Source organism: Pinus tabuliformis, chromosome 6 (genome assembly GCF_031772625.1).
Source record: "Pinus tabuliformis cultivar Carrire ecotype Pingquan chromosome 6, CPIR1, whole genome shotgun sequence".
Taxonomy (NCBI): Eukaryota; Viridiplantae; Streptophyta; class Pinopsida; order Pinales; family Pinaceae; genus Pinus; species Pinus tabuliformis.
In genome coordinates this window covers 855,762,025-855,834,113 of record NC_142292.1, presented here as the reverse complement: position 1 = coordinate 855,834,113, position 72,089 = coordinate 855,762,025, and the positions used below count along the sequence as shown (strand labels likewise).

Genomic DNA, 72,089 nt, shown 5'->3' with positions numbered 1-72,089 from the left:
GTGGGTGATACCCATAGGAGACCATTTTTCCGTTATATGGTCCTCAGCTAACAACTCGTAGCCCCTTACAACCACTAGATAGCACGATGTGCCACTATCACCGCTACCTGAGCAAGCCATATTCTCCCTCACCCATCTGTTATGATCACATGTTTGAAAGTGGGCCTTCCAACCCCGAAGGTATGACCTTTCATTGTGTAATTGGGTATTTTTTTAACTAATCATGGACACTGTTGGGCGTGGATTAGTGAGGGGATTCAAAAAAAAGAGTGGGCTTGGTTTTTAATCTTATCTCCTCTGTCCAATTTGAAGGTTAACCTTGTAGCCTAGTCCCATGGGATCTCCTTTATTGGATACTAGCTTTAGGGGTGGCACTACATGGGAAACCCCCATTTTGGCTACATGGTCCTACTTCTCGACACCATATACATCACTCCCTTCCACTCATTATGACCCAATTCACCATATTTCCCATCCGAGTCCACATTTGTCCATTGGGTCCACAAGAATCTAGCCTCCCCATCCCCTTGTTCATGCCTTGTGTAGGGCTTGGAATGATGCCCCAGAGGTTGATGCAGCTAAAAGAAAAGAAAAAGAATAATTTGGCCATTCTCCATAGGAAATATACCATAAAATGAAAAAGATGGCGAGGACATAAAAATTTAGCACGTGGGAAAAAGCCAAATATGAGCTATGCCCCTATCATCTTGGCCATCACCTTGGTTCCTAGGGTTCCTCATATTGGCTCCTTACATCATTAAGGAACCCATGATTGTCCCAACCCTTGGTGGGCGATCAAATTCCCCACCTTAAGGGGGTATTCATTGTTATATCTTACATATCATTCTCTCATACCTTGGAGCCCCGATCTGTTACAAAAGGAAAATGTATAAAAGAAAAAAGGCATATGATGAAGGGTGGAAAAACAATGGCTAGTGTAACTCATATACCACGATTTCTCCCTCATGCATTCATACACCCAAGTGTGGGCTTCCCTTATTTAGCTACCCTTGTACTGTGTCATGTGGCTTGGAGCTTTTCACTGATGCCCCATTCTGTTCCATAATTATATCACATTCCACCTACCATTTGGTGGATGTACCATGGACATGCAATCCCCTTAGAGGTTGAAACCACCTAATAGGGTCCTTGAATAACCTACTTCCTAGACTTGGATACACTTGTACATTCTAAATCTCATTATGGAAGGGCATGCCACTGTCAAGTGTCCACTTGGTTCCATGATTTGTAAGCTCATTTACTCAATTGCACTGATGATTTTTTGTACTGCGTTGATCAATTCCTTGTTGTGGTTGAAACAATGTGTTTCTAATCCTATCAAGTAACTATTTCTTCTTCTTTAGAAACTTATATCCATAATGCCCTACTCCACAACTAAAACATCGGTGTTGGTTACCTTTTTCTTGATCACTATTCATTGTATTTTTAAGTGTGTTGTCTAGCCATTGGGAGGAATTGGATCTCAGATTAGTCTTCACTCATTCTTTGTGTTGTTGAGTTGCAACATTACTTGATTCACCTTCACAAATAAAAACCATCTTGACAAGAGGGGTAATTTTGATGCTTCGGTTCTCATCCAAAGCATCATAGATATGATATCTGGACAAATGTTTTTTTAATATGTTATTCTCAGCTTCTAGTTTCTAATTTATAGCTTTAAGGTTCGTGATCTCCTAAAAAAATGATATGAGTTTCCTTCTAAAATATATCTTTTCTTCCATATCCTCCAATTCATTTGAAGAGCTACTAGATTCACACTTCGTATCTATTTCACTTACATCTTGTTCAATAACTCGGTCCCTTGCTCAGTCTAGGGATTCTTCTATAGACACATGAGATATCCTATCTTCCTCTCTATGAGAGGTGTATCTAATAACTTCTTGAACAATTTTTAGATATGTTATTTCTACCAAAGTAGCTCCTTCTTTACTACTACTAGATGAACATCAATCTCTTCCAATAGAACTTGCAATTGAGCAACTAGAAGATAAATGACCTATTGTTCTACAATAACAACATAACAATAATTTACTTGTAGATTGCATATATTTGATATTCTTTGTGTGTTGATCAACATCTTTTCCTATTGATACAAAGGAATCATCTTCTTATTTTGATTCAAGATATTTAGTACTCTTTGAATCTTTGTCGGCTCCATTATTCAGAGAAGACCTCTTGATATCACATTTAGCTCGAGTGTTTTTATCATATATGGGTTGCAACCCATTCCATGTCTCTTTGGCAGTCTCACAACAGGTCACATTTTCCAAATTTGACTTAGACAATCCTTTCAAGATTTCCTCCTTCGATTATTCATTAAACATATTGTCTTTTAAACCATTCTCCATAGATTGCCATATATCCAAATCAAGAGATTGTAAGTGGATTATAATTCTTACCTTCCAAGTTATATAATTTGACCCATTTAAAAATGGAACTCCATATGAGGTAATCTAGTCTTACTTTTCCATGATTCCTAGTCTTCCTTCTAGTTGTTAAACTAATCTTAAAGGGACCTTGGGCTCTGATACTAATTGTTATAAACTATGGCGCTATTGAGAGGGGGTGAATCCGTAATGCGACCAAGTTATACAAATATTACTAAATTAAAATTTTCAAGCAATTTAACTATAATTCATGTAAGAGAAACAATCAATATATGAAGGGAATATCAAAATAGTCCTTATCATACATATATGAAACATGTAGAGACATAAGTCTTCTTCTTTATTCCTTCATCCAAGGAAAGCTGCAACTAGCTTTTACATCACTAGCATGCAAGATTCTTCTTGCAGATTTCTCAGGTTGCCACCTAAAGGAAGCTACCACTCCCAAATTTATCAGCTACCATTAAAAGGAGCTACTACCCTTGGTTTTATCAACTACCATTAAAAGGAGCTATTACCCTTGGTTTTATGAGCTACCATTGAAAGGAAGCTCCTAATCCCCAATTTATCAGATGCTACTGAAAGGAGCTACTACCCCCGATTTATCAACTTATATTGAAAGGAGATCCAACCCCTAATTGTTTACCAACCACTACTAGAAGGAGATACAAACCTTAAAATGTAGGCTACCACTTGCTAGCCATGTTGATCCATCTTTCATTAATTTTCAAACTCAAATCAACACAAATTTCTTGCTTTAAACAAATTTTTCCTTACTATTATTCCTCAATACCTTCATTGCATAGATATAATATTTTCTTGCTCTCTTAAGATACCTTTCTACTTACATACCTCAGCCACCTCAAATCACCTCTCAACACCTCAACCACCATAAAGACACCCTCAGCAAATATTATTATGACCCTTGATGAATACACTAGAACACCATTAAAGCCAATATCACCATTGTACTATTTGCATCATAAAACACCTTTCAAATACCAATTATGATCTCTGATTCAACCCTGAGGCATACTAACATTATGCATCTCATTGCACCAACAAAAACCAACTTGATCATTCAATTTTTCTTGTAAAGGAATTGAGCTAATAATTTTAGAATTAGAAGTTTAGGTAACTTCAACTCTTAATTTTCACTTAATATAGGTTTTGATCTCATTATATTCACTTTTTTTCACTTTATGTTCAGTCTTCTCAATGTGTTCAAATAGTCTTAAATATCTACTCTATTTTCTTCGTGAGAAAATTTGAGTTAAACTACTAGTTTTCTCAATTATAGAATTCTACAGGATTTAGCATAACTTCTATCTATAGTTCCAACTTTAGTGAACTACAAGTTTTGGCCAAAAATGCCAAGTATTCCACCATGTTTTTCCACTCTGCCAAAATAGCTTCTAACTCGTTCATGTGCGTATCAGAGCCAATATTGTTGAGTTGATATTTTGTTGTGAGATATTGTTTGAGTGGATCACAAATTCGTTTGAGTCCTGAATAGCGTTTGAGCCCGTTGTTGCTGGTGTTGGCGTTGAAGGGTGTTGAAGACGTTGGACGAGAATTCGTACTTCAAGTACGCGAAGAAGCCGCAATTTCTCCTTCAAAAGAAAGCCGCAATTCTTCTTTCATCATTTTCTGCAAGTCTTTGAACGAGTATTTATCTTTCTTAAATCTACAATGGATGCTTCTAGAAATTCATCTGCTGAATCTTCTGAGTCTATGGGAATATTTGGAACAAAGCATTTTAAATCTATAAAGACTGAAGAGGAACTAAGATCTGGTTTAGAAGGTTTATGTCGATCTGAATCTGCTTCTGGTATTTCTGCAATAATTGATCAAGAAGAAACAGACCCAACTGTAAACAAGAAACTTCCACCAGTCTCTCCTCAGGATGTTTATCGAGGACTTTCCTCTTTTAATTTTCGTGCCCTCAGCCAGATAAAAATCAAAGAAAAATCCATTGAAGCTGATTTAACATTGAATGCTATGTTGACCATCTCTCTCCTAGAGGCCAAACATATCAAAGCAGCCCTCAAAGCTGGTTATCAATACGCCCATCTGGGGATGGTGAGAATAGGACTGAATGCGTTGCATAGAAAAGGCCAAAAATCCTATGTATTCTCAGCCCTATTTGATAATCGATGGACTACATTTACACAAGCCATGATAGGTGGCATTGAGACAAGACTTGCTGAAGGCCCTGTACAGTATGATGTTTTTCCAGACCTTTTTGTTGCATTAGATGACCCAAATGTCCTGCAATGCCTAACATTAGGTATTCAGACTGTAGGATATGAAAACTTCAAAACAAAATCAAAAAATTTGGCCATCTTTTATATTACTTGTGTCCGATTTTATAATACCACAATTCCTGTTGTATTACACACCCCTGACAAAGATGAAGGCCGAGTCACTCTCATCCAGTATGACTCATCCTGTAATCCTGTAGCACCAGTCTATGTTTCCCGCAAAGATTTGTGTCCTCCTGACAACTGGGTAACCAATTGGGGAAAACCCATAAAAAAACTTGTTGCTGCAGCATAGTCAATCATTACTGAGATTGACGGTAAAGTTACCACAAGATTTCCTAGAGTCAATACAGTTCAGCATGGTGGACCCTCTATTTCTGTCTCTGCAGTTCCAACCACAATTAGCCAATTACATCCTGCTCAAACCTCTGCACCTCCGCAATTTGTAATTGACCAAGCAGTATATGATTCCATCAGAAGATTATTTTCACAGCCAAACCCATCTCAGCCATTCAGCTCAGTCTGTGATCATCCACACTGCTCAAAAACATTTTGCCAATTCTCCTCAGAGCCGCCTACACCACATGGTGAGTCATCAGACCATCACAGGATCAATATGATCAGATTCACTCCTTCGTCTGATTCCTCTGAGGAAAACTACAAAAAAGTGGTATTCTTTAACCCACAAGAAGAACTACTTGTACATACAGTTTCTATTTCTTCCACTTATGGTTTGGGTTATGTTGATTCTTCACCTATTCCTGAATACAGAAGAAATCCTATTGATAGGATTCCAAAGCATGTAGAAATCCCTTTTGATTCAGAGATAGTTGCCTTTTTAAAGGTATCAGTCCATATAATTCAGAAGATCAATGGAAAAAGAAAATGTTCAATTGGGATATGTTTACACATGAAAAAGAACATTTGTACTTCGAAGAAGTAATGCTTCTTCCAAGAGATGATCGCCCTGCCTTCAACAGACCGAATGTTGAGAAATGGAAAGAATGGATGAAGGCAGAAAATCAGTGGATATCATTCTATGAATGGTATTACCCTTCTGCAAATATAATAGAACAATCCTTGATGAAACAATTCAGAAACCAAGCAAAGCAAAAGAGAATCAAGGATCCAGAGAAATTTGTAGAAGAAAAGCTGAAAGAAAATCCTGTAGTAATTCCTCCTCCTTTGAAAGCCCATGCTTTTCAGCCAAAGATTCAGAGCATGTTAAATAAACCAAATATTCCCAGATCTCTGATAGTATACTGTTCAAATTGAAGGAGAAAAATTACTAAGAAAGATTTGTTCTCAGCTCCAAGTAAACATGATGCGGACTGGAACTCCAAATAAACACAAGTGGGAACTCCTTGACGGAAGCCTTTTGGAAACAGACACAGATTTTCCCCCTTGGAAAAATTTTGTGATAAGAAGTCAAGATGGAAAATTGTACAAATTGCTTCCATCTCATGCTGATTTTCCTAACCTAGTAGCAAGGGATGCTGTTGTTTCTACTAATTGGACTAATTTAGCTCTGTCTAGTCTTGAGAAATTTGTCAGTTCTAAATTTGAGAGTATTGAAACTGCTAATTCTGAAATGAAGACCATGCTTGAAAGTATTATGAGAAAACAAGATTATAACACAGTTTGTTTGAATAGCAGCGTAACTACTCTAGCAGAAAATGATAAGGCTCTTGCTAAGAGTCTTGACAGATTATCTTTACAGACAGGACAGATAGAAAAAAAGACCCATGAAGCTACCTCTGCTCATGGAAAAGAAATAGTGAAGATCAGTAATTCCCTAGATATTGTCAAAAAACAAGTTTGGGAAGTATCTCAAGGGATAGAATCCCTGAAAAAGAAGCCTAGGGTTGAAGCTTATAAATCTGCAACTATATTTTCAGAACCCAAGACTTCTGTTCCATATTCTATTACTCCTTCTGTGGAAAGCCTCATCAGGACACCCAGTTCTATAACCTTTCCACCACCTACTTCCTCTCATCCATATTCTTTGTTTGCAAATCCCAGTTTCTTTAGCCCACATCTTGCCATAAAAAAATCCAAAGAAACTGAAGAATCAAGCAAGCCAGAATCCTCTAATTTCATGTTTGAAGATTCATCCACTAAAGACGAAGAAGAAAGTTTTGATACAAGTATTCATAAGATAGAAGCATCACTATTTGACATGAGTCTTCACAAGATAGAAGCAAAACCACAAATTGAAGATCTTGAAATCTGTATCAATAACTTCTCTGTGATAGACCGAGAACAATCTGATGATGATAAAGATCAGGTCAATGCTACATCTTCCAGATCGAGATGGGAGACTACTTGGAACCCTGCTCCCGATCGCAGAGACCTTATGAAATTTGAATATCATAAGGATTGGTCTGCAAATTCTACTTACTCATGGAATATTGACAATTGTACTGAGGCTGAAATCATGTCTGTTTTACATTCCATGCTTGTTTGTTATAGGACTTATCTTGTAGATGACATAGGTCCTACTAATGCTACAAGAAGAATAATTGGAGGATTTGAGGGAACATTAGATTCTTGGCTAAAAGTTGAGACATTGAAAGAGCCAAGCCTCCTTGCAGATTGGGAACAAGCTGTTGTCCTAAATGAGGATGGCACTACTCACATACACCCTGTTACTCATATGCCTGTCAGCAATATGATAGGAAAACTCCTCTATGCCATTACTGTCAATTTCATTGGTTTCCCCCAGATAACCAATGATATTACGACCATTACTCTGTTGGCCATGAAATTGCATAATATGCAGCACTTTGATGAATACTTTAATGAATTCCTTCACAGATTGCACACATTGACTCTAGATCTCATTCTTGAGCCAAAATGGAAGGAAAATTTTGTTGCATCCCTTCCCCAATGGGTTTCTTCTGCTATTGTCAATAAATTACCAGGGAAGGTTGGTGATTATAGATTTGGTATAAGACAGGCTGTAAAGGCTATCATTGTTGAATTATGTTCAAAAATGAAGATTGCTAGAGCAGCTACTAATCCTAAAAAGCCTCATGGATACCAGCAGCTCTGTAAGCAATGGCACCTTGGTAAAGCTGGAAATTTTGAGGGGCATAAGGGAAGAAAGAAAAGACATTTCAAAAAGAATTACCAGATTTTCCAAGAAAAACCAAAAGGGAAACATTACAAAGCAAAACCTTATAAGCATACAAAAATGTTTTCCAAAGACAGAGAAATAATTTGTTACAATTGTAATAAAAAAGGCCACACAGCTCCAAACTATCCAAACAAAAAGAAGGATTCATCTAAAAAGAAAGTTCAGTATAGAAATAAGAAAGGAAAGATAAATTCTTTTGATCTTCCTAGCAGCTGTGATGAGCTTGTATCTTCTGATTCTGGGTCTGAAAATGATTTTAACTTTGTTGACTCAGAAGAGTCATCTGATGAAGAATTTTGTAATGACCCACACTGTACAGAATGTAAATATTGTGACTGTGATGATCCTGATGTTTGTACATGTAATGCAGTCAGAATGATGAAGACTGATTATGATGAGACCAACAAAAATATTTTTGCACAAATGATGGCTGCTACTGATCCACAGATGAAAGATATGTACAGATCTTTGCTAACAGAACATTTGAAGAAAACACCTTCTAATCTGAAGAATTCTCCAAATAAAGGGTATGTACCTCCTGCTACTCTTTTCTTAGTAGAGGCCTTAACCAAACAGTTTAGAAATGAAGATTTTGGAGAAGATCTGCCACAGACTTTGCCTGCAGTTCATCAGGCAATTAAGGAATTGAGAAAAACAATCAAGGAGAACAGGAGACTGTGTGTTGAGAAACACAATGAACTAAGTCTAAGGATATTGAATGCACAGGCATCTCTTGCCTCTTCATCACAAGGCCCTGTTTCAGGAAAAACAGAAAACTGGACTTATCATCCAGGACAAGTTCAGCAGCAGTACAACCGGGAAGAAGGAGAAGAAGAGGAAAAGGTAAGAACAGATTTTGGATGCAATAGCATGAATAGAGATGTCATGTATTGTGTCAAAATGAAGGTAAAGATTGGAAACTAGTATGAGTTCTGGAAAGTTCTTATGGATACTAGTTCTAGGTTAAATATTGTAAGTGATACTATAGTTGGTATGCATCATCGAAGGCCAACAACATGTCCGAGGGTGATTACTGCAAGTGGTGATATCCCCACTAAGTATGAAGCAGAAATAGATGTTCTGCTTACAAAAAAGATCAGAGTTCATTTGGTTTGTCCCGTTGTCCCAGGACTAGACTGTGCAATGTACCTTGGGACCCCATTTTCTCAGAATTTTAGCATGCATGGAGCAAAATTTGATACAAAAACCCAGAGGTATGGATATTTTATCAGCCTTGAGAATAAGGAAGTCTTTTTTCCATTTATCAATTCTAATTCTCCAATTAGGATTAAAATACTGGAGAGAATGGAAAATCTTCTGGCAAAAATGGAAGTAAAAAGAGAAGTATTAAAAACAGAAGAACATTTGGATAATGGAAAATATGCCTCTGAAATAGCAAATCTCACTGCTAAATTCAAAGAGTGTTGTTCGGACGATCCAAATGCTTTCTGGCATATTAAGAAACAGGAAGTAGAGCTTCCTCTGAAAAAAGACTTCAGTGGAAAATTAAGGAGATCCAAAGCAGTGGCAATGAATAAAGAACAGATGAAGCTTTGCAGAGAAGAAATAAAGGATCTCTTAAAGAAAGGGCTTATCAGGAAAAGTAAGAGCCCCATAGCATGTTTTGCATTTTATGTTAATAAGCATGCTGAAATTGCCAGAGGAAAGCCAAGGTTGGTTGTGAATTACAAACCCCTGAATAGTATTTTGGATTATGATGCATACCCTTTGCCAAAGCCATCCTCCATACTTGCCCAGATATCAAAGTCTAAAATATTCTCCAAATTTGATCTCAAATCTGGTTTTTGGCAAGTAGGAATCAAAGAGGAAGACAAATGGAAGACAACATTCTCTGTACCTGAAGGACATTATGAATGGAATATCATGCCATTCGGCCTAATTAACGCTCCTTCAGCCTTCCAGAGAATAATGGATGAAAATTTTGAAGGAATGGAGGAATTCCTGAAAAAGTATATTGATGATTTACTGATTCATTCTGATAATATTGCTGACCATGTTAAACATTTGAAAATCTTTCTCCGCAGGGTCAAAGAAATGGGTATAGTATTATCAGAATCCAAGATGAAGTTATTTCAGCCAATGATAGACTTCTTGGGTTACAATATACAGTATGGATCCTATACTGTAATCCAAAGGAGTTTGAATTTTGTTGATCACTTCCATGATGAAATTAAGGATAAGAAACAGTTGCAAAGAATTTTGGGAAATCTGAATTACATTTCTAAGTTTCTGAAGCATTGTGCACAAGAAAGGAAATTGTTGAATAAAAGGCTTCAGAAGGATCCAATTCCTTGGAATGGTGACTGCACACAGGCAGTCAGAGCAATAAAAGAGAAAGTCAGAAATATTCAGCCTCTCTCCCATATCAGAGAAGAATGGGAGAAAATCATTATGACAGATGCTAGTTATGAAGGTTGGGGAGCAGTCTTGTGCCAAAAGAACCCCAACAGCAAAAATGAGATTGAGATAAGTCAATATGCATCTGGATTATGGGCCAAAAATCAATTGAATTGGTCAAGTCTGAAGAAAGAGCTTAGAGCAGTTTGTTTGGGAATAGAAAAATTCAGAGATTTTGTCATCTACACCAAATTCACCATCAAAACAGACTGCCAAGCATTAAAATATGCCATTCACAAATGTGATTTTGAAGACGCTGCTATGGTAAGATGGATTATGCAACTCAGTCAATATAACTTTGATATTGAATTTGTCAAAGGAGATAAGAACAGTTTTGTAGATATGTTGAGCAGAGAGTTTTTATCTGAACATTCAATAATGAGTCTGCAATGCAATTTCATCAGAAGACATGAAGATACTGTAGAAATTGAGACTTCATCTGGATGGATTTCATATGATTTGGAAACAAGTCTTCTAGACCATGATGAAGATTGGCGACCAATAAAAGAAGTCAGGTACAGGACAGGCATTGATTTCCTTTGGACAGATCCTCATCAAGATGAAGCAAATAATGAAGCTCTTGAAGCCTTGGATTATCTAAGGCAAATCGGGAGCATTGCCTATGTAATTGAGAGAGATCATGAAGATGATAACAGGATCACTAGTTTTCACATAACATTCAGAAGGTTTGACAATCATCTTCACAGGGAAAATTATGATTTGGATCGGCAGCAAGAGGCTTTCTACACAGCAATGAATCTGCATAATTTTTCTACTAATATGTTTTATTCCTTGCAGTTTTCTTTTTTGTTTGAAGATACTCCAGTAGAAGACATGGAAGAAGATGACCCTGTTCCAAGATGGTTCATGGATTGGTGGGAGAAATATGGCTTATCCCCACTTATCATGAAACCATACTCCATGGGCTTGTTGAAAATACCAAATTTCAGTCCTAACAGCACGATGATGACATTGGTTTTGGATAAAACAATAGGAGATGTGGTAAATATTAACAGTACAGATTTTCTGAATGGTGTCAGGAGATGTGGCCATGTGAGGTGGTTCGTAATGAATCACTACAAGTGCAGGAAAATAATTCCGAGTACCAGCTACAAAGAATTCCATCAACAAGCTGATCCAGAATTAAACCCATTCATGAACCTTAATGAATTAGATTTACCAGATCCTCATGATGATTCAACTTGGGAAACTGAAAAAGAAGTGTGGGTACAATATTATTCCAATTACTTAATTGAAAGAGGGAATTACCAGTACTACACTTACCCACAAATTGATTATTACACCTTTGATTGACGTCTTTCCAGCCGACTATGGTGCTGGACGAGCTTTCGTGGATTCCCTCGTCCTGGAATCTCCACTTTGTACGTCTTGAGATTTGCATATCTCGTCTTTTTAGTCATTTCAGTCTTTCGAGGGTTCTCTTTTATGAATATCCTCTGTGTAAATTACTATATGTATGAAGATTCAGTCCCCACATGCCTCAGGCTCTCTGAAAAAGAGTAGGGATGAGATAACATAGGACAGTATTGTCCTATGCCCGAATCTTGCTTTCGGCGATTTGCCCAGGTCTGTCCAGTACTTTATTTCTGAGTCATAACATAAGACAATATTGCCCTATGCCCGAATCTTGTTTTCGGTGATTTGTCTAGGTTTGTCCAATACTTTATTTCTGAGTCATCAGTATGGACATGGTCCATTCACGGATGTTTGTTCCCTTCCAGCTTTATAAATAAGAGATAGCTACGAAGTAAGACTCATTCGGGTTTGGAGAGAGTCTTGAGTTTTGGGTCGAGTGATTTTTCCTGCTCTGCATCTGCGGACCATAGTGTCTAATCTGCTTGCATCACGAAATATTCACTCAGGTCTTATAGTTTTGGTTTGGAAGCCTGCGCATCAGTGTGCTCGGCACTGGTGAGAACCTAAAGTGGCTGAATCAATAGGAAAAGTCTATATATTTGTGAGTCTGTAAAATTTCTGAGGCAGAGTCTGTTTATTGCCAGGCAGCCTCCGGTAATACTTGTTCCTTGCGGACGGTAGAAAGTCCGGTAAATGCAATGACAGTCAATCTCTGTAAATGCAATGACAGTCAATCTCTGTAAAGAAAACATCTTTATGTAAAATCCGCATCCATATAATAAAATTTCCACCAGTTCATATTTCCGCAAGCTTGCTGTGTCATTTATATCTGTGAGAAAGATCCTGTAGAAATGGTATCAGAGCCAAGTATTGTTGGTGTATTGCCAGCTTGGTGGCAAATCAACAAATATGGCCCAAACTACCAAATTTCATTGTCACCAACTCATTCATTGCAATAAGTACTTTAAATCATGGTTGTGGAACGTTATGGCCTCAAGGACTTAATTCATTTTCTTAAAACATAGTTGTCGACCTGCTCATGTATTGTTCCAGCTCATAGGCCCTCAGTCTCATAGCACAAAAACCATCACACATAGCCTCCTACTAGCCTCTTTTGCTATATAGCCCCGAGGGCTTAACTTGTGTGTACAAACCTTTGCTCCCTTGGTCACTTCGCACACACAAAACCAAGTCCTAAAGAGTGTCTTCAGTCCCCGACCTTATTTTGATGTTTCTTGTTTCCAAAATGTGGAGGTCAATCCTTAGGGGTGATGTGCCCCTATGGGACCACCCCTACTTCGACGTGCGCAATTTGGATTGGTTTGCTATTACAACTATATGTGGCACCTTGTCTATCACTGTGCCAAATTTAAATCCCTAGAAATTTTAGCCCGTGAATCCTTGAAAACTTTCAGTCATTTCTTCTAGGGCTATGTGTCCACTACAGTTCGTCATGCTTCCACTGTACAATTCTTGATTGATCCATGTTGTCCACTTCTACCACCTATACTTGCCAGCTCATCCCAATGCCTCATCACTACAAAGATAAACCTTGCAACTCACTTTGAAATTTCCAAGGCGCCTGCATTTCTGGGACCAGGGTGACATGTCTTGTGGGGTCTTCAAATTTACACATAGACCAATAATCATTTATAATGTCAAAAAACTGAATATTAATATATGTACCTTGCATTTTCAATTTCTAATTAGCATGTCTTCTTATTTTAGATTTGGTTAGTATTCCCGGTGACCTGCCCATCTAAGCAACTCAATTTATTTTTGTAATATCCACTTCAAAAAATAATACACTTCCTCTTACACAACTAAAAACATTCTATTAAAATATTAAATATATAAAAATAATTTATAATACAAAATTTAACAAATTAATTTTACTTTTCTAAATAACAAAATATTACATTAAGCAAATATTTCTTTTTATATTTTATAGATTATCGAATTCCAATTTCTTTAATGTAATTGTGAAGTGTAAAATAACCACATACATACTTTATCTTTACTAAAACTCCATTTAAACCTAAAGCAACATATAAAAAACACTTCAACCAAAAAAGCATTTAATAAAAAACAACTTGTTATCTTAACTCGTCATCTCCGTAAAATCTATAAGAAAAAAAAAAGGATATCTGGTTAAACAATGGAGATCTAAAATCTCTCAAAGCTTTATTGTTACCTAGGTGTATCATTACAAAGAAAGAAAATTATCATTTTCAAATTGTTGATTACTTATTTGAAAATTTTAATAATCTGAATCTTATTTAATTGGTTTAGCAATTACGAACCTAGCAAACTTGCTTCCTGAAATAAGATGAAAATGAAGGTGGTAATTTTCTGAGCACTAAATTTTTGAATTATCTGGAATCAGCACTGTAACCGTTTTTCTCAAAATCATTAACCGGTGGACCGACAAAAAAAATTAATACGTTGCATTATCTGGAATCAGCACTGTAACCGTTTTTCTCAAAATCATTAACGGGTGGACCGACAAAAAAAATTAATACGTTGCATTAGAAAAGTAGAACTTTTTGAACGTTGGGAATGATTAACGGGTGGATCCGAGGGTATCATCAACGGTTCATAAAATTTGATATATTAGCGAGATTACGGGCGTTTTTTTCATGAAACTTTTCTTGAATAGAGATAATGGGCATCTTTCTCATAAACTCCTCTTCCCGAATTCTGTGCTATCTGTTCTTTCTCATCGGACTGTATTAGAGAGAGCATGGGCATCTTTTTAATTTTTCGATCTCTGTTCTTTCTCATGGGATTTTGTGGATTCTAGAGCGTTCTCTGCATTTTTTCATGGGATTATGTGGATTCTGGTGCGCTACGGTTTGTTTATTCTGTCTGCCTGTCTGTTGTCTTGAGTTCCTTCGGATTTGCCCCTGTAGCACTATTATGTAATCTTTGTTATCGTCGGTGTTTGTTCTTATTGTATTGTGAAAGAACACCGAAACAGAGAGATAAAACTTTAGGCCAAAGAGTCTTTGAGGCCCAGGGACAGAGTTGGATATATAGGAATCGCTGAAGCCTAGACGTAATATTTCCCACTGTAACACTTGTGAGCTAAGTATTCGGTGAAATAAATTTGTTTTAGTGTTATTACATGGTATTCTGATCTAAATCATATGAGATGCATTTGTTTTCTTCCTGCCTTTCATTCTGGGACTGAAAATTTCTGATTCTGAATGTCTTATTTGTGATGTGAAATTAAAGTCAGTTTTCATAGGAAAGAAACGTGGAGCAGGTTGCAGCAAGCAGGAGCTAAAATGGATGGATGGAATAATGGAGGCGCGAGGCATTGGAATTCGATTCTGCATCTCCTTTCTTCTCCATCTCGATTGCAATGATGTCAAAGGCATGGATATTTATTCAGGTACTACATTTGTCTGCAGATTCTTAGAAAGAAACAAAATCAGTTTATGTATTCCTATCAATGTGATTGCAGGTTTAGGAATCTGAAGCTCAAAAGTCCCGTTGATCTCCATGCCATCAGCCAATCATTCATATGCATGTATATTTAATAGTTGAGTATGTTTTTCTACTATTGTTTGCATGTCTATGAATCTTAAGCACAAAAGTCTTGTAGATATCCATGTCATCTGCCCATCATTCATTTGCAAGTATATTTAATATTTTAGTATGTTTTTCTTCAATTGTTTTTGTGATTTTCTAATTGGATAAATTTTTAGTTAAAAACACCCTTAAACTTTGCAACATATATATGTGCAGCAAAAAAAAGCAATTAAAAACAAAATTTAGTAACACAAGATCTTAGTGGTACGATTTGTTTAAATTTTTGCAATTGATGATATGATGAATTCGAAAATGAAGCTTAATGAATTTTCCTGATTTGATGTTTCATGGGATACTTTCCCAACAATTAAAAATAAAAGTAAAAATAGTTAGTGGTGACATGTGCCCTAGCATAGGGAGACGATAACCTGTGCCTTGTTCATTGGCCGCGTCTTTTCCCTAACATGATATCCAAACCGTCACTCCTTGGATTCTTGGAGAACGAATCTCCGACCCGCTATTCCTTGTAAATTTCAGTTGTTGGAAGACCACGAATCTCCCGACAGTCATTCCTTGTAGCTTTGGGTTTTTGGACCAATTTCAAAGTCATCGACTGAGTTTGTTGGCGAGCCTTCAGATCACCAGAACCTGTGATCCGGTTTAGAAACCTTCACACCGAGAGAAATTAAATTGTCTGTTGTATTATATATAGCTTTCACATCATAGTCTCATTAGAATTGTATGTGATATTTAAGGGTGAGTTTCGATATTGTTTATTGGTGGGGGATAATTATCATTATAATTGTTACACTCAGTTATCCGAGATAAATTTAATTGAGTAGTAATTTAAATTTATATTTTATTTTCTTATATTTATATTTTATTTTTAAATGTAATTTAATTAAATTCATGATTAAATTAACAAAAAAAAAATTCATCAAAACAGAAAATGAATTGGTTAATTGAGATGATACCTTAAGTTTATTCATCAAAACAGAAAATGAATTGGTTAATTGAGATGATACCTTAAGTTTATTTACTTATAATATATTTGGAAAATTGTAATATATTTTAAAGAATAGAGACTTTTTGTTCAAAGATGGTTTTTGGTTTTTTGTTTTTAATTTATTGAAATTTAGAAAATTAAAAAGCAAAAGTGCGAGCAATGGGGGTGGTGTGTAGCTAAAATGTAGAGAAAGAGTGGTGATGGAAGAGGGGAGCCCAAAAGGGATATAGAGAGGGATAGGTAGAGGTAAAGAGAGGATGAGAGATAGTGGGAGGTAGAGGGAGAGAGAGGGAAGATGTGGTGGAGGGAGGGAGATGTATGGGAAGAGAGAGTGAAAAGGAGAGATTGAGGGTGAGAAGGGGCTTGGAATATAGAGATAGGGAGAGAATAAGATAGAGGTAAGGAGGGAGTGAGAGATAGAGGGGGTGAGAAAGAGCCAGAGTGGTAGTTATTTAGAGAGAGTGAGGGAGAGGGAGAGGGGGTGAGGGAGAGGGAGAGGGGGTGAGAGAGCTAGAGAGGTAGGTAGGGAGAGGATGGAGCACGGTTGAGGGAGGGAGTTAGTGGGAGATGGAGAGTGAGTGGGAGGGAGGGAGAGAGAGAGAGAGGGCGAGGGAGGTAGGGCGTGGCAAAAAGAGGAAGTCTATGTGAAAGAGAGGGAGGGACAAAATGAGAGAGAGGAGGGGAGAAAACAGAGAGATAGAGACAAGAGAGAGGGGAAGGGAGGGGGAGCCGGAGGGGGAGAGGTTAGAGTAGGGGTGAGGGAGGCATGCGGTGGGTGAAAGAGAGTGAAGGGGGAGAGGGAGAGATGAAGGGATAGAGTGACAGAGAGAGGGGGAAGGAGAAAGAGAGAGAGCGATGGGGAGAGAGAGAAGAGAGAGGGGCAAGGCGAGCGAGGGACAGAGGGAAAGGGAGAGGGAGAGAGTGAGAGAGAAGGAGAGAGAGAAAGAGAGAGAGAGGGTTGGGTAGGCAAATGGAGAGAGAGATGGAGGGAGGTAGGGATGAAGGGAGGGATGGAGCGAGAGAGAGAGAGAGAGAGGAAGGGACAGACGAAGAGGGGGATGGGGAGGATGAGGGACAGAGGGAAGGGGAGAGAGAGAGAGAGAGAGAGAGAGATAGAGAGAGGAAGGGAGGGAGGAAGAGGGGGACGGGGAGAGAAAGGGAGAGAGGGAGTGAGGGAGGGAGAGGGAGAGAGGGAGAGTGAAAGGGATAGAGATAGAGAAGGTGTGGGTATGTGAAAGAGAGAGGAGAGCAAGAGAGAGTGTAAGAGAGAGAGGGAGAGTGAGCAAGATACTGATGAAGGGATACAGGGAGAGATATAGATAGAGGGGGTGGGAGTGAGTGAGAAATAGACTGACCACAACCAAGGCCAGCGAGAGAGAGAGGGAGAGGAGGAGGGGGGAGTGGGAGAGAGTGAGGGAGATAAAGGGAGGGAGATAAAAAGAGAGAGAGAGGGATGGGCAAGTAGGGGAGAGAGAGATGGAGGGAGGCAGGGACAAAGGGAGGGATGGGGAGAGAGAGGGAGAGAGATAGAGAGATAGAGAGAGAGAGAGAGAGAGAGGGAGGGAGGGTGAGAGAGAGGGATGGAGAGGGAGAGAGAAGGTGTGTGTGTGTGTGTGAGAGAGAGAGAGAGAGAGGGAGAGAGGGAGAGTTAGCAATCGACAAAGGAAGGGAGGCAGAGATAAATACAAATAGAGGGGGTGGGAGTGAGTGAGAAAAATACTTACCACAAACAAGGGAGGGAGGGAGGGAGGAAGCGAGGGAGAGAGAGAGGTAAAGAGAGGGAGAGTCAGGGAGAGGAATGATGAGATGATGGTGGGAGAGAGAGAGGTTGGGTGAGGAATAGAGAGAGACACACAGAGAGGGAGGGAGGAATATAGAAGGAGAAATGGAAAATGAGAGAGGGAGGGGGAGAGAGGGAGAGAGAGAGAGAGTGGCAAGTGATAGAGGGAGGGAGGAAGAGAGAGAAAGAGGGTGAGAGATGATGAGGGAGGGAGGGAGAGAGAGGGGGGAGAGAGGGTGTGAGAGGGAAGTAAACAGAGGCACATAGAGAGAGAGAGAGAGAGTCAGCAAGAGAGGGACATATAAAGCGAGGGAGTGACAAAGGGAGGGAAGTTGGCGAGAGAGAGAGATAAATGTATGCCCAAAAATAGAAAACTAACGCCATCCTAGTCGTGTAGGCTCGTTGGGCAAGCCAAACCTTTCCCTTTGCCCTCCTTGTTTTGTCCTTTTATGATGTGCAAAATTCTGAGTTTCTGTGATATTGTAAACTTTCCCCTTAGTGTGACCTATTTCTGCGATGTCTCTTCACTTGGTCAAACTTGCTTGATGCTCTTGGTCAAATGTGTCCATTCTTATTTATATGCCTCCTTGCCTTGGTAATTTATGTGGCTAACGCCCCTTCATGTTTTCTAGACACCTTCATCATTTTTTGGACACCCCTTCATGGTTGGGTGTGCCCCTAGGCCAACCAGACTTTGGGCATGCAGGTGCCCCTTCCTGGGCAAGTGCACCCTTGCCTGGGCGCTCTACCTTGTCTTGTCATAGACGCTACGTCTGCCTGGTCGCTTGCTTGTTCCTCACATCACGTCGCTTCCCACTCATTCACTCGTCGCATCTACTCGTTGCATTGTTGTCGCATCGCACCTGCCTGCCTGCTCTACCTTGGTGCCCGGGTACCCCTTGGTGTGGGTGCCCCTGTGGACACAGGTCCATCGAGTCGACTGCCTCCGTATTAATGTGTGGTCCTTCCTACACACTCCTCACTATGGGTAAGGGATGTCCTCAAAACTCCCTTCGCCGTTCTACATGGGCAAGCATGCTTTTGTGTCGTGCTTGCTATTCTCTACTCGATGCGATGTCCGACACCTTTCCTCCATGTAGGCACACCCAGCAAATGCACACGTCAACTCATGCACAAAATGCCTAGTGCCGACTTGGGAGCCTCTCCATGTGGGCGCCCTCGTCGCCCTTGGGCACTCTCGTCACAAGTCTAAGTTGGTTTTTCGCCACAAGTGAGAATGGATCATCGTGGGCGCCTATTGGATTTGGTGCCAACTAGGGGCGATGACATCCTCCCCCACTATAAAAAGGTTGTCTCCCTCGACAAATCCATCTTAATGAACTCCTTTTTCAAGTCATCCATTCTTATCGTGACAATCAGATAACTTTTCCTGTGACCTATTCCATGCCCATAACTTGTCGTAACCATGCAAGAACATCATGTGTTGGTACCTCCTATGTTGGTGACTAGTCGGAAAAATAATATGACCACATAATATCCTCCACAAGAATGCATGCAACCTAGCATCATCACAACTGTCATCACATCTCATTGTCATACAATCCTCCATCTACTTTTCCATTGTGGTCTACTCATCACTTCAAGGGATCTCATTGCCCGAAGCCGATGACAATGAGCCCATCTTCATTCTAAGTTCATAAATATGGTAGGGAATGGAAGGCTAATACCTCTCCATTCCCATCTTCAGCGCAGTGCAACATCTCAATCCAAGTATCCACATTTTCCTCTTCTAACCTTTGTTGTATGCCTCACATTTTTATTTCCGTTGGTTCTCCAATTCTACAACCTTACACTCTGTCATGCAACCTTCCATTGCCTCTAGCCTATCTTTCAAGTTAAGCACACTATCTGACATTGTTCAAATCACTTCTACCTATTCCATGAGTTTTACCTCCATTCGGTTCAACCTCTGACATACTTCCTTGTTTTTTTGATCCTTCTCCACACTCATCATTGTTATCTTATACTCACTCTTCATAGCTCCCAAGGCTGGATCATTCAATGGTTCTTCCTCCCTCCCATCGTATATGAACAACTTTTTTAAATGTGGCACAATCAAAGCTTCATATTGTTTCATGAATTCCATTCCAAAAACTGCTTTATAATCATCCATGTGAACAATTGTGAAGTCAAGTTTACCTCACCATTCACCAATTCTTACTTCCACTTCTTCTCTGATCCCAATGACTTGATCTGGTGGTGAATTCACTACTTTGAGACATGTTTGAGCTGGAATGAACTTTAGTGCAACCTTCCTTTCCGCCTCTTCTCACATGAATTTGTGGGTCACATTGTTGTCCACCATAGTGAGCAACACGCCCTGCCAAACTTTCATCTCAACGTACTCCAACTTATGCCTCTCATGATCATGCTTAAGGATAGCCTCCATTGTTGTTGCAGCACCTAAAATATACATCACACCAATTGATGTTTCCTCTTCTTGTTTCCATCTGATTGTGTAATGGTTGTGACACTTGGTCTCAAAGGACAATTCTTGGCCACATGATCTCCCTTGCACAACCAACACTTCAACAATTTCTTTCCTTTTGGTTTTCCACCTACTTTCGCTTCATCCCCCTTCGAGGTCTTCTCCTTTGGCTTCTTGAACTTCTCCTTCTTATCTTCCACTCTTTCATCATAATGGTCAACCAAACTATCAACCGTAGTAAATTCCTCCTCAAGTGTCTTGATGTTTTATCGCTTTACATCATTGCGACCCCAAGGTTTCAATCCAATGATGAAGGAAAACCTTTTATTTCTCTTCCATGTTGAGTAACTCCAATATCACACTAGAAAATTCACGTTGATAAGCTTTTAGACATCCAGTTTGCTTGATATAGTTGATCTTCATACGAGCATCCCACATTTCATCTTGTGGGATGAAGGGAGCCAACAATGCTTCCTTCATTTCTTCCCAAGTTGTAATCTCCTCAATGTCACCATGGGCCATCTCATCCACCCTTCATCTCCACCATATCTTGACGTCTTTCATAAGGAATTGAGTAGCAATCTTCACCTTCGCTTCTTCAAAAGAAATCTCCAACCCATTAAGGTACTGCTTTATGTCCCATAGAAATTTTCCAAGAGTCTTTGTGCTCCTTACTCCATTGTATGAATCAGACTCCTTTATTTTCATGTGGGTAGCTCTACCAATTGAACCTTTCCCAACTGCTTTCTTTAAAATTGTAACCTTGTTCAAAGCTTTGGAAAGTCCCTTCTAAAAATTTATGATCTCTTCTATTACTTGATACCTGGAAGCTTCAAGTCCTTTAACTTCACTCATGGTTTGATCATATCTCAACTCAAGATAATTATATCGCACCTTGAGGTCTACATGACTTTCTTCCTTCTCAACGATCTTCTCTTTGAGTTTGGAATTTTTTGTCGTAAGGTCATTTTCCACTATCCCCAATTCATTTACCTTTGTGTTCAACTCATCTATTCAATCCAACACCTTTTTCATGAAAATCATCTAGGCGAACATGTTGGCTTCACCCATTATCTGTGATTCCTCAGCAACATTCGCCATTAATTTACTTTGAGAACGTGTTACTACCATAAAAAAGCCTTTTCGCACTGCGTTCAGCTTGACCCTGATTTTGCTGCCTCTGCCCCTACTAAACCAAAATTCAAGTGCCCACTTTAGTAAACTAGGCTCTGATACCAACTGTCACATCCCCACGCTGTGGTACCTTACGACCATCACGGGCATTGTGTGGCATTGACGAGATTTTACTTTTAAAATTACTCTCACCTAGACTACACCTAACTTCCAATACTTAATCAATTTTCATTCACACTTCAATTTTACAGTGGAAATTAAATTTATCTACCTCATTTACATTTACTTCATAATAGTATGATAAACATCAACATCAATACAACACTGTGATATCACAAATATGACAGTAAACAAGACTTTACGAAGGGAAGGGGAAACTCCCTAAAACATTTCGCCCCAGATTTTATTTAACTTTTGCAAATATAATACAAAAATATTTTACAACATACAAAGGCATGGCAGTTTCCTGGCACAAACCAACAAACTCGTCCTCCTAATCTTCCTTAGTCGTGCAGTCTTTCCTTGCACATTTGACCCACTCAGAAACCCCAACTTGTCTACCCAAAATAGAAAACGAACACCAACCCAGTCATGCAGGCTCGCTTGGAAAGCCATGTTACCCACCATCTATGGTTGATACCCATAGGATAACAAATTTTCATATATAGCCCTCAACCAACAACCAACAACCCCTTGCAGCCATTAGATAGTTCGATGTGCCACTATTCCCAACACCTGAGCGAGCCATATGCTCCCTCGCTCATATGTTATGATCGTATGTTGGAAGGTCAACCTTCCAACCCCAAAGGTAATACCTTTCATTGTGTAGTTAGGTAGTTTAGTTTACTTATCAGGGACACTTTTGGGCATGGATTAGTGGGGGGGTTCGACAGAAAGAGTAGGCTTGGTTTTTACTCATGTCTCCTCTATCCAATTTGATGGTTAACCTTCTATACTAGTCTTGTGGGATCTCTTTTATTGGCTACTAGCTTTAGAGGTGGCACTACATGGGAAACCATGATTTTGGTTGCATGACCTCGCTTCCCGACACCATACACATCACTCCCCTCCACTCATTATAATCGCATTCAACATATTTCCCATCTGATTCCACATTTGTCCATTAGATCCACACGGAGCTAGCCTCCCCCTCCCCTTGTCCACACCTTGGGTAGGGCCTAGAATGATTCCCCATAGGTTAATGCAGCTAAAAGAAAAGAAAAAGCATAATTAGGCCACTCTCAATAGGAAATGTACCATAAAATTCAAAAATATGATCGGGACATACAAATTTAGCTCGTGGGAGAAATCCAAACGTGAGCTCTACCCTTATCATCATGGCCATCACCTTGGTTCCTAGGGTCCCTCATATTAGCCCCTTAAACCATTAAGGAGCCCATGATTGTCCCAACCCTTGGTGGGCGATGAACTCCCCCACCTTAAGGGCGTATTCACTGCTCTATCTTACTTATCATGCTCTCATCCCCTAGAGCCCCAAGTAGTGACAAAAGAAATATCTATATAAGGAAAAAGGCATATGAAGAAGTGTGGAAAAACAATGGCTAGAGTAACTCATATACAATGATTGCTCCCTCCTACATTCATACACCCAAGTGTGGGCTTCCCTTCTTTAGCTACCCTTGTATTGTGGCATGTGGCTTGGAGCTTTTCGTTGATGCCCCACTTCATTCCATCATTATATCAAATGCCACCTGATATTTTTTGGATATACCATTAACATATCACTCTCCTTAGAGGTCGAAACCACTTAATAGGGTCCTTGATTAACCTCATTTTTGAACTTGGAGACACTTGTATGTTCTAAAGCCCATTATGGAAGGCCATGCCACTATGAAGTGTCCACTTGGTTCCATGATTTGTAAGCTCATTTACTCAATTGCATTGATGATTTATTGTACTGGAAGGTGAGGATATGCATTAGATCTTATATAGGATCATAGGTGGGTCTTTGTCTTGGGGTTTAGTCTATATGGAGTCCAATCCCTCTAGAGGGACATATTGGAATTTGTAGGGTGAGTGGCGAGATCCATTGTCCTCCACTATAACAGAGAGTAGATAGACACATCATGGGATGCTTCAGCTCCACTCAGTGCTCGCTCGTGTTCCATTTATTTGACGATGATGATATAGCTGGACCACCTTTCCTAGCTGGTTACACACTTGTACCATATACTTGGCAGTTGTTCTAGGGTCCAGATGAGGATTATTCTCACCTTGGGAGACAAAGGGAGGGCTTGCATCATTGTTATAGCTCTTATAGATGGGATACAGGCTTGTTTGATCCACTTGGGGACCCATGAGGATGTTTTTCCCCGACAACCACTTGGGAGCACCACAAGTCATTTTCCTAGAGATCAAGGGGCCACCCCCTTCATCACTATTTCTGGATCCCTTCCATCCATTTTGGCACGTGTTAGACTTCACTAGGTCTTCCAATGGCCCTCCTATCTATTGTATTATCATTTCGGCCCCCTTGAGAGGCTTATTTTTCATATTATGGAGTTATTTGGTGGGCTTGTCACCAATTAGGGTTTTATTTTACACATTAGAGACACTTTTAGGGGTTTGTTAGGCTAATTAGAGCCATTAAACTATTAAAGGCTCATATAAATACAAGTGAGGCCTCATTTGTAACTCATCATCATTTGGATTTGGATTATTATTTCTTATAGAATTTCACTATAGCTATTGGATGACGAATTGGAGATTCTTTAATACATTTTGATGTTTGGGTTAATGCTATTCTATTTTGGAGCTTCTCTCTTGAAAATGTGATGGATGGATGTACTTTTACTACCATGTAAGTTTCTCTTTTATACAAAATTTTTATTACATGTTTAATGTAAGGAATATTGCATCATGTTGTTGCTTGTGCTTTAAATTATGCGAAAATCATGAATCACTTTCGTAATATTGATCTATTGCATGCATTATTCATTGGGCAAGAAAACTTGAATGATCCTAGGGGTTGTATTTGAAAATCTAACCCTAAAACTCTATTATTTGACAAGTCAAAGTATAAATCCTTGTTGTATCTAGGTAACTACTTCATTAAGGCATGCGAAGCTACAATTATTCTCCTTGATATAACTAAACCGAAAATAAATCTCATTCTTGACTCCATCCTCCCAATAGACTAGGCAGTGGTCCTATATCCTTGGTCATTACATTAACTTAATGAGATATCATTCTTTCACCTGTTTTCTTCCATTTTCTTTGTCCCCTAAGGATAAGGAGATTTTATATGTCTTTATGCAAAATTTTAGGGTGGAGGAATTTTAAGATTCTGTCTAGACAAGTTTCATTATTTATGTCTCCTATGGGCATCCTTGAGTTCTAAACAAATTCCAACGGTGGAATTTCAAATAAATTTATGCCCTAGCTATCACACCAAGAGGGAACCCTTTAAGTTGCTTTGAGTTGGGGATTCCTTGGAGCTTTTCCCTTTGTAGTTCATCATTCAAAACCTTTTCTCTTAACTATAGGTAATAATTGGATGAGCCTTTACCACGGTATATCTCTCAACCCTTAGTCTATTGTAGTATTTCTCTCAAGGGAATTTTCATGCAAAGTCACCTTAGCTTCTCCCAAAGATCACACTTTAATTGAATCCATCCATTGAATAAGCCATCCTTGCCTCACTTTAAACCCTAGTATAAACACATCAATCACACGTGAGGGATTTTGGAAGTTTTGATCTTAGGCATTCATCATTTTTTAATATTCCTAAGCCCAAGGTCATCCTTCCCTCTAGCCTTTTTTAGAGTGCCCTTCTTCTTCTTCTAAAACAAGAAATCTATTATCTGAGACTCTCTAGTGAATGGGCATTGGAAATCACATTGTGCATCGTTATTTACCTCATCATTCTAGTGATTTCCTTATATTGGGACTCCTCCCATCAGTGAAAGACTGTAAAGAGCATGGTACATTGACTGAGGTGACAGTGGGTCCTTATCCCATTGTTTCCACTTGATCTAGTAGTAGTCCCTTTGGAAGCCCTCCTAGGACCCCTACTAAATTAAGTGGTAACATTTTTGGCATTGTTTCCAGGGACACAAGACATGTGTCTTATTCCCCATACAATAATATCAATATATCATTCTTGGCGACTCCATTGGAAGAACGAACCTTGATTCTTCACTGAATTTTAAGGTCAGTGCTTGTAGGGTGGAGCAAGCATTCTCTAGGCATATTTAAATATACCTTAGAAATTCCTACATAATTTACATGCATATCTCAATAGGATGCCTTTCTTTAATGGTTTTCCCTCTTTGGACATCACTAGCATCCTTGGGCACCCAAATCATGTCACAGGGAGGATGGTACGTGGGGTGCCCATGTTTGATGGTGATCCACTCTCCTTAATTGATCATGTAGAAATATTTATTGCAAATACTTCAAAGGAGAAAGTGGTCCACCAGGATGTCCTTATATTGTTGTTCACGAGATCTCTCCATGGTCATAATTCGTGGTTTCATAATCATGAACTTAGGAGCATCTCATCTATGAGGAGTTCTTTGATGGCTTTCTCAGAAATTTTCAAGTATGCCTTGCATTAGACATTTAAGAGGAATCATTCATTGAGCATCATCATAACCTTTGGAATATAAATGATGAGCGGAAATGAGGGTCCTCGCTGGGTCCACATGAAAAAAAGGTGATGAAGATAATTTTAAGAACATGTGTGATAGGGAGAATGAATTTATGAAAAGTGAAGTTGAGGTTAACATTATTGATACTCCACTCGTTGAATACCTTGGAGAAGTTGACCCCGTAAACCCTTCAAACTTTGATATCAGTGATTAGTTACATATTGAAGAAGGAAAATGGGAGGTTCATTGGAATAGTTTTAACAAGGACCTTATCTATGACTCCAATGACAATGATATCAATAGGACCCTAGTCCCTCTTAACAATCTAGGGGTTGTAGTTGAGTTGCACATGGACCCTTTCCTCAACCCTTTTTGTAATAAGAAATTTTTTCTCACACCTGAGTATGTTCATCATGAGTAACCCATTTGTTGTTTCTCCCCATGTCATCAGTCTCCCTTTCCTTCTAGTCATAACCCTATGGTAGCCATAAATCATGATACAAATGATAAAGACCATGATGGGGAAGATATGCCTGAGGTTTCCATCCATCGGAGGTTTATGAGCTTGATTGTTGACATCTCTATCTTTTGGTTAGAATAAAGGATATTGTGGAGTAGATTGCATTCCTTTTTTCCCTCTTCTCCTGTTATGCTCCATGTGTGGACATTCTATTTTCCCAACTCCCTCCCTGGTTAACCTCCATATGATTGTTCCTATCTTTTTTCTAGGATTTTTTGTATAAGTAATCAATGGGAAAAATGTGTTTACATTGATCTGGTGATGCCCCGAATGCATTGGCTTTATGATTACACTTAGTACTTGTACTATGCAATACACATGTTAGAGTAGGATGCATTTCATGTTGATTTTCACATTATAACTAACATCATATTCTTTTATCATGATAGAGTAGGGGAATTTAGATTAAAATTTCATTTAGAATAAATTTTATTTATTGTTGATTTATATGGCCTAATATAAGCATGGGTGATCATAAGATGTCGCAAAAACATGCTTCCTTGTGTGCTTGGTCTTTGATATGTGCAAGATGTCTGCAGTCCCAAGAGATTGTTGGTGTTCTCGTGACCTCCCCGTTCAAGCACGTTTTTTCACTCTTCTAAGAGATCATGTCCTAGTTGGAGCTATATGTTACCCACCACATATGGGTGATACCCATAGGAGACAATTTTTCTCCTATATGGTCCTCAGTCGACAACTCGTAGCCCCTTAAAACCACTAAATAGCATAATGTGCCACTATAACCGCTACCTGAGCAAGCCATATGCTCCCTCGCCCATATGATCATTTGTTTGAAGGTGGGCCTTCCAATCCCGAAGGTATGAGCTTTCATTGCGTAATTGGGTATTTTTTTTTTTTACTGATCATTGACACTTTTGGCCATGGATTAGTGGGGGGATTCGACAGAAAGAGTGGGCTTGGTCTGTAATCTTATCTCCTCTATCCAATTTAATGGTTAACCTTGTATCCTAGTCCCATGGGATTTCCTTTATTGGCTACTAGCTTTAGTGGTGGCACTACATGGGAAACCCCAATTTTGGCTACATAGTCCTGCTTCTCGACACCATATACATCACTCCCTTCTACTTATTATGAACCCATTCACCATATTTCCCATCCAGGTCCACATTTGTCCATTGGGTCTAGAAGAATCTAGCCTCCCCATCCCCTCGTCCATGCCTTGTGTAGGGCTTGGAACGATGATCGTAAGGTTGATGCAGCAAAAATAAAAAAAAGCATAATTTGGCCACTCTCAATAGGAAATATACCATGAAATGCCAAATATGGCCAGGACATAAAAAATTAGCTCATGGGAAAAAGAAAAACATGAGCTCTACCCCTATCATCATGGCCATCACCTTGGTTCCTAGGGTCCCTCATATTGGCTCCTTACATCATTAAGGAACCCATGATTGACCCAACCCTTGGTGGGTGATGAAATTCCCACCTTAATGGGGTGTTCACTGTTATATCTTACATATCATTCTCTCATACCTTGAAGCCCCGAGCTGTTACAAAATAAAAACATATAAAAGGAAAAAGGCATATGAATAAGGGTGGAAAACAATGGTTAGGGTAACTCATATACCACTGTTTCTCCCTCATGCATTCATACACCTAAGAGTGCCCTTCCATCATTTAGCTACCCTTGTACTATGTCATGTGGCTTGGAGCTTTTCGTTGATGCCCCACTTTATTCCATCATTATATCACATTCCACCTACCATTTGGTGGATGTGCCTTGGACATGCAATCCCCTTAGAGGTTGAAACCACTTAATAGGGTCCTTGAATAAGCTCCTTCCTAGACTTGGATACACTTTTACATTCTAAAGCTCATTATGGAAGGGCATGCAACTATAAGTGTCCACTTGGTTCCATGATTTGTAAGCTCATTTACTCAATTGCACTGATGATTTTTTGTACTGTGGTGATCACTTCCTTGTTGTGTTTGAAACTATGTGTTTCTAATCCTATCAAGTAACTATTTCTTCTTCTTTAGAAACTTATATCCATAATGTCCTACTCCACAACTAAAACATCGAGGTTGATTACCTTTGTCTTGCTCATTATTCATTGTATTTTTAAGTGTGTTGTCTAGCCATTGTGGGGAATTGGATCTCGGATGACTCTTAACTCATTCTTTGTGTTGTTGAGTTGCAACATTACTTGATTCACCTTCAAAAATCAAAACAATTTTGACATGAGGGTTGATTTTGGTGCTTTGATTCTCAACCAAAGCATCAAAGATATGATATCTATACAACTGATTTTTTAATATGTTATTCTCAGCTTCTAGTTTCTAATTTATAGCTTTAAGGTTCGTTATCTCCTAAAAAAACCATATGAGTTTCCTTCTAAAATATATCTTTTCTTCCATATCCTCCAATTCATTTAAAGAGCTACTAGATTCACACTCAGTGTCTATTTCACTTACATCTTGTTCAATAACTCATTCCCTTGCTCAGTCTACGGATTCTTCTATAGACACATGAGATATCCTATCTTCCTCTCTACGATAGGTGTATCTGATAACTTCTTGAACAATGTTTAGATATGTTATTTCTACCAAAGTAGTTCCTTCTTTACTAGTTCTAGATGAACATCAGTCTCTTTCATTAGAACTTGCAATTGAGCAACCAGAAGATAAATGACCTCTTGTTCTACAATAACAACATAGCAATAACTTACTTGTAGATTGCATATATTTGATATTCTTTGTATGTTGATCAACATCTTGGCCTATTGATACAAGGGAATCATCTTTTTATTTTGGTTCACGATATTTAGTACTCTTTGAACCTTTGTCAGCTCCATTATTCAGAGAAGGCCTCTTGATATCACATTTAGCTCTAGTGTTTTTATCATAGATGGTTTGCAATTCATTCCATGTCTCTTTGGGAGTCTCACAATAGGTCACATTTTCCAGATTTGACTTAGACAATCGTTTCAATATTTCCTCCTTGGATTATTCATTAAACATGATGTCTTTTAAACCATTCTCCATAGATTTCCATATATCCAAATCAAGATATTGTAAGTAGATTATAATTCTTACATTCCAAGTTGTATAATTTGACCCATTTAAAAATGGAACTCCATCTGAGATAATCTAGTCTTAGTTTTCCATGATTCCTAGTCTTCCTTCCAACTGTTAAACTAATCTTGAAGGGACCTGAGGCTCTAATACCAATTTTTAGAAACTATGGCGCTACTAAGAGGGGGTGATCCATAATGTGACCAAATTATACAACTATTGCTAAATTAAAATTTTCAAACAATTTAACTATAATTCATGTAAGAGGAACAATCAATATATGAAGGACATATCAAAATAGTCATTATCATACTCTACCAAAATAGCTTCTAACTCCTTCATGTGCTCTTACCAAAAGTTTAGTGTATTGCCAATTTGGTGGAAAATCAACAAATATGGCCCAAACTTCCAAATTTCATTGTCACCAACTCATTCATTGCAATAAGAACTTTCAATCATGGTTGTGGGACGTTATGGCCTCAAGGACTTTATTTATTTTCTTAAAACATAGTTTTTGACCTGTTCATGTATTGTTTCAGCTCATAGGTGCTCAGTCTCACAGTACAATAACCATCACGCATAACCTCCTATTGGCCTCTTTTGCTATATAGCCCCGAGGGCTTAACTTGTGTGTACAAACCTTTGTTCCCTTGGTCACTTCGCACACACAAAAACAAGTCCTAAAGAGTGTCTTCAATCCCCGACCTTATTTTGATATTTCTTGTTTCCAAAATGTGGAGGTCAATCCTTAGGGGTGATGTGTCCCTACGGAACCACCCCTACTTCAACATGCGCAATTTGGATTAGTCTGCTAGTCCAACTATATTTGGCACCTCGTCTACCACTATGTCCGAACGTTAAATCACTAGAAATTTTAGCCTATGAACCCTTGAAAACTTTCAGTCATTTCTTCTAGGGCTATGTGTCCACTACAGTTCGTCATGCTTCCACTCTGAAATTCTTGATTGGTCCATGTCGTCCACTTCTATCACCTATAATTGCTAGCTCATCCCAGTGCCTCATCACTGCAAATATAAACCTTGTAACTCACTTTGAAATTTCTAGGGTGCCTGTATTTCTAGGGACCAAGGTGACGTGTCTTGTGGGACCTTTAAATTTACACATAGACCAATATAAAATCCATCGGGGTTACATCAGTGAAACCATGTCTGCCACCTGTGCAAGGATGCCACATGTCACTCATTGTGTGGTACCATACATCACCTATTTTTGGCCCACTTGGCCTCCCAAAAATGCCAAATCTGCATGCCATGTGTCATGTCCTCATTGCCCCAGGTGTCCCACTGATGCCATCATGCCACTGTGGTTCCATGTCCCTCCATGTCCCCAATAAAATCATGCCATCTGTCCTCCTATGGTTTGTCCACATTATCAATCTTCCACGTCATCATACGAAGGTGAGGGGGTCTCGAGCCTTTGTTTTTCAATTAATTATTTATTTAATAAATAGGTCAGATGGGAATTTTTGTGGCACCGAACTGGAACTTTTTCATCTCCTCGATGTTGTCTCCCCAGGCATTTTGAACTGGGCTCCCTTTTAAACTTCCGAGGATATACCTCTGGGATGATGTGTCTAATATGGCCTCGCCTTGTATTTGCTATTTACCAGCTCACCTCGAAATCTTTTCCCCAGATGTTTGGCCTTGTGCTCCTTTGAAATTCTTGGGGAATACTTTTGAGGTGATGTGTCCCCTTTTGGGATCTCCCACGTAGCCTCTCCTAAGATTTTTCTTGGTCCACACTTGTACCACTTGTATGCTGACTTAATTGCAGGGCCCTTCCACCAACTTTGGGAAAACTCTAATCTTCTGTTACTTTTGGAGATGACCAAAACCAACACTAACTTTGGCCTAAACCATTGACCCTTTTGGCATGGAAAATTTGACTAGTAATAACTTTTTATCCAAGCATTCTTTATCTAACTTCGATATACTATTAGGAAGATATTTCTGAGCACTATCCACCTATACCACTTCCAAAATCTTATGATATAATATCCTGAGGAAAAAATTCACTCAAAGCCCAGGCCATCCAACCACCAAGGGTATAATATTTTATATCTTCTTCACATAGCCTGCTACTATGATGGTTCTTTACTAAAGTTTGTAGCTACTATAACACTCCTTAGGAACATCCTTTGACATAAATTCCAATTCCTTTGACATCAATGACAACACCATTGGCATCAACAATTTTGACCTCAATTCCTTTTACATCAACACATTTGACATCAATGACAACACTTTCTAACAACCTCCTTTAAAATTTCAGGAAAACTCAAAAGGGTAAAGGCCACTGCTATAACTTGGGGAAGAAGGAAGATAGAATTGGACTCAAAGTGATTGGTTTATTTGGAATCACAAATTAGAGTGATCCTAGAAGGAGAGAATTGTGGTTCACACGAAGAGGAGCAGAAATCCCTTATGTTGGATATGGAAAAGAAGAAACATTCCATCCTCCTAGGTCATGAAAAGGAGTGGTAGATGAAGAGAAGGGACCTTTAACTACAAGATGGTGATGAAAATACCAATTGTTTTCACCAATTTTACAATCATGGAAAAAGCAATAAACACGGTCTGGTCTTTTGACAAGGAATAATATTCATCAACCACCTCCTTCTAAGATATCATTGAGATAGGTGTTACACACTTCAAGAACCGCTTCAGGGATGATAGAGGAGTAATTGTTGATCATCTGCTTAGCATTTCCTCTTATTTACGAAGGTGTGTCGAGGATGAAGACAATGACTTTCTCATGTATAAATATCTTTGGAGGAGTTGGAAACTACCTTACAAGTTTTCCAAAAAGGGAAGGGACCTAATTTGGATGGTTTTTCAATAGAATTCTACATAGATTTCTTTGATTTTATAGGGAAGGACCTTCAACAAGTGGTGGAATATTCCAGGAAAAATGGTCATATTCTAGCTCCCTCTAACACCACCTTCATTTCTATGATTCCAAAAATTGACAAGCTCGCATGTTTTGATCACTTTCACCGCATCTCTCTCTATAATTCCATTTATAAAGTTATTTCAAAGATCATTCATTCCCATATCAAAATTACGCTTTCTAACCATGTTTCTCTAGAAAAATTTGGTTTTCTACATGGCCAACAAATTCCTGACACCATTGGTCTTGCTCAAGAAAGTCTTCATGCAATTCATAAATAAACAAAAAAAGGATATGGTGTACAAGGTAGATCTATGAAAATCATTTCATCATGTAAATTGGTTGTTCATTCATCTCCTCCTTTTTCACCTTGGGTTTCATCATGATTTTGTTTCCTGGATCTATAGTTGCATCAATTCCTCGTCATTTGCATTATTGATTAATGGCGCAACTTTATATTTCTTTCATGGAGGATAGGATCTGAGGCAAAGATGCCCTTTATCCTCCCTATTTTTTTCTCTTGGTTGCTGAAATCTTATTTCTTAGGCATATTCTTGAATATTTTTCAAAGGTATTCAAATAGGTGTGGACCTTTACATCTCTCACCTTCTTTTTGTGGATGAAATTCTTATTCCATGCTAAGCAAACATCCACTATATTTAATGTTTAAAGATTATTCTGAAGGATTTTTGTAAGGCCACTAGGATCCTCATTAATTTAGATAATTCATGTTTTTTCTACTACAGTATCTAGGGCCAGGCCAAGTAGTAGTTGGCCAAGATTCTAGAAGCAAAATTAGAGGACATTTATGGTGGTTTCAAATATTTAGGGTTTACACTCAAGCCAAATAATTACAAAAAGTTGATTGGCTATGGCTTGTTTCAAAAATTAAAAAAAATAATCAAGATCTAGTGCAACAAATGGATTTCCTATGTAGGCATATTAGTACTCATCAAAATTTTATTGAATTTATCCCAGTTTTCAGGGACATTTAGCCCTAGATTCTAAATGAGATTATTTAAAGAATCAAGCAAATCTCCATTCATTTTATTTAGGTAGGAAAAGAGGATAAGGGTCCCTTGTCTATGGCCTTGTGGAATTCAATCACTTTCCTAAAAAAGCTTGGGGGTTTTGCCTTGAAAGATCATGTTTTGTTTTCATCAGCATTAGCAGCTAAGAGTGCTTAGAGATTTATTTCAGGTGAGGAGCTCTGGGGAAAATGCATATATAAGAAGTATGTTTCTCCTTGTCGATTATATGATTGGATTTGTTCATCTGCCCCTTCTCCATTAGTAGGATCAGCTATCATTGTTTCCTTTACTCTCATCACATCTAGCCTTTGTTGGCATATTGGAAATGGGGCTGACCTCCTTGTTGGTAGATATTCCTAGGTTGGATATAAACAGTACTCCCTTATGCCTAAAGAGTTAATTATGTTTTTAAATGATCACAAAATTTTCCATCTCAAGAATATCTTGTGTTGCCCACAAAATGGGGGGCCTCAAGTGTGGGCATCTAGTCAAGAATTGGGTATTATAGAAAAATGGGTAGCTCTCTCAAAAAAATTCGCTTGGCCTCTTCCGATGAGCCATATATCACTATCTGAGTCAATGGAAAGTCTATTTTAGACCTTCCATACAACCAGTTGATATACCCCCAATGTTGGTTATGTCAATAATGTATCTAACTCTCTTAAGGCTACTTAGACTTGGTGGGGAAAAAGGAAATGGAAGGTCAAGTGCCCTGGAAAAGCAAATTTATTCATGTGGCATATGATAAATAACAAGGTCCCTACTTAGGACAACCTTAAAAAGAATTTTTTTTATGGGCCTAGATATGCTCATTGTCATCTCGAGGTTAAATCTATTTATCACATCTTTATCACTTGTCCCTTTTCCAAGTCCATTTAGGAAAACCTGTGCTAACTTTCGCATAAAAAATTTCTTTGCGATGGTGATACAATTATATCCTACTTACAACATTGGTTTTTTGCACATCTTCAATAGAACCTCTAGGGTCTCCCCTTCATTTATGCTTGGCGTATCTGGCTTGAGTGTAATCATGCAATTTTTAAAGATAAACCTCTAGTTGATATTAAGGTAGCTTCTCATAGCCTTGCAATCTTATGCTCAGATGCTTTTATTTATCTTCCCCCCTCCTCCACTCCTCACGTAGACATTCCCACTCAAACAGACCTCCCATAAGCATTATTTGATAGGGAAGCACCAAAAATCCACCAAGGAAGTGGGGTTGAGGGCATTCTTTTCTTATTATAACATCATTATTTCTCCTTCAAGGCAGGATGGGGTCTAGCTACAAATAATTCGACTAAGATGATGGTTCTAAAACTACTTTTGAATAATTTTATTGAACAAAATATTCGACAGTTGTATGTTTATGAGGATTCTAAGATTGTGATTAGTTGGATAAGGCATCTACATGCTCAACAACTTTGTTATCTTTCCTCTCTTTAGAAATACTCACTGTATGATTGACCTCTTTTCTCACATTACTTTTGACAATCTCTTCATGCACAAGAACATTATCGCATACTCTCTCTCCAAGCAAATCCTAGAATTAGACTCGAGGGTCTAGTTGGTCACCAAATCAAAAGTTCATCATCAAGAAGAATCCATCCATGGTCACTGGGTGGACGATGAGCCTATATAATCATAGTTCCTACTATCACTTTGAGTGTTTTTTTGTAATTATATAAATGAAATATGGTCTCCAATTATATGTATATGCCAAGATAGTATATGTTATTAACACTTTCTACAAGTTTGTGATGATTATGTGATAGTTGATGAGCACTTCGTTATTTTTTGAAAGTGTCTTCAATTAACACTGTACAGATATAACTCCTTTTTGATATATTAATATAATTAGGATTTTTTCCTATAATTTTTTTTGATAAATATAGAATTTAATTTCTTCATATTTAATGTATTTTTAAATGTTATTTGATTCCTATGAAATTAATATAAATGTTATTCTTCAAAGCTAAGATATATTATGAAGAATTGATATTCATCATAAATTTATTATATATTGTAAAGATTCCAAATATGTCCATCCAAAATATTTTTGGGACTTTTTTTTGCATTTATTTTTAATATTTTTAAATTTATAATATAAAAAAAAATAGCTAAATATTAAAATTAACATGTGGAAAAAAATTAATAATATTTTAACTAAACAAAGTCTTTCAGTAGAAATCACATGAGAGAATTTTTTGGCTGTCTTGATGATGAACCACACTTGTTGGTTCAAAACGCGTCAGCCAAAAAATTCTCTCATACGATTTCTACCGAAAAACTTTGTTTAATTCATTATAGATCACAGAAACTTCAATACAGAAATATTTTAACTATCATTTATCAATAATTATTTTAATTTTAAATTTTATTTTCAAATTTAATAATGCAATTACTAATTTGAATATCCTTTTCTATTCCAAAGGCTACTAATGGGTGAATGCTTTCCGTATTTATTTTAATTTTAAAGGTGTGTGTGGGGGCACGAATCGAAAATTCAGAGAAGCCAATAATGGGATGGTGATATCACGCACGGTCACGGAAGCCAAACGAGTTATCGTCGGGACTGGAACCGCTCCCATTACCGTGGGGCAAGGGTTAACCAGCCATATATTGAGTCATAAATGCCCTTGCTAGCTATGTATGTGGTGCAAACTGGGGATGGCATACATATCCATAGGCATCGGACTCCGGCGGCCACCTCGCGTTTCCGATGACCCACGCGGGACCCACCAACAAGGGCCCGCCAGCCCCGTCCCTCCGTTCCCGGCATCCACGGCAGCGCACGGGACCCATTTTCAAATGAAACTCTTCCCTCGCGCCCATTTCATTAAAATTCATTTTCGAACGTGGATTCCTCTGCAACCTGCTCTGCGCATCCGCTGCTAACAACCGGTGCATCCTGCTCTGCATATCCTCTGCAACGTGCTCTACGCCTGCTATGCGCATCCGCGGCCACCATCCGCTGCATCCCTTGCCATTAGGTAGCACAAGTAACACATTGATTCTTAGGTTTTCATTCATTCAATTGCCTCGCCGAGCTCCAAGCTTGGCGCGATCTGGGTGTGAGGAATATTGTGGGGAAGAGAATGCTAGGCAAGCGTATGAATCGCACAGCAAGCATGTCACAACTTGGATCTGCAGATTTTGCTATCGAATCCGAACAAATTCCAGATTCCCCTGTTTTTCCTATGGGCCCTGGAATTAGAAGAAGTTACTGTTGTACTAATAAACCCGTAGAGCCCGCCCATTTTCTAGACGCTTGTCATCTCTGCAAACGGCGTCTGATCGATGGCCGGGACATTTACATGTACAGGTAAATTAACCTATCGATTGTCTGGGTTTCGTTTAATTCGATCTGGCTTGATTTGATCAAATAAATATCTGATTTCTCGTTTCTGTGCAGAGGTGATACTGCATTTTGCAGCGTGGAATGCCGGCAACAGCAGATAACCATGGATGAGCGCAAAGAGAAAAGCGCTGCAGGCGTCACTGGCCTGAAGAAAGGAGGTCAGGTTTCGTCTTCTAATCGCCATGAGAATTCAAACAAGGGCAACTTTCAAGCGCAGAAAGAGACTGTTGCAGCAACGTGATGAATGAAGGTGCTCCGTTTTTTGATGAGAGGTTTAGCCATTTTGGCTATAGTAATGTCTGCTCTAATCTCACCCTTAATGGGTAGTTGTAATCCAGAAAAAATTAACCTATCGATTGTCTGGGTTTCGTTTAATTCAATCTGGCTTGATTTGATCAAATAAATATCTGATTTCTCGTTTCTGTGCAGAGGTGATACTGCATTTTGCAGCGTGGAATGCCGGCAACAGCAGATAACCATGGATGAGCGCAAAGAGAAAAGCGCTGCAGGCGTCACTGGCCTGAAGAAAGGAGGTCAGGTTTCGTCTTCTAATCGCCATGAGAATTCAAACAAGGGCAACTTTCAAGCGCAGAAAGAGACTGTTGCAGCAGCGTGATGAATGAAGGTGCTCCGTTTTTTGATGAGAGGTTTAGCCATTTTGGCTATAGTAATGTCTGCTCTAATCTCACCCTTAATGGGTAGTTGTAATCCAGAAAAAATACTACTGTAATCAGGTGCCTGAGATACCCTTGACGAAAAAAATGTTGTACTCAATCAACAATGCAAACAATTTTTTAACCTAATTTTCAATCCGTTTTGTTGAATTTTTTGCCCTCTAAATCTGGCTCGGCCATATTGAGATGCGAATTCTATATTACATTAGAAATATATTTAACTATTTACCAGAAATTGCAAAGCTATTCTGTTGGTCATGGGTTTGCTTGATGATTCTTTGACCTTGCAACCAGAAAATCAGATAAATTTACTTCTGGCTTCAAAATATAAGTGGTTTCAGATAACTTTCATTCTATATCATCAGTATATTTTTTAAATGCTTGCTACCATCCACCACCACTTATCAAGAGATGATGCATTGTTTATGATTGTTGTATAAATACTTCCTTAATACTGAATGGCCAGCCTCCATCATCACCATAAAGTTGGACTGCTACCTAGCATCTATACCCCACCTAACAAAAAAGCTTGGACTACTTACTACCTGCAACCTTGAGACAGGTTAAGGTCCCTTGTGGATAGGTTATGGGCCACTTTTTACAAGTATCAAACCCTTATGAACGCTGTAACAGAGCCTAGCTTTCAGCAATCCAACTCTCCTGTGGTGGTTGCCCATCATTATTCTGCACTATAATATTCAATCTATGCCATGGAGATGAAATGAAGAATCCAGGTTGTATGTTTAATTCAGCATTTTTTTGTAACAGACAACGATGGGGAATTTCAGTAATTTCAGCAGTAGGCTTTTTGAATCCTCATTAGGGTACCATTCATATTGCTGTTTCATGGCTCTAATATTCTGCATGAATTGCATAGTTCATGTGAAAATATTGTAAAAGGGAGTTATTCTCCTTGCTTCTTTTGGAAGTATGCAGAATCAGATTATAAGCTACAGGAACTTCAAAAACTTTGCTGCCTCATGATTCATGAATCCAGTTCAGCAGCAGAGTTTCACCCAAAAACGTTGGATATGCAGGAGCAAGATGTATACAGGCAACATGAATTTAGAGCAGAGTTTCACATGCCATAGAATTTAATGTTGGGTGATCTTGAAACCACCACAAATGGCGTGTATGCAGCTGGGTGTAGAAGTAATCTAAACGCCAAGCAGGGCTAGGGTAAAATTGTAATTACATCGAGCTCACCAAACAGTAACCTACTCAATGTGCTAAAGGTTATGTTTTGTCTTAGGCTCTAGGTAGTGAACCCAGAGTGCAGTAAAAGTGAATCAAAAGCACATAACCAGGCCCCTTTTGTTACTTATTTTATTCTAAGTGCAACCCTATGAGCAGGAGAAATTATTACAATCTTTATAGTTTAATCATTATTAAATAACTAACTAGCTGAACAAAGGACAGGAACTCTGTGAAGGGATTGGTTGATTTGCAGACATTGTAGAAATGCATAATTGTAATGTGTACAATTGTTAGTAATGGTTCTAACTAATAGGCCACAACACTGAAAGTAATAATATTAGCCATTCATGCCACCAAAGGCTGAGAATGACAAAGAATGAAATAATGGGGTTTGGGTTCTTTTTGAGGCTGAGCTGCTTTAGCTGGGCTTTAATTTTTAGCTTCCTCACTTCTTTTGCATCATCAATTAGAAGCTCTTGCAATAATATTATTGATGTGCTGGATGGCATTGCCCAAGTAGCTAGAAGTTTTCTCCTTAATTCTGTTGGTATTAATCTTGTTTAGTTACATGCTTTGATAGGTAAGTGATACGAACAAAACTATTTTTCTTCTGTATTTCAAGCTAAAGCAAACTGCCTTCTAATTTATATGTAATCAAAATTGGCCAATCAGATCCGCGGATCAAGTTGGCCAATCAAATCCTTCTAGTCTCAGATCTGTGGATCAAGTTGGCCAATCAAAATTGCATGCAGTGAATATGATTTTGCAAACTTAGTAGAAAATCCATGACTCCTAATTCTTGTTGTGGCTGCCCTGGTTGAAGCTGTTGGTTCCAGCATGTGATAGTCGATGTTAATTTCAAGTATAAATGATAAATCAAACAGTAGTAAATGACATTTAATCAGGATTGTTCATGATGAGTGCAATCCTATGAGCAGGAGAAATTATTACAATCTTTATAGTTTAATCATTATTAAATAACTAACTAGCTGAACAAAGGACAGGAACTCTGTGAAGGGATTGGTTGATTTGCAGACATTGTAGAAATGCATAATTGTAATGTGTACAATTGTTAGTAATGGTTCTAACTAATAGGCCACAACACTGAAAGTAATAATATTAGCCATTCATGCCACCAAAGGCTGAGAATGACAAAGAATGAAATAATGGGGTTTGGGTTCTTTTTGAGGCTGAGCTGCTTTAGCTGGGCTTTAATTTTTAGCTTCCTCACTTCTTTTGCATCATCAATTAGAAGCTCTTGCAATTATATTATTGATGTGCTGGATGGCATTGCCCAAGTAGCTAGAAGTTTTCTCCTTAATTCTGTTGGTATTAATCTTGTTTAGTTACATGCTTTGATAGGTAAGTGATACGAACAAAACTATTTTTCTTCTGTATTTCAAGCTAAAGCAAACTGCCTTCTAATTTATATGTAATCAAAATTGGCCAATCAGATCCGTGGATCAAGTTGGCCAATCAAATCCTTCTAGTCTCAGATCTGTGGATCAAGTTGGCCAATCAAAATTGCATGCAGTGAATCCATTTTGCTTGATCATGTTCTTGTTAGTCAAGCAGCATATCATCAGTTTACCCTTTCAAGATGTACATATTTGTGTTGTCATTATTTTATCCTTTCAGGGAATACATATTTATTGATGCAATGGTTTTTACCCTTGACTTGTAGAATTCTCTTCCCACACACGATCCGTCATATTTCAGATTGATGCAGTGTGTAAGACTGTAAGTGCATAAAGGTGCAATGCGTGCATATTTAATGATGTCCTGTTTCTCTTAAAGCAATTCTTTTTGATATTTTCACTGGTTTAAATTAAGTAGCAGTTGATCATAAATATTCTTGCTTCAACTGAAAGCGGGTTTATGATTGATATGGTATATCATTCTTCCTTTTATAATCTTAAACATGCAGAAACATAGAAAAAAATGCACCATACACAGTAATTTCAATTACATACTGACAATACGATCAAAGAGATCAGCAATAAAATCTATAAAATGAAGGTTAAAATAATTTGCAATGGAGCATCCATTGCAGTGATTATCATAATCGATTGTTTAACCACTGTTTAATTGAAATTATATGTTCACCGAATCAGGTAATTCCTTTCCCACCAACCAATGTAACTTTGCTCCATTGCAGTGATTATCAATCCACACTTCTTAAAGGCAAATGGTGCAAGTGCAGACAACAAGTTAGCATAAAGCATTGCCAACAAATTTCACCAACCACTAAGAAGTTCAAGTTATTCAAAACTGTCCCAAGAGATTCACACATAATTTCTCACTGAATCAGGTTCTAAAAGGAATTATGTTCCCTCACAAAAACACTGTGCCAAGGGACCAAGCAAGGATATGTAGCACTATCTTGATTCATCCCACAGATTTTGGTACAAAAGAAACACCTAGGGAAGCTATGGAAATCTTTTAAGGCCCGAAAATATGGATGGAAAAAGAGGTTTGATATAGATTTGACGACAATGCTGACAGAATAGACTAGAAACAGTGCAGTACTCCTAGAAACTTGCTTGGAGAATCACAGGTCATCAGCAGCCAAAGTTCAGGACCAAGTGGGAAATGTGTATAATTAATGAAAACAAGAAAAACTCAGAATTTGAAATAATTAAAAGAGTTCATGAATTTTTCCCTTAATAATATTAACAGAACTATTTCAATGGTCGCAAAAATGCAGAGCTTTTGATATTACAAAGACCAAGTTGGTTTGCCTGCGAAGGAACCACAAGCATAGTTAAACATACAAATAGAAGGAAACCAGTTTCAATGCCCTAACTAGCCAACAAATTTCACCAACCACTAAGAAGTTCAAGTTATTCAAAACTGTCCCAAGAGATTCACACATAATTTCTCACTGAATCAGGTTCTAAAAGGAATTATGTTCCCTGTCAACCTTTTAAATGCTCAATAAATCAAAGCTGGAGGGCCAAATCAGGCTGTGAATCAACCAGCATTCCAGAAGACTGCCTAACTGGAGACCTTGGAGACTGTTTTTCTACATTCAAATCTGGTGGAATCGAATTTGAAAATTCAGATGTCTGTTGAGAAGGCTGTTTTGAAGGTAAAGACTTCCATAGTTGTTTTTGAGATTGGGATGTATCAGCTCCCATTGGTATCTGCCTGCAATTAAAAGGACTCTGTGTGGTTGAATTTGGCAATTCTAACATCGAGTTTACACCTCCCTGAGAAGTGGCATGAGATGACAGATTCTGAGGATGCATCCAGCTCAGCTGTGAACGCATATACAGAGGCATGTCCATGGGTGCCTGCTGTTGAATAAATTGAGGAACACTACTAGAAATGCCTAATAGTTTTGTATCACCATATGGTTCCTTGGCCACACAATTGGAATTACCATCCAACCTTCTATCAAAACCAGTGCTGCCAGAAGTTGTCGTCTGGACACTTGAAACAGGTTGCACATGTTCAGCTGGTTTGGCAGATGCCCATTGCATAAGTCGGTTACTTCTAGAGACAATCTCAAGCAATTTTGACTGGGATACATCTGAGGTAAATTTTGCACCTGCCAGATTGACTTCACTGGATTTAGCAATTGATGAAGCTGATTTCAACTCACTCTGTTTGACTCCTTGCAAAGGCGTTTGAAAATTTATATTGTTGGCTGACTGTGAACTCATAGATAGAGGAACAGGTAACCCAGTAGATTGAGACAGAGATACTAGTCCTGTAGATTGAGCAACTGTTGCAACTGTAGATTGAGCCAAGGTCTGTTGATCCTTGATCTCCTCACGCAATAACAAAGCACCAGGAGGAGCTTCAGCTGTAACAAAAAAGAAAAAACACGTTGTTATGCAATCGCATACCCGCCATGGCCTTATATAACAAAACGAGCCAATTATATATATATACTCTTTGTCAGCTCAAAATTTATAACCAAAAATAAATAATCAAAATACAAGCATTATCCAAAAGGAACAAGTGTACTGTAGATCTTATGAAATCAGAGTAAACAATCTCAGGGATCTGAGCAATTGTAAATAGTGTGATCTTATGAAATAAGAGTAAACAATCTCAGGGATCAATGCTCAGAGCACTAGTTTGGTGACTTGCGGGCCTAAATGTTAAGTTCTAGTAGATTCGGACAAACAATCAAGGGTGAATGTTCACTCCTAAGAGTCCAGGCCAAAAAAATCATATAGCAGTCGAGGCCAAAAATAATCATTTATACAAGTCCCTAGGGGAGTAGCTTCATGTGTCTACAAGCTGGTGTTGCACATCCACTTGCTAATATTGTGTATGTAATTGTGGTTATCCATATATCAGTTTAACTTGAAGTAACCATTTTTCCTTTTTCTGTTACTAGTCTCATAATTCAAGAATGCTTACACAGCCTTGTGAATGATCCGCATTAAGTAGCCAGAACTTATTATTATTAAAAAATGTTAATGGAAACCTCTAATTTATTGCAGTGTAATAGAAAAGAGCATACAGTTTGTATATAGAAATTTATAAGGATATTGATGCACTTTTACTGTTCAGCTTCATCTCTCCTTCAAACTGTCTTTCAAATCATTTCAAGGATAGTGATCCAAAAAGTGCTCATAACCAAAATCGCTATAAGTTAAATCAAAAGTGACTAGATGAAAGTCCAGTTCAGAGTTAATGGAAACCTCTAATTTATTGCAGTGAAATAGAAAAGAGCATACAGTTTGTATATAGAAATTTATAAGGATATTGATGCACTTTTACTGTTCAACTTCATCTCTCCTTCAAACTGTCTTTCAATACACCAATCCCTTCACAGAGTTCCTGTCCTTTGTTCAGCTAGTTAGTTATTTAATAATGATTAAACTATAAAGATTGTAATAATTTCTCCTGCTCGTAGGATTGAACTCATCATGAACAATCCTGATTAAATGTCATTTACTACTGTTTGATTTATCATTTATACTTGAAATTAACATCGACTATCACATGCTGGAACCAACAGCTTCAACCAGGGCAGCCACAACAAGAATTAGGAGTCATGGATTTTCTACTAAGTTTGCAAAATCATATTCACTGCATGCAATTTTGATTGGCCAACTTGATCCACAGATCTGAGACTAGAAGGATTTGATTGGCCAACTTGATCCACGGATCTGATTGGCCAATTTTGATTACATATAAATTAGAAGGCAGTTTGCTTTAGGGTATAAATACCCCTTTGCCGTAGAAGAAGAATTCATCTAGTAGACTTAACCCATCACCATAACCCCATTCTAGAGTTTGCAGCAACTTTAATTTGCTTACCATTTCCAACTTTCTAAGCCAAATGATTGCATATTACATCAAAAGTCTTAACCAATGCTTTCGAATGGATGGGCCCATTCTTTAAACTGTTTCTTTTCTTCGACTTATAATCCAATCTATCGTAGACCTTGGGATTATATACCTTTGTTCTAGAATTTGCCTCCACAAACCTTCTCTAGACATGACATTTCACAAACTTCTAGCTGTCAATGATGCATCAAAAAAGTGAATATTTTTTAAGCCCTAATCACCCTCCTTCTTTGGCCTTGTTATAACTAGTCACACTATCAATGGCATGCTCTCAAATTTCCTTCTTCCTAGACCATAGAAATTTAAAACATAGTTTCTGTATTTTCTCAAGGATTTCTTTTGGAATAAATACCAAAGATTGCTAAAATACCAGGATAGCCTCCAAAACAAACTTGACTAAAATTAGCCTTCCCCCTATGGACAACCAGCTATTATACCAATTATAATTTTGCCTTCAATTATTTCTAATAGTCAACCCTAGTGCTTGTTCCCATACCCTTTACGATTTAGCAGAATTTTACATTAAAGTTTGGCATCTTATAGGGAAAGAATCTCAATAGACTAATCTTTACTTCCTACTCCAAAACATTAAATCAAAATTGAAAATTTTTGCACATTTACCTCCTTGCTTGTAGCAGCCCCATAGGTATCTAGAATTTCCTATAGTCTACTTGCTTCCCTCAACAAACTATTAGAGAACAAATATCATCTACAAATAATAGGGGTGTTAAGGAAACTGCCCCACCAATTTTGTTTCATGTGATTATACCTTTCCTTTTAGCTTCCCTAATAGCACTGCTTCCATGCTCTGTTATTAGCAAGACGAGAAAAGGGATAAAGGGAAGCCTTTCCTTATGCAGGTTTAAATTTTTTTGGATCAAATCCATTAATGAGCATAGTTACTGCTTGATTTGTCATGCTCAATAAGCAAAGTCTTTATTAGAACAAATCAAAGGCAACATGGAAGACAAACCACTGTCACCTCAGTTTGTCTTCCCAGTCTTCAGGGTGAATTTAATCACCACTAGGGGAGCTTCTCTTTTAGCCCTAGGAACTAGGGGTACCCAAAGAAATGAAGATTTTCTAACTCCCTCCTTATATGTATGTACCTTTAAGGTTATGCTCTGTTTTGGATAATGATGGAAAATGCCCAATAAAGTTTGAACAATAAAATCACTTTCATAGATACATAGCCTGTGAGTCAAATCTGGGGATTATTAAAGCAATTTTTGAAATATAATTTCTTGAAAGGACAAGGTTTCCTATCTTCTGATATGAGATATTCATAATATGGACAAGGTTTCCTATCTTCTGATATGAGATATTCATAATTTCTTGAAAGGACAAGGTTTCCTATCTTCTGATATGAGAGGTTTCAGCTTACAGTGTCCCTCTTACTTCCAGACCAACATGAAAAACCAGGATACTCAACCAATCGTACAAAATTGTAATTAAGTGCCTTGAAGGCAGTTTGCTTTAGCTAAATCATTACATGAGAGTTTTGGATTATCCTAGATGAGAATGGATTATTTGCCTTTGTTAATAATTCTTATTTTGTGTCTGAAAAGTCTTATTCTCCACAAAGCCCAAACTCTTGACTGCTGTATGGAGACTGGGAAACCAAACCTGACTCATCGTTTACAGATTGAGGTTGAAGCTTTCCTATAATATCATAACCGGATCAGATGGGTTATTGAATATATATTGATGCTTCCCTCTATCGTCATGACAGATCAGATGAGCTATTGAATATATAAATAGGTTTAGTGTGCAGGAAAAACTCTTTAGTGTCTCTCATTTGGACCGGAAAAGAAACAGTTTCATATTCAACTGAAATGTATAGTCAGCTGTAAAAAGCATTTGCTATCTAGTAATTTTAATCCCTTTGATTTCCATCCTCCTTGTACTAAACCCCAACTACAACTAGAATAGATCCATCTTAAACCCAAACCTATGAAATCCCAGCAGGGATTTAAAAAACCAGACGTACAAATCTCAATCTTCTTGCACCACCATGTACTATTTAATAAATATTGGGGTTTGCACCTCTCCATTTTTTATCTCTCTTGATGCTTAATAGACCCAAGGTTCAGATGGGTCTATGCTAGTTTCTAGTAGTTGTCTAAATATTGCAAATTAAATATTTGCCAGTTTTTTTTTGTTTATTTATTTTGTAATTTAAACTTCTAATTTTTTTAAATTATTGTAATTAAAAAAATAGGTATCTCTGTTTTTGGTTTTATTAGTGTTAGACATGACATAGATCTCCTCCACCCTGGGCTGTAGAGTGTCTTGCTTCTCTTGGTGCAATTATACGATTATATAAAAAAAAAAAAAAAAAAAAGAATTGTTACATCTTGATTTGTACTGCAGAAAAGGATTGAAGTTAATTTGTTGCATCTTTGTATGGTGCAGACTCTTCTTGATGGGATTGAATAAATATGGCAAAGGTGATTGGAGAAGCATATCAAGAAACTTTGTGGTCTCACGGACACCTACTCAAGTTGCAAGCCACGCCCAAAAGTATTTCCTCAGGCTTAGTTCTGGGAACAAGGAGAAGAAAAGGTCTAGCATACATGATATAACAAGTGTAAATGGGGCAGAAATGAAGCAGCCTCATCTGCAGCAATCTTCTACTATTACAAATTCTCATAATCCTTCTGCTGTTAGTCGCTCTTCAAATATGATGTATCCGTCATCACTGGGAGGAGCAACCATGGTAAATTCTATGGGATCTCCAACAGGGGGCAACCATATGATGCTATCTCCCCATTCACTAGGTCCATATTCTCAGAAAGGTATTGGTGGTCATTCGCCTGGGCATATAATTCCCGTTTCTTCTTTAGGTGTGCCTCAGATGGGATACCCTATGCAACCAAGCATGCATAATTGATGAAAGGTAACAATCAGCTGCTGCTACTATGTAATGCATATGTTATCTTACACTACAAGTTTATCTGAGACTAGAAGGATTTGGCCATTCTTCTTATTCTTTATCTCCTTCAGCTACAAGTTTGGCTCTGCATGATTATAATCTATGGTTTTGTGACCCATTTTAATGCGGATCATTCACATAAACTACTCGATAGCAGCGGAGCTTTCATTACCCTTTTGTTTCAACGATTTTCTATTCACGATGTGAAGATTTTCCTGTAGATTAATAGAGCAATAATTGTGTATGGGTTTCTACACAGTCGATCAATCCAGCCAAACCGTTGGTTAATATGAAATGCAATACCCTTGGTTAATATGAAAATGCGAATCGAACTCCTTAAGCGAACACAGAGATTTATAATTACAGAATGTTGAGAGAATGCGAGGGTTTTAGCAGTCTTTAAAACAGATTTAAAACAAAATGAATGTTTAAAACCACGATTTGTCATTTGCAGAGACGGTGCAGGAATTTACCAGGAGGTAACAGAGCTCAGTCCGGCGGGCACTGGGTTGCAGAGCAAACGGGTTCTGGTTGCAGAGTTTCGGTGGCGCGCAGCGATTCAGTCCTGCGGGCACTGGGTTGCAGAGCAAACGGGTTCTGGTTGCAGAGTTATGGTGGCGCGCGAAAATAGTTCTCAGAATTATGTTATTGAACGAGACGGGGTGGGTCCCGCGTGGGTCATCGGAAACGCGAGGTGGCCGCCGGAGTCCGATGCCTATGGATATGTATGCCATCCCCAGTTTGCACCACATACATAGCTGGCAAGGGCATTTATGACTCAATATATGGCTGGTTAGCCCTTGCAAGGGCTAACCAGCCATATATTGAGTCATAAATGCCCTTGCCAGCTATGTATGTGGTGCAAACTGGGGATGGCATCTGGCAAAGGCATTTATGACTCAATATATGGCTGGTTAGCCCTTGCCTTACCGTGGGGGCGTACTCTAACGAGGTTGTTCTTTTTCGTTACAATCTGGTTTCATGATTGTTGATTAGATATTAATATTTTTATGATTTAATTATATTTTTGAATGTGAAGTGTTTTCAAATAGTTTGAATATTCAATACTATATAAATTTAATAGTTTGAGGTTTTATTTCAAGTTTACTCATAGAAAACCGCATTGTTATTTTTAAAATACTAGAAAAGATTAAGACTATTATTGATAGTGGTTTTATATTTTTTATATAGTTTTTTACATTTAAATTTAGGTTTTTTTGTGATTTATATTTTGAATATTTAAAATATTTTGAGTAGAATCACATTAGGAATGTTTGGCCGAATCTACAATTAAGTGTCTTGGTTATAAAATATTATTATTTTTTATTAAGAACAAAATAGATGTGCAAAATATTTTTTAATGAATGATATTTTCTCTTTTATAATATATCTAAATAATTATATAAATTTTAAAAGAATTATTTAAATAAAGTTTAAAATATGAAATAATATATCTAATATAAAAATATTAATTTATATTTATATTTATAAAAAATTGTAATTTTATTATCTAGAAAAATATATTTTTTATATAAATTTAAAAAGTGCATTTCATTTTTAAATATTAATTCATTATATTATATTTTTCACATAAATGAGATTTTAAATAGTTTAAAAAAAATAAAACAAAAAATATCAAATGCAATAAATTATATATATATATATATATATATATAAAATAAGGTCCGGTGATTTGCCATATTATTATACCTTTGTGTTTCACATATATATTACCATTAATTCATATATATATATATATATATATATATATATATCAATATATAAATAATACCTCTGTGGTTCGCATATATAAACAATCAGTTTGCAGATTACTCTTCGGTGATACTCTGAGGCACTCGCATATTACAATATCTCTGAGGCCACTAATACTTTGTGGTTCGGGGATATAAACACATCTCTATGGTGATACTCTCTGAGGCTCGCGCATATTAATACTCTCGGTTCACATATTACAATATCTCTGCAGTGTTACTTCTCTGGGGCTCTCGACGATTAACATCTACTCTGCAATGGAGGCTCTTGTCTAATAACATATACTCTATGGTGGATATAAATACTCGGTTTGCAGACGCTCATTACAACTCCGACATGTGCATACATTCCCTCGTACCTTCTTTTGTTAAGTTTTTCTTGTTTAAATTATGAGTATTTCTTCTCACATTTCTAAACCCTCCTCTAACAAAGGGAGACCAAGTAAAATTACCATAGAGAACCTTTATGAGTACATTGAATCTTTAGACAGATGAAGAGAAGAAAGAGAAAACCAATTTAAAATAAAATTAATGACACTGCTTGACAACAATCACAAATCGCTAGAAAATAAAATAATCTCACTTGAGAATGAACTCCAAGGAATGAAAGGTAGGATTCAAGAAATAGAACATAGTAAACAATCAATGATTGAAGAAAATGATGCCTTGAAAAGCGAGATTAAAATTCTAAAAGAACAACTAAATAATAACTCAACCCTAAATAACACAGAGAGTAAATTAGATATTAAACCCATAAAAGAGGAAATTAACAAATTGATTGAACTCGACCATGAGCGCCATAAAATAGACTTACACCTTATAATTGTTGGTATATAAGAACAAAATAATGATGACACATTAGAAATAGTAAAAGAACAATTAAAAACAAAATCTCAAATTCAAACAACTTATATCATGGAAGCAATATGGGTAGGAAAGTTACTTGAGCATAAACACAGACTAATCTGTATTAAGGTAAGTTGTAATGACCATAAATTAGATATACTCAGGTAATCCCCAAGCCTAAAGGGAACCAAAATCTTTATAAATGAATATCTTATTCCAAAAGACTAAGTTGAACTCATGAAAGAAGTCCAAAAGGTAAGGACGCAAGAAAAGGGGGAAATGGGCTATCATAAGGAATAGGAAAGTTATTATTTGAGATAGAGTCCAAAATATGAGTGATAAATAGGGACTAGGATCACGCAAGATCCTCTTTTGGAACTGTTGTGGTTTTTCATGGTGTAAAGTTCCTATTTTAAGTTGGATCCCGAGCAATATTGACCTTCTTTTTCTAGTTGAAACTTGGGAGCATGACGAATCTAGGGTTCCTCACCTTGACAGATTCATTCTTTGGTCTCCTTGGAATAATAAATTCTCTTGGAGAGGTCTTGGTGGTATATCTTGTTATATTAATAAGATTGTTTCTTCTCACATCCAACTTCATAATATTGACCCCTTCAATAAGTACATTTGGATCGAGATATCAAATTTTACCACCAATAGGATTTTTCTTGTGATATGATATTTCGCTCCTATAAACTCTATCTCCTATAAGAAAAGAAACTTAGATAGGAACTACCCTTTCATTACCTTAGAAAAATACATCCACAACCTAAGGAATGAAAATAATATCCTTTTTCTTGGGGACTTCATTGCTAGAACTGCTACCAACCAAGTTATTATGTTAAGTAACCACTCTAACCCTGTCCTCTTTTGGCTTGATGAAGATGATGAATTAACTAATAGATTCAAGAGTAACTATGAAGACAAAACCAAAAACTTATTTGGAACCAAGCTCCTCAAGATTTGTAGTTCCCAAGACCTGATTATCTGTAGTGGTATTAACAAGTGGCCTTCCTCCTGTAGAAATTCTCACTGTAGATCACCTGATAATGCAATGTAACTAAAGCAAAATACTTGATCTACTTCTACAAACAAACTTGCGGAAGCTTAATCGATTACAAGCAAGATCAAATAGAACAAATGTAATAGAGAAGAAGATTCAATCACACATGAAACACAGAAGAATAACTCGGGGAAAGCCTCAACCTAAAACCCCAATCTTTGTATTATCATACAAGTGGAAATATGTTTAGTATTACAAAAAGAATCAGCTCACAAGCTATCTTTCTCTCTCTACAATCCCTCTGCTACTCATAGACAGTCAAAGGCTTCTTAGAAACCTTCTCGTCTACCCTCCAAGCCTCCTATTTCCTTGTATAGTTTTTCCTAGGGTCCAGTGCTTCTACTTGTGTGAATTCCCACCTCACACTGCTCACTTGGCTCAGAAATAATTGCACAAACTTGAAGGAGATAATTCCTTCTGCATGGATGAGTTTCCTATATAGGAAAATTCCTCCAACTGATAGTACTTTGTCCCTTCCTTTAATCTCAACTAGGTCTTTCTATGAACTGACATGCATGAGTTATTTATGAGAGAATATTCAATTATCTGAAGTACACTAGTTGCATGCATGCATGCATTGACTAACTGAACTCACAATCAGTTCCACAAAATGTTGGAACTAATCTAAATGGACTTAACTCAGTTAATTGAGCTAACTAATTACAACTCAAAGTACAACTCATCCTGATCTCCTTAATTAAGGGATAACTTCCTCAATCAAAGGGATAACTGTTGCATGTCTTCACAAAGACTTCATGTTTGATTTTCACCAACTAATTAACTCAAGATGAAATAATTAATTATTTTTCAAATAGCTAGCGAGACTAAATTCGAATTTTAATTCTCAATTTTAACTCAAGGACTAATTAAAATTGGAATCTTTCCCGAAATTCTATTTATAGCAATGTTATTTTTAGCATTTCTATTTTTTGTTATTTCCAACAGAGTTGGAGTATATCGTAAAATGCTATTTATAGCAATGCTATTTTTAGCATTTCTTATTGCCATTTTCAACACTCCCTCTCAATAAGAAAGGCATTCAACTCAAACCCGATCCTAAACCTTTGGAATGTTCTGCATGCAACAATTCTCTCAAGTGTTGTTGCTCCAACAACTCTAGAAACACAAAAAATATCCAACCTGAATCAGAATGATACCTCTGTCATCAAAGTCTCTAACTGCTATTGCCTCTGTCGACTAAAAAACTCTGCACCTCTGTGCCCTTCAATATCTGACTACTCTAGCCTCTGTCACTTTGATCTCTGACTGCATCAATCACACTGATTCCTCATCCTGCATCCGTGCTGATGCTGGTCCTATCTCCTAGCACTGCATCTACACTGCATCTCCTCTCATCATGTTGCATCATGCTACCTAATGTTGCACTGCAACTTAGTTATTGAGAAGTAAGTAACTGATCTCCCAACTGACCTCCCTATTGGGCTAGAAACACCCTCTGATGCTGAAGCTCCCTCTGTCGCTCCATCTGCATATGTCTCTACCCACTCAGCTAGTCCTGCTACTCCTCGTCGGGGATCCCGTAGCAAAGGTCTAATCAAAAAGGTTGGGTACCTCAAGGATCCTGCCCCTATTTCAGCCTTCTTGGGACTATCACTTCACATTGCCCCACCTCACACCTGGAGGTATGGCTGCATGTGATCCCTCTACCCACTTGGTTCGAAATTTCCCTCTACTAGAGGTCTCCTCCACGCGATCTCCTCTCGGCTTCTCCAGTTGTGGCTGCTCCACAGCCTCCTGAAGCTGCTTGACCAATTGTGGCTCCTCCACAATTGTCTGAGACTTCTTCTGGCACTGCATGTTAAGAGGTAATTTACTCTCCCTCTCAACTACCAAGTCTCTAACATTTTCCTTGCTCCTCAAGGCTTTGCATGCATCTTGCACCTCAAGTGCATACAGGTTCTTGGCTAGCACACCAATCTGTTTCATCTTTCTCGTGGTGATGTGTCGAAGGAAAACCTTTCCCTTACTGAAGACTACATCATAGCCTTTGTCTTCCAGCATTGCAATCGACACCAAACTTTTCCTCAGTCCTAGTACATACTTGACATCGGTCAAGGTAATGCAAGCTCCATGCTCCCTCTGAAAAACAATCGTGCCTACACCTGAGGCACTATACTTTTCATTATTACCCTTCGCTATGAGTATTTGGAGATATTTCTCCTCCAAGGTACTGAATAAACTCTTATCGCTGGTCATGTGGAAAGAAGCTCCACTGTCAAGAAACTAACCACATCCCACCATGGATGAAACCATGCATGCGAAGAGGGTGAAATCTAACTCGAAATGTGAGGCCAATGCCTCACCTTCAGATCCTTCCTTGGATCCCATCTTGGATTTCTTCAGTGGACAATTTGTAGCAAAATGGCCCACCTCATGACAATGAAAGCATCACACTTTCGATTTGTCAAACTTCTTCCCACCATGGGAAGAACTCGATTTGGGATGAGAATCCTTCTCCTTCCATTTCTTCGCCTTACTCACTAAGGCACAATTTTCTTCATCCTCCTTGGATGAAGAACCATCTCTGGTGCTTCTTCTTATCTCCTCCTACATCAGATCCGACCAAAGTCATTCCCAATCTGGTAGTTTTTCTCTTCCATTTACCGAGTCTTGGTAGCTATGCCAGCTCTTAGGAAGACCGAGGAGCGCAAGACTCACCATGTCATCATTGGCTATCGTGATCCCTACACTTCCAGGCTCATCCATGCAAGTGGTGAGCTTGTTCAGATATGTATAGATCACGTCTCCCTTTTCACACTTGATTTTTCGAAGCTTGTTTTTCAGCGCTAGCTTCTTCTGATCACTGCTATTCTGATATAGATCTTTCAATGTTTTCCACATCAAAATAGTGTATCCTTCCCATGGAGACTCGAGACTATGTGGTCTTGAACTCCTTCCAGAAGGATTCTCCTTGCTCTAGCCCCACATTTCTTCCATTCCGCCAATTCTGTAGCATCAGTCGGCTTGGGGACTTCTTGATCAATGAAGTCCTTTAGACTAGTATCCTCTAATATTGCTTCCATGCGATCCTCTGAGGCTATATAATTTGAGCTGCCATCAAGGGCATACTCGAGTCTTAAACCGTTGAACGCCATTGGTGAAATTGAGATGTGATAAGGAATCGATTTCTATATTCAGGAACCTAAAACTTCGAACTTCTCCCTTCTTGTATATTGTTCTTCACTTTGATCACCTTTTCTCTGATACCATGTAGAAATTCTCACTGTAGATCACCTGATAATGCAATGTACCTAAAGTAAAATACTTGATCTACTTCTACAAACAAACTTGCGGAAGCTTAATCGATTTTGAGCAAGATCAAATAGAACACATATAACAGAGAAGAAGATTCAATCACACATGAAACATAGAATAATAACCTGGGGAAAGCCTCAGCCTAAAACCCTAATCTCTGTATTATCATACAAGTGGAAATATGTTCAGTATTACAAAAAGAATCAGCTCACAATCTATCTTGCTCTCTCTGCAATCCCTCTGCTGCTCACAGACAGCCAAAGGCTTCTCAAAAAGCTTCTCCTCTGCCCTCCAAGCCTCCTATTTCCTTGCACAATTTTTCCTGGGGTCCAGTGCTTCCACTTGTGTGAATTCCCACCTCACACTACTCACTTGGCTCAAAAATAACTGCACAAACCTGAAGGACATAATTCCTTCTTCATGGATGAGTTTCCTATATAAGAAAATTCCTCCAACTGATAATACATTGTCCCTTCCTTTAATCTCAACTGGGTCTTTCTCTGAACTGACATGCATGAGTTATTTATGAGAGCATAGTCAGTTATATGAAGTACACTAGTTGCATGCATGCATGCATTGACTAACTGAACTCACAATCAGTTCCACAAACTGTTGGAACTAATCTAATTGGACTTAACTCAATTAATTGAGCTAACTAATTACAACTCAAAGTACAACTCATCCTGATCTCCTTAATTAAGGGATAAATTCCTCAATCAAAGGGATAATTGTTGCATGTCTTCACAAAGACTTCATGTTTGATTTTCACCAACTAATTAACTCAAGATGAATTAATTAATTATTTTTCAAACAGCTAGTGAGACTAAATTCGAATTTTAATTCAGGGACTAATTAAAATTGGAATCTAACCCGAAATTCTATTTATAGTAATGCTATTTTTAGCATTTCTATTTTTTGTTATTTCCAACAAAGTTGAAGTATATCCTAAAATGCTATTTATAGAAATGCTATTTTTAGCATTTCTTTTTTCCATTTTCAACACCTCCGACTAGATGATCTGTTTCCATGGGCTGGAGAGTAGTGTCGTGGATTATGAAATTTCGGAAAACCATGTCCTTAAATGTATTACCAACTTTGATATTCTTAATGAGTACGAGCCTGACTCTGACCACGGTCTTGTGTCATGCATACTAGCCACATGCAAGAAACTAGTGAAATCCAAAGACACACTCGTTTCGATTGGAGTAATATAGACATTTTCCTAAAGGAGTTAAAGAGGGATTTAGGATCCTTGACTTATAATAACAATATTGATCAAATTTATTACAATTTTACTACTACCATTAACAAGTTATCTACTGAGTTTTCGTATAAGTAGATTAATAGAACTTCCAACCCTTTGTATGAAAAAGACTATAAAAGTGCCAGGAAAACAATTAGAGATTCTCCTAGCAAAACTGTAAATATCTGAAATATTAGTATATATAAAGCTGTCATAAAAAAGAAGAAGCGGTCATATATTAATAAGAGACAAGAGCATCTTCTTCACCTTTGTAAAGTTGCACCCAAAAAATTTTGGTAGAATTTTCTTGTTTGTAAATCAAAATATAATCATTTGATCCCCTTAGAGAAGTGGGACATCTATCTTAAGAAGTTGTAAGACTCCTCGGACACCATGGACACCATTGTTAACACTCCTATTAAGGAAGATACATTTTCTCTTGAAGACATTGAGTCTAGGATTAATAAGCTCGCTAATGGGAAAGCTAAAATTTTGAAGGATACCAAGTTGAGATCTTTAAAATGGGAAGATCTATCCTCATTCCCCATCTCCACAAGCTTCTCAATGGCTATAAAGCATGGCTTCCCTAATCCTTGGACGCAAAGCATTATTGTGCCTATCTTTGAAAATATGGACAAACTATTCCCTCTAATTATAGGACCATTATGGTTAGCCACATCTTAGCCAAAATTTATGGGCTCCTTTTGGAAAAGAAGATTATTCGTTGGCTTGAAATCCATGGTAAAAGAGCTAAAGGGAAATTTGGTTTTAGGAGATATCACTCAACTATCGACCATCTTGTCACTCTCAGGATCATTGCTGAGGAATTTCGCAATAGTAAAGCTAATATCTTATGTTGCTTTGTGGACTTTAGAAAATCCATTGACATTGTTCCTTTGGATAAGATTTGGAAAAGACTTGATGAGATAATGTCTCCTCCTAAGTTGAGGATCACTATGATTCACCTCTACGAGACGGTTGTTGCCAAGCTTAAGACTAAGAAAGGGTGGTCTAAAGATATTAAATGCAATATCGGGGTTAAGCAAGGGTGTTGCCTATCCCCGACCCTTTTTTGCATTTACATCAGTAAACTAGATGAGTGTTTGGAAATTGTAGGGTGCAAGGGCACCGAACTTGCTAGTACTATCATTAATCTTCTCCTTTATGCCAATGATATCATTCGTCTTGCAAGAAGACACGAGGATCTATACATGAAACTTAAGAATCTTCATGACTACTGCTCCAAGATGGGTATGATGGTTAATACTGAAAAGAATAAAGTCATGATAATTAAAGATAAAAATTTCACCCTTGGTAATTTCGTCTATTATAAGAATTGCTTAAAACAAGTCTCTTTTTATAAATATTTGGGTATTGGCATCCCTCATCAGCTCAACTAGAATTACAACATTGCGAAAAGGGTTATTCAAGGTTGGGAAGCTTATTATGAGCTTGAAAAAAATTGTAAGGCAACTGATCTTTGCATTTGGAATAAAAAATGGCTCTCCTTGAGACCCTCGTCACCCCTATTGTCTTATATGGATGTGAATTTTGGGGTTGCATTATATCTAGAGAATCATGGAGAAATATTGAGATGATTCAAAAGGAATTCATAGCCTAAAATCTCAAGATCAAGGGAAATACCCCCTATCTTATCCTCCTAATCGAAGTTGGCCTCTCCCCCATGGAAAGCAGGGCTATGTTTAAGTATCGAATGTATAAGAAGAAGAATTACAACATGGAATCCAAGAGGCTTCCTGAAATTTCTTCAAACTTTAGTCAAACCCCCACATCCGCCTCAACCGTGGGTGGTATAATGATGCCCAGTCTTGGCTTAACCATTGGGGGGTAAATGAGGAGATCATCCTGGGAACCAAGGATAGTGTCAAATATATTGTCACCTCCAAATTTAAGGATAATATATGGGATGATAAGGAGCTGGAGGGTAAAAGGAAGCCAAGATATTATAAGGAGATGATCAATACCACCCTTGATAATCAAAATTATCTTTCTATTTTGACCAAATTTAAGAAAAAAATGAATATTGCTAAGATAAGAACTAATTCTCATGAGCTTCCAAGTGAAACTGGGTGGTGGTCGGCTCCTAAGGCTCCCTGGGAAGATATAATTTGTTAGATTTGCAATACAAAGAGTGTAACACCTCCTCTGACTTCTACCTAAAGTAACCATGGCAACCAGGGTAAACATGAGGAGAGATGCTACTATGATCAGATTCGACCTCCTATGTCACCTTAAGGAAGTGGAATCGATGGAACATCACATATAATCATCCAACATCATCAACAAAAGCCTCATGAGACAACTCAGCCACTCAGACAATTTGTCCTTGGTTCCCACTGCTATTTTGCAGCTCTTAGGCCATAGTCACTGTCATGATATGGGAAAGGGAGCAACAAGAAACCCAAAGTCTCTCTCACAAGCATGCCTGCTAGTGAATGTGGACCAAAAATATTAGTTCTATGCCAAGGACCATAGGATTTAAGCCGCTTTTAAAGCCTAGAATCCTAGCCTCTACCTAGAACTTGTTGTAACTTCTAGAATTCATTAAAAACATGATAAAAATGTTGATTAATAAAAAGTCACCCTCAGGACAAGGTATGAGTATCCCCAACCAAGACTGACATTCTGTCAAACATTTGGCATCAATGAAACCTACAGGTCTAGGATACAAGACAGAGCATAAATGACTGAAACAACTTATGAAACATAACCAAAAGGATCACCTCCTTCTCCATTGAACTACTACATCATCAATTAGGTCTTGCATCCATCCATTTAACAATTACAAGTAAATATATGAAATAACCATTACATAAACCAATCATTTAACCAGGCTTATAACCAACATAAAACCATATAAATATCAGAGATATGACAACCATTATATCCACATTTAAATCAGTTCAAAAGTAAGAGAACTTAGCTTTATTATTCATAGGCAAATCTAACCAGGTACGGGACTTCCACGTACCAGCCGACCATAAACATGGCTGAACCAAATCTCTCTTTTATCCAGTCACCCCCGTGCCATATTCTAAGCACGAATGTTGGATCTAATAGAACAACCAATCCATGAATAACTAAAGGAATCCAAAGGTTAAACCACCTCCTCCCTCATCAAACTGTGATAACACCAAAACTGGTGCTCCGATCACAATCGAACAGAATTTGGAATTTCATCCGGAATCCATCACTATCCTTGAGGAATTTTCCGTCTTCATTTCTCTCAAGCTTTACTGCAATCCAAACCTAGATCACTAGGCCCTAAACTGAGACCATTCCCTAAGGCTTTAGCGTGTATCTGTCAAAACCGATCACATGATTCCTAGGCCTTTGAGAATGAACCTTGGGGCCACCTCCGCCTCGTATTCTGAAATCCATCCAATAATTCGAAAGCTAGAAAACTGAAATAACATCCTAACATATAATGGCCTTCGTAAAAAGGCTAGGCTAGGCGAAAATCCATTGTCATAATTGTGGTGAAGTAAAATTATGAGTGCAGACACAAACAATTCCCCTAGCCCGGTAGTGGGTCTAGCCACAACCGAGACATTCTATGGAATATTTCCTTAAGTTAGAACCAATTAAGAGGGCCTACCTCTTAGTACGCTTATCCCATTTGGTGATGACCTTGCTTGCTCGCTCCAGCTATTTCCCGTTTCCTTCTTCGAATGCCTAAAACAAGTAAACAACAACAAAAAACAACCGTGATAATAGACAAATTGTAATTCAACCTACTTAACAAGTCAAGAAAGATTAATCCATAAACATGTGAGATGACACATTATGTAGGAAATCAAACGATAGTTGCATATATATTTAATCAAGAAGAGACTGCAACCATTATCTTGACGTTGTTGTTCTCCTCTGACAAAACTAGGTTCCCACACACTTCCGTTAGCATTCCATGATGGGCTCAACAATGATAGTTTTAAGGCGCTTTCCTTTAAGATTCACACTAAACCAAATTCACACTTCTCCCTCACACACAACTAGAGAGCTATAACTTTGAATAGCTTGTTGTTTACTCTAAACTTAATTAGCACTAGCACACCAACATTAACAGTAGCTTGTGCTTGGGAAAAAGGGAGGTTTATATAGCATGAATGGACGGGAGATGGTTCCTATTCTCATGGGAGAAGGTCTTATCTCTTGAGGTAGTTCCATCCTTCTAGGGGAAAGGAGCCCAAACTGACAGTCTCGACTCCATTCGGCTCAACCATTTACTAGACTTCTGTTACAAAGCTTCTAGAGTTGGAAGCTTCAGCTCCTTATTTAAAAAACCTTCCAAAATAGGATCGGCACGACTGGAAAAAAGCTTAGTCACTCTGGTCGGTGCTAGGGACAGTGTTAATCCCTGCATATCGACGCGAGGAGGACAAAGGTCATTAGCGCCAGTGTTGTAAACTGGGAAAAACATAAGATTTTGGGGAAATGGTGCAAAAGGGAATTGTTTTGCTCATGAAGAGGGACACAATGTGAGTTTCTTCATGAAGGGAAAGAATGTAGGGTTCACTGTAGAAGTCCTCCAGGATCACGGAACAGGGAGTACAAGGATAGTGACAAAATGTTGTGTAACAGATGCCCCCTAAAGTATGAAGGCCAAACTAGAGTGAGGGATGAAATGATTTATGAATCAATGTGGGGAACCGGAATTTGTCGTCAGAAAACCTGCAAGCAAGTACATATACATATACATAACTGAAAAATCTGTCAAATGATACATGAATCATGGTATGGACGCAGCCATCCAGAGAATGATCATGTAAATGGATCCAAGCATGGGCACATCCATTCGATAAAGAGGATCATGTCGAAACCAAGGTATGGTTGTAGCCATCCAATAATGAGAAGGATCAAATATGATAACTCATGGTATGGTCACAACCATCCATCTGAGAGAGACATGCATATCAACATAATCATCTCACATTGTCTCGCAATCTAGAATTTTTGTAATCTAAGCCTAGGGTCTTGTGCTCCAGCATGACTCGATCAAAGTACAAATTCTAACATGTGAATAGATGTGTTGACGTCGAACACGCTAGAAAATTGCTTGATTACCAGCCAATGATGTGAACCGTTAACAAGCGCGAGAGAAACCACCAATAATGACAATGGTCCTCAAGGTACTAGCAACACAATCCATGGAATGTGAATAGAGGAACTGAAGTCGAACACCCATGAAATCACTCGATTGAAAGCCAATGATGTGAACTTGTCATCGAGTGCGAAGAACTTTCCATTAGGGCATGCAAGCTCTAAGGTATCGGAAGGGAGTCTCTCGGTCCCTTTTCGTACATTTGTGTCTCTCGAGCCCGAAAAGGTAGAAAACGATACTTGAGAGAACTGCTTGACCATTTTATTCAAGGAGTACCTTTTTCATAAATAATGCATCCTAGCCCGAAAAAGGGGTAAACGTATATTGGGCACATGATGTTTCGCATTTGTTAACGAGTTCAAAACAACAAGAGCTCGACAATCTTTTCGTGTTTAAAGGGTCAAAAAAGAGCTTGAAAGCGGAACCCTCATTTTTATTCTCTTTAACAAGTTAAAAATGGAAAAATACTCGGAAATCTTTTCATTTTTTACAAGTCATAAAAGAGCTTAAAGGTGACTCATCCTAAAGGAACGAGTGGTATAAAGGGTATCAACTAGTTCCGGCAATGGTGGAACTGCTCAAAACATGTAATAGTCAAGGGGCTGGCTAATAAAACCACTCATCGCTATGGTCCCTCAGGAAAGGAGAAACAACCAAGTGAAAGCATATGATCAGCCAAAGGGATGGTGGTGATGGAATGAAACAACCAAGGCTCATCTAGTAGAAATTAGCCGATAAAAATGATAATCACGACATGTAAATTGGGCATGGGTTAATTTTTATACAATCTTGAACCATGGAGAACTCTGCTTGGATTCGGTTTCATGTTTACACAAGATTGAAATGAAAATCTATGCTTTCTATAAGTTTTCATGCCCCCAGCATAATGACTCAATCAAGGTGCATGCCCCTCAAGCTTCATTTCATTTAGCTAGGTGGATGGAATGAAGGTTCACTTTCAAGATCTAGGAAAGACTCGACTAGGATTTTACGAGATGTTAATCAAAGATTCGATTTGGAAATGAGAGTGGTTTTACTTTTTAACGAGGTTGACACAGTAAAAGAACTATCCTCAAAACCCTTGTTTCATTTTTTAACGAGCTTGACACAAGATAAGGAACTATGCTTAGACATTTTCTTTCATTTTTTAACGAGGTTGACACAAGACCAAGAACTATCCTTGTTAATATGATCATGGACCATACGAGAACATGGCTCCCAAGAGGTATTCACGAGATGGAAGAACCACGCTCTGGGAAGAATACATGTCATTTGGAACCAAAGACAGATCGGGTTCCAATGCACCCAGTACATAATGTACTATACCATCTGTGTGATCATCAACAGATGTGGAGACAGAACAATAGCCACATAATTGACCTATGGCGGGGAAGGTACTGCTTGCAAACAATAGCTGATAAGGGACAATGACAAAATGATGTGTAACAATAACCCAACAAAACCATGACACCGATAACAAGAGAACCATACACCAATATGCAAAGCCATGCATGTCCACACCACCTAGGAAATCACACATGCAAAAGGTTACCTGGAAGTATTCCTGCTGGAACTACTTGATCCTGCTTTCCTTTCCTTATTCCTTGCTTGCCTTCCTTTCCTTTCCTTTCTTTCCCTTTCCTTTTCTCCAAACTAGAGTGCTCCAAAAAAACTCTAAGTGACGAGAGTGAGAGAGAGAGAGAGAATAACGAGAGAACTCCAAACTTTAACCGACAAAGGGTTACTAACTGATCCTCAGAAGCCTTTTTATTAATGAGGGCTATATTTTCTTCATTTTCCATTATTTTCCTTCAATTTCCTCCTCACATGCAACCTGTGACTTTTCACCTTACTTTTCTCCTAATTTTCTTTATTTTCATAAATAAATGTGCCAAAAATTCCTTTTTTCATTTTTATGCCTTTGCCTTTGCCTTAGCCTTTGCCATTTTTCCTTAGCCAAAACACACATCCAATGATGTCTAATAGGATATCTGTGCCCAACATTCAACTTGGAATATGTGTCCCTTACTCGTGGTCTTATTTTTCCTTTATTAACTTTTATTACATGAACTTTTCACTAGGGCTGTTACAGAACCCTCCCCTTGGGGAACATCATCCTCGGTGTTAAACCACACCAAGTCCTCAACAAAATAGTTGAAAAGAAAACATATTGCCTATGGAGCTTTATAACTTAGCTCGTTGCAATATTTACGATAAAGAACCTGCTCAAAAGCAAAACATCGTGACAACATGACAATATAATAACCATACTGCTTATTGGAGTTTTATAACTTAGCTCATGGTGGTATTTATATCTATATACATATACATATACAAACATTAAAAAATTAGCAAAACATATGCCAAACATAAACCAACATCAAACCAAAACTGCTTTGCCTCAATCGACAAAAAATAAAGGATATAGGACCTACATCTGATCTGCCATCTCCCATGTCGCTTTTTTAGGCCCAAAGTGCTTCCACTACACTTTAACTTTCTCTATGGCTATGTTCCTGAGCATGAGATGCTTCCACTGCAATATACACTTAGGCTCCGGCTGGAACTCTCCTTCTTGATCCACCTACAATACAAACTAATCAATAACATGATCAACATGCATTATGTACTTATTAAGCAATGAAATATGGAAAACATCACAGACTTTCACTGTTGGAGGCAGTGCAAGTTGATATGCCACTGGTCCAATCCTCTCAAGGATATCAAAAGTCCCGCAATATCGTGGTGCCAACTTGGCACATGAACCAATCCTTAAAGATATTTTCTTGGGATTGATGGGAAAATACACATGCTCCCCAACCTGAAACTCTTTGAACACCCTGTGCTGATCTGCATAACTCTTCTGTCTATCCCGTGTTTCCTTTATATTCTTCTTTATAACCTGCATTTCCTACTCCATGTCCATCAACATGTCTGGTCCAATAAGTACCCTATTCATTGGATCACTCCAGCTGATGGGAGTGTTACAAATTTTTCCATACATTGCCTCAAAAAGACTCATCCTCAAGGACTCCTAAAAACCATTATTGTATGCAAACTCAACCAATGGTAGATACTCCTCCCATTTCCTTTGCTGGTGCATCACGTACATCCTCAGCATATCTTCCAAGATCTTGTTGACCCTCTCTGTCTGACCATCTGTCTGTGGATGATAAGTTGTACTGAAGGCCAATTCTGTACCCAAGCCTGCAAATAGCTCCTTCCAAAACTTGGAAGTGAACTTTGCATCCCTGTCCATCACAATATTCTTTGGAACACCATGTAGTCTCACTATATCTCTGATAAAAACCTGTGCTACCTCACTCGCTGCATATGTAGTCTTCACCAGAATGAAGTGAGCTACCTTGCTCAACCTATCAACCATGGCCATAATAGAATCATGCTACCTTTTTGTCCTCGAAAGACTTGTGATGAAATCCATGGAAATGACCTCCCATTTACATTCCAAAATTGCTATAGGTAGTAGTAGACCAACTAGATGCTTATATTTTACCTTTACCTGTTGACAGTCTAAACATCTAGCCACGCACTCTTCCACTTCCTTCTTCAAATTTGGCCAACAGTAAAACTTCTTCACCACCATCAATGTCTTCTGATATCCTGGATGACCCAAATATGGATTCACATGAAACTCCCTTAATATAAGCTTCTTGAGCTCACTGCAATTTGACACATAGATCCTGTCTCAAAACCTGACCAAGCCATCTGTCGTGAGACAATAGTCTGCATCCTGATCCCCTGTACCTGTACCTTCACTTGTACTTGTGCCTGTACTCTGTTGTAGCATGTACATGATCTCCATGTATTTGTCATCCCATTGTCCTGCCTACAAGATCCTATCATGTAACTCTGTCTTATAGGAGCTTATAGCTACTATATGATTTACCTGTACCTTCCTGCTAAGAGCATCTGTAACTCGGTTATCTTTCCCTTTGATGTATCTGACCTCGAAGTCAAACTCACTAAGGGTATCCAACCATCTAACTTACTTGGCATTTAGATTCAACTAGTCAAACAAATACCTCAACCCACTCTGATCGCTCATCAATGTAATCCCCCTTCCTAGAAGATAATGTCTCCACATCTTCAATGCATGTATAATTGTTGCTAGCTCAAGATCATGAGTTGGATATTTTTACTCATGCTCATTTAGTTCCTGTGACTCATAGTACACTCCCTGTCTTTATTCCATGAGAAATTCCCCAACTCCTCTCTTGCAAGCTTCTGTACACACTACAAACTCCTCATCTAGATCTGCAATCTTTAGCATTGGTGCATGTGTTAACAATTGCTTAAGATGCTCAAAACTATCTTCACATTCCACCATCCATTCAAACTTCTTACCTTTCCGCTGCAATGATGTGATAGGATATGCAATGCGTAAGAAGTTCTTGATGAACCTCTTATAGCAACCCGCTAGTCCCATGAATGATCTCACCTCATCCACATTCTTAGGAGTTACCCATTCCATGATGACCCTTATCTTTTCTGGATCTACTGCTATGCCTTCCTTGGAGACAACATGTCCCAAGTAATGTACCTCAGTCCGAAAGAAGCTGCACTTGCTAAGCTTAGCGTACAATTGATTCTCTCTTAGTAATCTCAACACTGCTACTAAATGTTTGGAATGTTCTTCCTCATTCTTAGAATATACCAATATGTAATGAATGAATACAATAAAAAAATTGTCCAAATAAGGACACAACAAACTATTCATCAAACACATAAATGTAGCTACAGAATTAATCAACCTGAATGGAACAACAACAAACTCATAATTCCCATACCTGGTCATGAACGCAGTCTTGAAGGTATCCTCTTCCTTGATGTGTACCTGATGGTATCTTGATCTCAAGTTGATCTTAGAGAACATTGTTGCTCCCTTTCGCTAATTAAACAAATAATCAATCCTTGATAAAGGGTATATGTTCTTGATCGTTACCTTATTCAACTGCATGTAATCAATGCACAATCTAAGAGTGCCATCTTTATTCTTTACGAACAACAATGGTGCACCCCAAGGTCATACACTGGGTCTGATGTATCCTTTTTGCAACATTTCTTTTAGTTGCAACGTAAAATCCACCAACTTAGGTGTGCTCATCCTGTAAGGTACGTTCGATGTTGGAGCTGCCCTTGGCACCAACTCAATAGAAAAGTCTACCTCCTTGTAAGGTGGAAACTCTGTAATGTCCTCATGGAATACATCCTGAAACTACTGCAAAACTAGGTACCTACTTAACACCTCTGCATCCTCAACCTCCTTACCCTTGTCACTAGAAATGTGTACTACAAACATCGCACAACCTTTTCTGCAACTACGCTTAACCTGCATATTGGTAACCATTCTCACTGATGTAGGCTTCTTCTTTCCCTATAAGGTCCTCTTTTCCCCACTATCATCCACATACTCAATGTCCTTGTTGAAGAAATCCACTTTGGCTATGTGAAGATATAACCAATCCATGCCCAAAAGCATACTATACGATCCCAATGGCAATACATTCAAATGTGCTGATGTAGGCATAATATTTAACTCAAATGCACAAGCTCTTACCCAATGGTGAACTCGCTTCTTTGTACCTGTAGCCAACTGTACCAACGAAGATTTTGCATGCACTTCTTTTCTCAAACCACACTTATCCACCACGTTAGGATTAATATAAATATAGTTAGATCCATGATCAATCAAAATAGAAACAACTTGATCACAAAGCTTACCGTCCATCTCAATGATTGATGCCTCATGATCTACTTTCCTATTGTCCACAGTTGCATAAATATGAGGAATGCTATGACCAACATCACCAACTGTATGCGCCTAATGAGCACTATAGATCTGGGGTCTAGCACCACTCTGATACTGCGAACAATCCCTCTTAGGATTATCTTGACCACATATCCAACATTGCAATGGTTCCCTACCACCGCCTCTAGCCTACTTCTTTCCATGTCCCTTCTTAGCTGTATTGAATCTCTTGTAAGGAACTGCATTATCTTTCTCACTTGCATCTTGAGGTCTTCCTCTCTTTGATGACCATTTTCCTTTAGCTTTGTCATTTCTTTTCAAGTCATGTTTTGGCTCAACTTTGCGCTTCAACTGCTCATAACAATGCTTCAACTTTCGGATGGCCTCGTCCAACAATCTAGGCTCATCGAACTTAATCCGGTCTTTGTATGAAACTAGGAATCCACTGACGAATATTTGAACATTGGCCTTCTCCTCTCTGAGGTAAGGCACATATCTCAACAGCTCCAAAAATCTGCTATTATACTCCTCATCTATCATAGAACCCATCCGCAACTCATAAAACTCCTTAGCTCTGTCATCATAATACCTCTCAGACAAGTACTTCTTCTTGAAGAGCCTTTCAAACACATGCCAAGTCAAATTGTCCTCATGTATTTCCTTGAAATTCTTCACATCTTCCCACCAAATATCCGCTTTATCTTTCATACTGAAAAGTGTTATCCTTTCTTTCATGTTTCTGAGTAATCATGCAATCTAAAGAATTTCCTCATGCCAAGAAACCAAGCCTCTACATCTTGCAATTTCTTCATCTCTCCATCAAAGGTAGGTGGCTTTTCCTTCTAGAACTCATCCGACAAGTATCCTCTATCATTCCTTCAATACAGATGATAATGATGACAATCATGATGTCTATCAAAACTAGAACTAGAGTAATACCTATGCTTGTCACCCCACCTATCCGGAGTTCCAAACATCCTGCCATATCTGATAGTTTCATATCTATCTGACATATGTCTACTATGAGAACTATTGCCATATGCCCCATTAGTTCCATCGTCATGTCCATGGCTGACCCGAAGAGGTCCATGTCGCTGCAAATCTAACAAACTCTGAAGTAATATCACATTCATCTCTACTTGTTTCTCTTGCAACTATATGATTTTGTCATTGTTTGCTTTGCAACTACTTATTTCTTCCTTTAGGCTTCTAAATGTGTTTACCAAGTCAGAAGAGTGCCCCACACCATGCTGCCCATCTAACTCATAGGGGGATTCTATGTAGTCTACAACCTTGCTAGCCATCTGATCTCTTTCCTACAAGGCATACTATGTCAACTAAACCAAATCACCATAAATCAACGTACTTTAGAATAACTTAGGGAGGATACCTTGTTTGCAAGACCATCAAGTTAGCGTGATGCATGTACAAGATAACCATATTAACATATAGAAATATATCAATAAGTGCATCAATGCATAACCATCATACTAACTAGGGTCCAATCATCAATGCAAGGCCATATCAACAATGCATGCTATGACCTCATGCATGACAACAACCATTACTCCAATATACACATTGCCTCATGCAACTATCCACCTGCATAAGCAATTCCTAATCAACTACACATACGCATAACTGCATGTAATCAAGCATAAGTGATCAATTCTTGTAATCAACCTACAAGACTGATGCATGTAATCAAATAACCAAGAATGCAACCCAACATACAAGGATGTAATCAAGTTGCATATAATTGTATAACCAGTCATATACTCATGACGATGCATTCCATAAAATCGACATCAAGTTCCTCATGATAACCTTACTACTACCATGATCAATATGATGCAGTACAACAAGAACATGGAACGCAAGTGTAAGAGCCACACATGCAAATAACATGCATGCATGACCAACACATTCACCCATATCTGTAGCACCAAATATGACCCAAAGAGAGTGCAACCATGCTTTGATACCAATTTGTAACACCCCCTCCCAGGTCTACCCAAAGTAACCATGCCAACCGGGGTAAACATGAGGAGAGATGCTACTACGATTAGATTCAACCTCCTATGTCACTTGAAGGAAGTGGAATCGACAGACCATCACATACAATCATCCAACATCATCAACAAAACCCTCAGGGGACAAGTCAACCACTCAGACAACCTGTCCATGGGTCCCACTTCTATTTTGTAGCTCTTAGGCCATAGTCACTCTCATGCTATGAGAAAGGGAGTGACTAGAAACCCAAAGTCGCTCTCACAGGCTTGCATGCCAACGAATGTGAACCAAAATTCCTAGTTCTATGCTAACAACCCTAGGATTTAATCCACTTCTCTAGCCCAAAATCTTGACCTTTACCCAGAACTTGTTGTAACTTCCAGAATTCATTAAAAACGTGATAACAATGCTGATTAATCAAAAATCCCCCTGAGGACTAGGTCTGAGCATCCCTAATCAGGACTAACATTCTGTTAAATGCTTGGCATCAATGCAACCTACAGGTCTAGGATACAAGACAAAGCATAAATGACTGAAACAACTTATGAAACATAACCAAAAGGATCACCTCCTTCTCCATTGAACTACTACATCATCAATTAGGTCTTGCATCCATCCATTTAATAGTTACAAGTAAATATATGAAATAACCATGACATAAACCAATCATATAACCAGGTTTGTAACCAACATAAAACAATATAAATATCAAAGATATGACAACTATTAAATCCACATATAAATCAATGCAAAAGTAAGAGAACTTAGCTTTTATTAATCATAGGCAAATCTGACCAGGTTCGGGACTTCCACATACCACCCAACCATAGACATGGCTGAACCAAATCTCTCTTTCAGCCAGTCACCCTCGTGCCATATTCCAAGCATGAATGTGGTATCCCATAGAATAATCCATCCAAGAACAACCAAGGGGATCTAGAGTTTAAACCACCTCCACCCTCATCAAACTATGATCACACCAAAACTGGTGCTCCAATCACAATCGAACAGAACTTGGAATGCCATCTAGAATCCATCACTATCCTTGAGGAATTTTTTGTCTCCTTGTCTCTCTGGCTTTACGCAATCCAAACCCTGATCATTAGACCCTAAACCGAGACTACTCCCTCAGGCTTTACTGTGTATCCCGCCAAAACTGGTTAAGGGATTCCTAGGATTTTGGGAATGAACCTTGAGACCACCTCCACCCCGGATTCCGAAATCCATTTGGCAATTCCAAAACTCAAAAACCAAAATAACTTCCCAACATACCATGGCATCTGGAAAAAGGCTAGGCTAGGCTGAAATCCATTGTCATAACCTGACAAAACCATGCCACTGATAATAAGAGAACCATACACAAACATGCAAAGACATGCATGTCCAAACCAGCTAAGAAATCACACATGCAAAAGGTTAGCTACAAGTATTCCTGCTAAAACTGCTTGATCCTGCTTTCCTTTCCTTGTTCCTTTCTTGCCTTCCTTTCCCTTCCTTATTTTCTCTTTCCTTTGCTCAGAACTAGAGTGCTCGAAGAAAAAATTAAGTGACCAATAGTGAGAGAGAGAGAGAGAGAGAGAGAGAGAGAATAAAGAGAGAGCTCCAAACTTTAACCGAAAAAAGGTTACCAACTAATCCTTAGAATCCTTTTTATGAATGAGGCCTCTATTTTCTTCATTTTCAATTATTTTCCTTCAATTTCCTCCTCACGTGCAACTTGTGACCTTTCAACTTACTTTTCTCCTAATTTCCTTTATTTTCATAAACAAATGTGCCAAAAATGCATTTTTTCCTTTTTATGCCTTTGTCTTAGCCTTTGCCAATTTTCCTTATCCAAAACACACATCGAGTGATGACCACTAGGATATCTTTTCCCAACATTCATCTTCGAATATGCATCCCTTACCCGTGGTCTTATTTTTCCTTTATTAACTTTTATTATATGAAATTTTCACTAGCGCTATTACATGTGTATATATGTGTATTATTTTAAATACTGTATTGAGGATGATTTATAAAGCTTCATAAACAGTATGATTATTTTCCGAATGAAGAAATGTATATGTGTGTATATGTGGTTATTATTGTAAATATCATAATGAGTTGTGTTATAAAGCTCTAATAAATGGTATGTTTGTCATGTTTTAGCAGATGGTCATTTTAAATATTGCAATGAGGTATGTTATAAAGCTCCATGGGAAGTATGTTTTGTTTTTAGCGGTCTTACTAGTTATAGGTGTCATTGAACACCGAGGATGGTATTCCCCCAAGTGGGAGGGTTCTGTAATATCCCAGGTTAAAAATCCATGTAAAAAATATATAAGACCACGGTCATAAGACACATATTCCAAGATGAATGGTGGGCAAAACAGCCTAGTGGAGTGCCACTTCAGTTTATTATGGCTAAGGAAATTGGCAAAGACAATGGAAAAGGCTTTGAAAAGGAAAATTGGCATTTTGGCACATTTATTTATGAAAATAATGGAAATTAGGAGAAGGGAGGTGAAAGGTCACAGGTTGCATGTGAGGAGGAAAATGAAGGAAAATAATGGAAATTGAATAACATAGAGGCCTCATTAATAAAAAGTATTATGAGGATCAGTGGGTAAGCTTGGTCAGTGAGGACTTTTGTCAGTTCAATTTTGAAGCTCTCTCTCTAGTGTCTCTCTCTCATACTCTTAGGAACTTAGATTTTTCTTGGGGCACTCTTGGAGAGTGTGGCATACTTGGAGTTTTGGAGCAAGAAGGAAAAGTAAAAGAAGGAAATCGCAAGATGATGTCAGGATTAGCAGCTAAAACGAGTTTTTCTTGTAGGTACTTAGTTGCATATATGTTTTCTTCACTAGTTTTGGCATGCATGACACATGCATGTGATGTCTTTGTTATGATCCGTCATTGGCATGGAGGATTGCCTGGATTGATAGTGGATTTTCCTAACCTTTCCATTTCCTGGATATCCATTTTGTTGTGGGTTCATTTATTTTTTTTCTGGTTGGTTCTCAGGTTTCCTTTAGCTTGGGTTGAGTTACTAGTTCTTGGAAGCCCTGGTTGGACAAATGTTGCAGAAGCCCTGTAACAACTTGGGTTGAGTTACTAGTGCTGGAAGCCTTGGTTGGAAAAATGCTCTAGAAACCCTTGGTGGGTTGAGTTACTAGTCCTGGAAGACTGGGTTGGACAAATGCTCTGGAAGCCCCACGACAACTGTGGGTTGAGTTACTAATCCTAGAAGGCTTGGGTAGAGACCAATCTGGCAATGGTTTTTTGAAGTTTGACCATGAGGTGAAATCAATTTTTGATGGGTTGAGGTTGTTTGGCTTTTGTAAGCCCTGGATGGTTTTTATTGAGGTGTTTTATGAGATCCCACATTCATTCTTGGAATATGGCACGAGGGTGATTGGTTGAAGAGAGACTTGGCTCAACCAATCTATTATTGGTTGGAACATGGTAGTTCCATATCGGGTTGGCTTTTGCATAATTAATATGAGGTTATCTCTCCTTGTTAATTCGTGAGGATTATACTGGCTTATATGTGGATTATATGGTTGTTGTTCCCTTGGTATTTTTGTTGTTATTATGTTGGTTATGAAAATGTATCATGGTAGTGGCTATGTATGGATCTCATCATGTTTTTACTTTTAAATGAATGAAAAATGTATCTACGGCCTAATAGATGACAATGCAGCTAAAGTGATAAGGAGACAATGCCTCATAGCGAATCTTAGATAAGTATGAGACCCCTATGCTTAGATATGTTGTTTATGCCTGTAGATTACATATTTGTGATATGTTTGATGAAATGCCTATCATGGATAGTAGGGGTATAGTCAAGGGCTTGTTCAATTAATTTCATTTGTATCATCATTTCAATGTTATCTTTCTGTTATG

The 72,089-nt window shown here is 38.1% G+C and overlaps 3 protein-coding genes across 3 annotated transcripts; 2 read left to right on the top strand and 1 right to left on the bottom strand.

Annotated features, from left to right (window-relative positions):
- The first annotated feature begins 36,583 nt into the window (after window positions 1-36,583).
- On the top strand, window positions 36,584-37,790 carry LOC149261583 (uncharacterized). Its single transcript, XM_089382010.1, has 3 exons — window positions 36,584-36,944; window positions 37,035-37,230; window positions 37,410-37,790. Exons 1-2 carry the CDS (start codon window positions 36,718-36,720, stop codon window positions 37,219-37,221), a joined length of 414 nt encoding a protein of 137 aa, XP_089238136.1. The 5' UTR covers window positions 36,584-36,717; the 3' UTR covers window positions 37,222-37,230; window positions 37,410-37,790.
- Window positions 37,791-41,541: 3,751 nt separating this feature from the next.
- Window positions 41,542-47,875, bottom strand: LOC149261581 (uncharacterized). Its single transcript, XM_089422389.1, has 2 exons — window positions 47,573-47,875; window positions 41,542-42,662 (listed from the first exon to the last, which is right to left on the bottom strand). Exon 2 carries the CDS (start codon window positions 42,517-42,519, stop codon window positions 41,794-41,796), a length of 726 nt encoding a protein of 241 aa, XP_089278515.1. The 5' UTR covers window positions 42,520-42,662; window positions 47,573-47,875; the 3' UTR covers window positions 41,542-41,793.
- On the top strand, window positions 46,494-47,566 carry LOC149261582 (uncharacterized; the record flags this gene model as incomplete). The annotated part of the gene is made up of 1 exon (XM_089369775.1): window positions 46,494-47,566. A coding segment is annotated over one exon (564 nt), but the record flags the coding sequence as incomplete, so codon positions are not given.
- Window positions 47,876-72,089: the final 24,214 nt, after the last annotated feature.

Bases quoted from the DNA above. Each gene is read 5' to 3' on its own strand.
- LOC149261583 (XM_089382010.1), top strand. From the start codon at position 36,718: ATGCTAGGCAAGCGTATGAATCGCACAGCAAGCATGTCACAACTTGGA. The intron at 36,945-37,034 runs GTAAATTAACCT...GTTTCTGTGCAG, and splicing joins CGGGACATTTACATGTACAG to AGGTGATACTGCATTTTGCA.
- LOC149261581 (XM_089422389.1), bottom strand. From the start codon at position 42,519: ATGAGTTCACAGTCAGCCAACAATATAAATTTTCAAACGCCTTTGCAA.